The 72,089-nt window shown below is 36.9% G+C and overlaps 2 protein-coding genes across 2 annotated transcripts; both read left to right on the top strand.

Annotated features, from left to right (window-relative positions):
• The first annotated feature begins 35,562 nt into the window (after positions 1–35,562).
• LOC104610633 (puromycin-sensitive aminopeptidase-like) lies at positions 35,563–62,683 on the top strand. Its single transcript, XM_010277347.3, has 33 exons — positions 35,563–35,861; positions 36,607–36,687; positions 36,816–36,857; positions 37,128–37,268; positions 37,514–37,589; positions 38,152–38,228; positions 38,753–38,869; positions 38,954–39,028; positions 39,121–39,228; positions 39,313–39,525; positions 39,640–39,701; positions 39,844–39,871; positions 39,971–40,057; positions 40,179–40,204; positions 40,612–40,675; positions 40,789–40,869; positions 41,331–41,378; positions 41,495–41,513; positions 41,686–41,690; positions 41,829–41,840; positions 41,943–41,999; positions 42,529–42,638; positions 42,716–42,796; positions 42,912–43,095; positions 44,464–44,612; positions 44,744–44,882; positions 44,989–45,135; positions 45,248–45,329; positions 45,446–45,621; positions 61,677–61,787; positions 61,873–61,989; positions 62,113–62,184; positions 62,311–62,683. The coding sequence occupies exons 1-33, from the start codon at positions 35,784–35,786 to the stop codon at positions 62,389–62,391; spliced, it is 2,946 nt and encodes a 981-aa protein (XP_010275649.1). The 5' UTR covers positions 35,563–35,783; the 3' UTR covers positions 62,392–62,683.
• Positions 62,684–63,643: 960 nt separating this feature from the next.
• Positions 63,644–67,697, top strand: LOC104610632 (transmembrane protein, putative (DUF677)). The gene is made up of 2 exons (XM_010277344.3): positions 63,644–63,780; positions 66,527–67,697. The coding sequence occupies exons 1-2, from the start codon at positions 63,729–63,731 to the stop codon at positions 67,570–67,572; spliced, it is 1,098 nt and encodes a 365-aa protein (XP_010275646.1). The 5' UTR covers positions 63,644–63,728; the 3' UTR covers positions 67,573–67,697.
• The last annotated feature ends 4,392 nt before the right edge of the window (positions 67,698–72,089 follow it).

The following is a 72,089-nucleotide window of genomic DNA, read 5'->3' as shown; positions in this document are numbered from 1 at the left end:
TTCTCCCTCAATCAATCTACAAGAAATTAGATAAGTTGCAAAGAAACTTTTGGTGGGGCTTGAATGAGAGGAATGGGATCCCCACCTATTCAACCTAGATCTCCTTGCCAAGCTGGCTTCGAGGATAGCCTCTGGGGAAAACAGCTTATGGACTCGGACTATTAGAGGTAAATACCTAAGGAATAAGAACTTCCTAAATGACACCTTACCAAAGAATGGGTCTTGGGGTGGAGAAGTTTGTTAGTAGAGAGAGAGAGAGAGAGAGAGAGAGAGAGGTTATTATGGGCGAAACTTGTTGGTTAGTAAACAAAGGTCAAAATATATCCATTTGGTATGATTGCTGGATCCCATCGTTGGAGGGAAGAAAAATCATGGGCTTGAGACCTGACCTTAGCAATCCAATTTAGGTGAGTGATTTGATTAACCCAATAGACTGAAATTGGAATGAACCTATTGTTAGAAACTTTTTGGATGACGTTTATGCAACCCATGTCCTTAACATGAAGCTTGTTGATGGAGATTAGAAAGATGTCTTGCTTTGGCTCCCCAATAGCAAGAAGAGATTTAGTGTGAAGTCAGCATACTTTGTAGTAAATAACAAATCTCTTAACAAAGAAAGATCTATTATCCACCCCCTTCATTCAAACCCCTCCCCCCATGGAGGAAAATTTGGAACCTAGATGTAGAGCCCAAAGTAAAGTCCTTCGTTTGGAGATATTGCAACAATGCCATTGCAATACAAGCAAAATGCTTAAAAAAGTTTGGTTCCTAAGTTGCTTTAGTGCTAACATGGAAAGATACCCTACTGACTTATTGATTGAAACTTGGTTCTTTGATTAGATGTTGGAATGTGAGAAAATGAAGGAAAACAAACTACTACTTCAAAGGAGTACATTCTATTTACTATGGTATCTATGAAAATATAGGAACTCATTTGTATCCAATGATACTAATGACACTATTGTTGGTATATTCTAAATGTCACAATTCATGATCGAAACTTTTAAAGTGAATACAGATAGGGGCTTTAAGAATGGTAAGGTAGTTTTGGAGTCATAATTAGAGATAATACTAGGTACAACATTGTAGCTTGCTTTGGTTCGATGGTGGTGTCCTCACCAGCCCAAGCGGAGGCATTTGTGATCAACCAAGGAGTTGCTCTTGCAAAGCTTGCAAGAATTGGGAAGTGTGTGATTGAATAAGACTATCAATCCTTAGTTGATGTGATTAATGGTAAAAGCACAGAATTTGTAGCAGATCTATCTTTTCTGGTGTAGGATATCTCTTCAGCAACGGAAACTTTTGACTTTTCTTTCACTTTTGTAAATAGGGAACCTAATAGCGATACATACACACTCTCTAGCACAATAAGGCCTCACTAATAGAGGAATCTTTGTTTTTGACTGCCCAAATTGGATTGCTAAATTAGGAAGGGCAAGCTCTATCTAGTGAGATCCTCAGACTATTTGTTGATGTTTTCTGCCTTTATCTTATCTCAATACATTTCCTTTTATCAAAAAAAAAAAAAAAAAGAATGACCCCGTACCAGTACGGGGAAGTTAATTTTTGTGTGTGTGTATATATTGATCATCAGTTTTTGAATATACTAAGCTTTCAATTTAAAAATTATTTGATAATTTCAGTTATATGTATTCATAGTCTTCATTAGAGAACTAATAATTTTATAAACAATAATGAACTTATAATAAAGGTAAAAGTCTAATGAAAGTGTATAAACAACAATAAAATCAAAGTAGTTAAGAAAAGAAAAAAATTTGTCATACAATGTGAAATAAAGTAAACATATTTTGTAGGCCCCTCTTTCTCCTACCATATATTATTATGCTCTCACGAACGTGTCTTCTTTTAAGCACTTTAACAATGCTACTAACCTTCTCTTCCATTTGCAACATTGACATAATGTTCAAACATTCGTAGTTTCCAAATTTTGGTTGTCTCCATTATCATAATAATAAATGATGCGTAATTATATATATATATATATATATATATATATATATATATATTAATAATTTGTATAAAAAAATGTAACTAATATCAATAACATGTAACATCTTATCTCAGAATCTGATATTGGACAATTTTTTTTCTTGGAGGACTTTCATTTGTATTTGTCGATCAAGTAACTGAAGATTCACTTGTACTATGTTTCATGTCAAATTCTTTGTCAATTGTAAAATTTTGGACACTGTAAGGTCCAAATATATTGCAAATCATATGAAAAAATTTTGATTTGAAATACAATAATTGATCCAATCCCCACATAAAAAATTACACTCAATAATTCAACCCCATTCTCTTGTAATCGAATGAAAATTTAATAAATTTCTTATGATACAATAACATTGAATCCAAAATAAAAGAAACAAAATACTACCTTAAGTGAAACATATATTAAAAATGCTATTGGATATTTATTTAAAAATTATGCTTCTTTATTAAATAACACAAAGGTAGCGAAACCTGTGTGATCTTTCGCCTCCACCTTAATCCTAAATCTAAAAAAAATAAAATAATTTATTAAAAATTGTAAATTATAACATTATAGTTAGTAAAAATAAATATTTACCTTGCTTTAGAATAAGGAACATCACTATTTACATTTCTTGCAATATGACGTAGAGTCTTCTATTTTTTTTTTGCAAATTTAGTACATGCAAAATAATACCATCTATTTGTATTACCTTGTTTATGGATACTTTGCAAGAATAAATAATGCCCTATGAAAATAAGTATATTTTATTAAAATCAAATAAATAAATATTTATAATTTGTAATTCATTAATGTTATCCAACATTTGTGCAAACCTTAGATGTAATATCTCTGTCTTTAGGTCAAACAATTCAGAAATTGTCCTCCTGTTTTTAAAATTCTCTCCTCTAATGGTAAAGAATAATTCTCAGGTATATCCATTTCTCTAATTGTTGACAATAAATTTGATTCAATACTATGAAATACTTCAGAAAATTTTAAAATAAATTAGATAATTTGAACAATAACAATAATAGAAATAATTTGCAATATATACAATTCATACCTTGATAAAATATTATTGACACATTCATTTTGCAAATTTAAGTATAATTTTGTTACATTTGTTGATGAGAGATATGTAACACCTACACACATATTTAACATTCCACATTATAATATAATATTATATAACAAAAGGAATTTAAGAAAAAATGGTTAAACTTACCTTGATATTTCTTTACTATAATTGAAGTAATGATCAAAATATTTATGCTTGATTTATTTTCAATTAATTCTTTCCCAATTAAATTCCTTGTCTCACCCCATCAAGAAACTTTCATACATTTTCCCATTTAATAATTTAATTCAATATTAGTAATTATATTAACAATAGATAAATAATTCAAGATTATGAATTGTTTTCCAAAATAATACTCTTCAACTCATTATTTCCAAAATGTGTGTGTGTGTGTAAAAAGAAAATAAAAATTACTGACCAATAAAATATGTATTATCTTTGTTTATGGTGATGTTATCAAAATCAATCAGTTCAAATATGTGTATCAAAATTTCTACATTTTTTTTCAGAAATCAGTTCAACCAAAGTAGTCCATTTAAAAAATATAACAAATGCATGTTTTATAGATCTATAGGATTCTTTACTTTGAACAACATTAAATGTTTTGAAAAAAAATAAAATACCCTCACACAATAATTTTTCAAATTTATAATACAAACTCTTCCATATAATAGCATGTATTTGTTCTCCTTCCAAAAGATATAAATAAATAAAATTTTATTAATAAATTTAAAATTCATGAAAAATATAACATGTCTAATATGTATACTTACATTTTCATTAATTGATAATAGATCCAAACTCCGTAGTTAATCATTATTTTCTAAATTCAATGCTTTTCACATGTATCTGATTTTAGTTCATTGAGATATTGATAATATCTTAAAAACATATCTTCACTCACCTATTCATTAAGGTTGTGTTTGGAAATGATGTAAATGGAGTGTAAATTCTAATTCAGGGTAAATCTACACTCTGGTTCAATTTTGCTTGTGTTTGGTAACAATGTGTTTATGCATTGACAATTGAGGGAAAACACATTTTCCAATGCATGTTTACATCGAAAATTAGATGTAAAAGTACATCAATAAAAAAGAAGTAAATTTGCATTCAAATGGGCTTTTGATAAAAAAAAGGCATATAATTTATTGGAATTCGTGTTTGCATCCAATGCAACTAAAACTCTGCTTGGTAAGAAGTTAAATTTGTTAATGCAAAACTAACCCGACTTTGTATTTGCATGAACCATTTTCCCCTCTGCATATTTGTATTCACACTTTATTTGCATCGTTTCCAAACGCAGCCTAAATTGAAAAAAATATTTGGACTAAAATTTATATAAAATTTTAAGAAATAATTCTTTACGGTCAATATATTTGAATACAAATTATTGAAGACTTTATAGTAGACAATATTTTGTTTATAACCTTCTAGCTCATTGTCCATTTTTCCAATCAAAATATTTAAACATTCATTTGATGTTATATGGGAAATTGCTATATATAATTGTTCATGAGAGAAAACAGGTTGTGGCAAGTAAATTCCAATATAATTTAAAGCTTATCCTTGACTTCTGTTTATTATCATTGCAAAACATACATTCACTAAAAATTGCCTCCATTTAAGAACATATGACCAATTTGATTTAGTTATCATTATACTTGGAATAAACACCTTTTTACCCACATAATTTTCTATAATGATTTTTTCTTCTATCACTCTTCTTGCTAACTGAATAACAATTTGTCTTGTTCCATTACATAATCCATCACTTTGATTTAAATTCTGAAGGAAAATTATTGGAACTCTAGTTTTAAATTGAGTTTATGATTTCGAATTCTAGAAAACTTTAATGTATTTAAGAACTCTGTAAGAAATAAAACATATTGGTTTCAATTGATTCAAAGATAGGGCTTATTGTGTTTGCACTTAAATACTTGTAGTTGTATCACCAGATAAAGTAGATAAGATATATGTATTCATTTCATCCACATTTTCATTGGTAGGTATTAAAATGGATTTTTTTGTTAAACAATTGCAATCTATTTATCTACATTCCAAATTAGGATATACTGTTGACACAATATTCTTAACAAGACCATTCTCAGGTGGTATAAAAAATACTTATAGTATTCTTATCTAACTTAGTTTGTGTTGATCATCCAAAGACACTGTAGGCAATTTACCATCTCCAAAATTTAATACCAATTTACAAAATTCATTTAAGAAATTTATAATTATTTCATTTAAGTGTCTAACTTGAATCCACATAATTCTTGTTAAATGGAAAATAACAATTGATGCCATATATTTGATTTATTAATCGCAAACGAGAAAATTACATATTGTGTTTTCTTATTAACAATTGGTAAAATTTGTTTAAAATCCCCATCAAGTAAAATAGGTTTCCCTCCAAAAATATTTTCAATATAAAATGTATCTTTTACACGCATAAGATCTCTGAAAATTCTATCTACAGCCTTAAATGCAATTTTATAAATAATTACAAATTTATCCCAAATTATTAAATCAACAACTTAGATCAACTTGGCCCAATGTGATCTTTATGCTATTGAACAACATGTATTGTCACCAATTTCAAGTGAAATCTTTAATCTACGATGGACAATTTTACCTCTTGGAAGTAAAAGTGTTGCAATTCCTAACGAAACACACACAATTATTAGAATTTGCAATCTTAAATCTTTTCTTTAGACCTTAATTGTACAATTATTGTTTTTGAAAAATAAGTTTTTCTCATACCCCATTTTCGATGAAAAAAAAAATTAACCTCCTGAATTTGTATGCAATGCTTGTAAGATTGGTTCAAATGCAAATTTTTGCTCTATATTCAATGAATATGTATGCACTCTTTGTAAAATTCCATCACAATTCATTTCTTCTTGAATTATTCAATTTTCAACTCGATATATAAATGACATTTGCAAATGAAGTTTTGGAAAATCTATAAGAAAACTATTACACTTGTTTAATATATTTTCAATTTCATGTAATAAATATATATACAATTGCTCATCTAATAACTCAATTGAGCTATCCTGTAGTATTCTTCTTTGATGATGTAACATATCATTTAAAAACAATTCCTAATGTTTATTTAATAATTTTAAAGGATCTAAAACCTCACCAAAAAATAATATTGCAACAAAAATTTTATGCAACTATTGACCTATAGACCACAACTTAGCTTGTTCAATAGATTCATGCCACTTATAATCATCATCTAATAATTCAAACATTAAACAAGTTGGTTTAAAGGAAAAGTAAGTGATTCCCTTCACAGTTTCGATTTCCTCAAATTCTTTGCATCTCTTATAATATTTAAAAACATTCGAAGATAAAATCGTTCACCTAAAGTTGGTTGTAAATAATTAATTCTCTCAATTGATTTACCAAACTTTCTTCTTGTCCAAATTTTTTTTTATTGTAACCCATTTTATAGGAAAATCAACATATGTTAACTCCCTTGCTTCATCATATATAATATTTGCGTACATGCATTGAGTAAACTTGGTTTGTTCCAAGTTGGACTTATTCAAAACCCTAATTAAATTGTCACTATCTTTAAAAGTAATATTTTGCTCACCTTGTGGTGAAATGATAGTCTTTCAACACTTGGAAAATAGAATTGAATATCAAATATGAATATTCTACAATAAGCTTTCAATGCAAAAATATATCAGTAATTCAAATAAGTTTTGATTTTATCAACTTCTCTTACCTTACAAATTTCACTTTGATTCCATTATACAATATTTTTCTCAATAACAACAGTGGCCCTATCTTGTATTTTATTAATATACTTAAATAATTACTTTATAGATCTTGAACGATTGCACGATTCTACATTGATATGTGTTTGAAACCGATAAATTAAATCAATATTATATGGAATAATCAATCTATTATCCACTACATAACCATTCTTCATTGCAATCCATCTATTATTTCTTTTCCTATATATAAGATAAAAATTTCGATCAAATGTGGTTTCATTACAAAATTCTTTAGGATAATGCTTAGAGCAGTTTCCGTTAATTATGCATAAAGTAATTATGTTTAATTCTCCACATGGATCATGAACCATAAATTAAACCACTATTTTGTATGCCTCCAGATCTTTATCTTTATCTAGAAGGTCTGTTGAAATAATTCTATCAACTTTTGTTGGTGTCGAAGGTTTATCATCTGGATGCATGAATAACAAAATATGTGCATATTAGAACCCTTGTTTTTTTAAATTTGATGGTATAAATTGCTGAAAAATTAATAATATAATTAATAAAATTATTTAATTTAAATATACATGAATATAAATAACAACCCATTATAATACTTGCAATGACTCTTCTTAAATGTAAGAACCTTCTTCAAATATCTTATGATTTGGTTTAGTTTTATCTTGAAGATACGAGCAATAATATTGGGTCTAGTTTATCTTAAAGACACGAGCAACAATATTTGGTCTAGTTTTATCTTGAAGAGACGTGCAACAATATTTGGTCTAGTTTTATTTTTATTTTATTCCATTTTGTATTACATGTGAATGTAAGAAAGATATCAAATGATCCTACCCATTTGCAAATTGTCATTGCATCCTGATAATTCTGGACTATATATCTTGGACCTCTAGTGAAAGTTGATAGTAATACCATGCGTTGTCTTACAAATGATGCACTAATGTCTCTTGCAAGAATTGCATCTCTAAATGTGTCTAAAATTTGAAAAGATGCATAGTCGCTTTTCTACTTTTTAGATGGTCTGAATGCATAAGTTTATTTGTTTTGAATCAACCCTTTTACCAATTTCGAAATTTACTAATTTTACTATTTTACCCCTAAACATACAATTTGGAAATGTTGAATTCAATTTACATTATCTCATAAAAAATAATTTTCAACCTCAAAATAATATTGAAACAATACAAATAATAAATAATAAATTAATAATTACTAATTAATAAATGAAATGATTAAAATTTGAAAAATAATTAATCATTATAAAAATATTAAAATAATTAATAATTTACACAACAAAAATTAATGAAATAATTAAATTTTACTAGTTAATAAAAATATTTAATAATTAATAAATAACATAAGTAAATTTAATAAAAAATAATTAATGTTTAATAAAAAATATTAAAATAAAAAACAATAATAATTAATAATTAATAAAAGCATTATTATTATTCATCAAACCACCATTACTGCATGTTGTAGTTGCGGTGGCGGGAAGATAGGGGATGGAGAGAGGGAGAGAGAGAAGGCAGGGGGAGCGCGAGTTGCCGATGGGGGGAGAGAGAGAAGATAGCGGCGGTGGCGAGAAGACAGGAGAGGGAGAGAGAGAGAGAGAGAGAGAGAACTAGAGTGAGAGAAGACAAGGGAGAGACAGAGTCGTAGTTGCAAGTTGTTGTGGCGATGGTGGGAATACAGGGCGAAGAGTGCGAGAGAGAGAGAGAGAGAGTTGTCACTGCAAGTTGCAGCGGTGGTGGCAGGAATACAGGGCGAAGAGAGAGAGAGAGAGAGAGCCGCTGCAACTTGTAGCAGTGATGGCGGGAAGATAGGGCTAAGAGAGAGAGAGAAGACAGGGGAGAGAGAGCTGTTGTTGCAACTTGCAACAACGATGGTAAGAAGACAAGGCGGAGAGAGAGAGCCATAGAGAAAGAGAGGTCGAATGCTTTGGTTTTCTATGTTTGGGGGTACAGGGGTAACTCGGGTCATTTACAAAAAATTATAAGGATATTTTGGACATTGGGTCGGCTTTGAAATGCGACTGAGCGTGTTAAGAGCAGGGCCAAGGTCTATGATTTTTACATCTGAAAATCAGTTTTAGACCCAGTTTAAGAGGTACAACCAAACAAGGGGTGAGGTCTGAAAAGTAGCATTTTCATATTCAAACCTCTAAAAAGTGCAAACGACACTTTAATATCTTTTTAACTTTTTAGATCTGAATTTTCAAATTTATCAAACGCCACCTTAGATCCTTATAAAGTTTAGCTCAAATATTTGACTAGTGATTCTTGAAATAAGTCAACATGTTCTCTTCTACGCATGTTTGTGCATAGAGTAATGTGAAGTTTTTTAAGTCAACAATGGAAACACTGGCATCCTCTCCCACAAAGAAGTAGAGCAACCTTGGGGGAGAAGCAGGGGAAAGCGATGCACTTATGAGTAATGTGAAGTTTTTTAAGAAGATGCCAAGAAATGGTATTTTAGGAATTTTTATAAAATATATCAGTCATGTGATGTCACATGTGAATGGAGTGTGGCAAAAAGTTAAGGGCAAGGGAGGTTTTAGACAATTCTTAGAAAGATGAGGGCACTTTAAGACAATACGCAAACAATAAGGGTAGACCTAGTCAATTTCCTAAACCATAGGGGTACTTTAAGAAAACTTCCCTAATAATAATAATAATAATAGTAATAGCAATAATCATATTAATAATGTTACTAATTTATTAAATATTATAGTTAATAGTACAAAAATATTAATTTAAGTCTTTGTTAGTTTTAGTAATATTTAATAGTAATTTATTTATTTAATGTTAATGATTTATTTTTATTATTAGTTAATGATAATTAAGTAGTGAATGTTTAAATATTTACTTATAATTGATTATATTTAATAAATTAATATTAAAATTATTAATTTTCTTTTAATACAATAATAATTTATTCCTAGTGAAATAGTATCAATAATAATATAATTATAATTAATTATTACTATATTAATATGATTTAATTATATAAATAATTAATTAATTATAAATGTAATATAAGTAATAGTAAGATTAATATGATTAATTATGAATATATTATTTTTTAAGTAGTAATTCATATAGTTATTGAATATTCGAATAATTTAGATTTGAATATTTAGTTGTTGATAAGTAATAATAAATGTTTATTTAATTCTTTTAATGTTGTGTTTTCCATGTTTTGCCAGTTCGGTTATTTCATCCTTGGGCATGAATGATCTAATTAGTTATGGGGATTATATTGTTTTTTCATCTAGAGTTTCTGCTCGTCAATACATAGGACTTCAGTTAGATATTTCTTGGTAATTTTAATGGGTTTCACCCTTTGGCACTTCTTATTGGATAGTATTTGCATCAAATACTATCTATTTTGGTAAATTAAAATAGGGAAGCTAAATACTTGTAAACAAATTCATGGCTAGTAAATGCCAAATTGGACAATTGTATTATTGTACTTTAGTAGTAGGAAATCACACTAAAACCGGTAAATAAAACAATTACAATGGAGATAAAAACTTTACCTAAATGCTACTTTGCAAAACCCAAAAACACTTTAACCCAAGAGACAAAAATTACCTACAAGAAGAGAAAATGATTTCAGCTCAATTCTAATTCCCCATCTAACTTGTCAAAATAATCTTTGTTGAATAACTTCAATATGAGCTGGTTTTAAATTGTTAATGAACTATGAACTAATAACAATTACTTAGATTGACATTTTTTACAATTCTTAACTTTTCTTCCTCTTTCTTTTAATAATCTATATTAAAGTTTCAATATAGGCCTGCACCAAACATGCTACCCTTCAACCTTTATAGTTACTACTTGAGCCCACACCAAATAGGCCAATCTTCATCTTATCTATGGGTTACTAATGTTGAAACCTTTTTTCATTGTTTGATTAATAAATCATGATGGCAAAGATGTAAAGTATAAATGTGGGGCAAGTTTGATAATGGCTGAATTATTAAATTAGTTTGTCTTTTTAGTTCAACCTAATTATGTTGTAAGCTTTGAAAAGTCAACTAATTTTGGAAGTAAACAATATAGAAATTAAGTTAACTAACTTTTTGGGTGATTAATTTTAGTTTTTTTGGAAGCAGGATTAATTTCAGCCATTAAGTATCTTATCTCAATACTCAAGTTGCTTGAGTTATATTAATTTCACCCATTAATATGATTAATTATTAATTTGTTATAATAATTATTTAGTTTTCATATAATGTAATACTTGGATATATTACAATATATTTTTATAAATTTTCCTCTTAGCTTAATAATACTTGTAATATTAAATGTTGCTAGGTAATATTAAATAATGTTTAATTTATTTAATCCCATTCATCAGGTAAAGATTTTAAGAGTATTATAATTCTCTTTTCAATGAGAAGTCTTATGTTGTTACAACTTAATTGTCGACACATGTCACTAATAGCTCCTATGTGCTCTATCATGTTGTGTTCTGACTTCTTCTTATAGTTTTCAATCTCTTCGAGGGTACACATGTCCACTACAAATTTAATAATTAACAATGAATGAGTGAAAATACTTTGTTCTAAATTAAAATATAATGATACCATCAAAACAACTACAATGCAGTTAAAAACCTTACCCAATTGCTAGTTTGCAAACTAAATAATGACAATAACTATTTTGGTTTTTATTATTTACTTAATTAATTATTTAATAATTGTTATTATTATTAAGTATTTACTTAATTTGTTTTATTAAGTAATTAATTTGTTATAATTAACTTTTTTACTTTATTAAGTATTTAATAATTTTTGTTATTATTAAGTATTTAAAATTTGGAGTCGGGACAACGACTATGATCCCTACCCCCTAAACCCGCCCATTGCCATTCCTATCCAGGGGGTCATCCCCCAAACCCATAAATACAGTTCCAATAATTATGGTAATTATAAATGTAGTATCCAATACTTATGAGAATTTTTAAAAGTGGTAATTTAACTTTCACTAATTAAATTTAACTTTACTAAATTATTTATTTGAATAATTGAAAATTTTAATTTAATTTTCACTTAATTAAATTACCAAAAGAGGTATTTTTAGTAATTAAATGACCAAAATCACTAATTATTGCTAAAAAAAATATAGTACACACCAAATTACTGAAAACATAAAAAATAAATTTATATTTTTTGAATTAATTTTCCACTAAAAAATTACTACAAATTTTTAATTATTATCTGATGATATCATTAAATATTAATAAATTGACCAAAATTACTAAAAATATCAATAACTACTAATTGCTAAGAAAATTACTAATAATATCATATACAAATTATTTCTTAGTAATTATTTGTTAATGTAATTATCAGTTACAGATTCCAGTGTCATGTCTAGAGTTTTAATTTCTCATATTACATAGGACTACAATGTGGAATTTCATGGCTATTCATTAAATTAAGGGGGATAAATACCTATAAACAATTGTTGGCTATTAGATAATGGTATTATTCTACTTTAGTAGTATGGAACCACATTAAAATAGGTAGATAAAACAACTACAATATAGTTAAAAACCTTAACCAGTTGCTAGTTTGCAAACTAAATAATGACGTTCACTATTTTGATTTTTATTATTTACATAATTAAGTATTTAATAATTGTTATTATTATTAAGTATTTATTTAATTTGTTATTATTAAGTATTTACTTAATTTGTTTTTATTAAGTAAATAATTTTTACTTAATTAAGTATTTAATAATTGTTATTATTATTAATTATTTAAAACTTGGGGTCGGGATGGGGAGTATAATTCCTCCCCCCCCAACCCACCCATTGCCATTCCTACCCAGGGGGATCATCCCCTAAACCCATAAATATAGTTCCAATAATTATGGTAATTATAAATGTAGTATCGAATACTTATGGGAATTATTAAAATTTTCCAATTATTTATTTGAATGCCCTAAAAAAATAACTTATTTGAATAATTAAAATTTTTATAATTTAACTTTCACTAAATTAAATTACCAAAAGCAGTATTTTTTTATTAATATATTGACCAAAATTACTAAAAATATCAATAACTACTAATTGCTGAAAAATTATTGATAATATCAAAATTAATGTAAATGTAAATAAATTAATTAATATTTATTGATGTTAATGTCGACTATGTAGGGGTATTTTGGTCATTATATTTATGTTTAAAGCTACTGATGTGTAATGTTTTATTAGTGGTTGTGTTCCATACTTAAGTAGGGGCAAAGGAGTCTTTTTGTTTCTAAGTAGAAACATATAAATTAAATCTAGCTGACTAGAGAGGTGATTAATCTCTCTTGTTCGAACCAGAATTCTTCTTCTTCTCTATTCTCTTCTTCTCCTTCTTCTTCTAGTCTTTCTATTACTTCTCCAATCCTTATTCGAACAGAATTCAAGTGCATATTAGATTATAATATGGTATTAGAGAAACTGTGATAAAATTGAATCTGCCCAGAATTTTGATCTTCTTGCATCCAACCTAAGGTTTTTTTAATTTTTTTTCTCCATCATTAGTTGGAGATAAGGAAAGCGGCTCAAAAGGAGTGATCGCTCTCTTCCCTTGGAGGTTTCTATGCCTTCGATCTGCAAGTTCATGGGTGTTTGCAGTGGTTTGTAGGAAGCCCCCCCTAATCAATGGAGAGAAGAGGATTGATTCGAGTGATGTAGTGGAGTGTCGAGTGTAGCTTGATTTTCTAGTGATTGGGTAAGTGATTTTGTGTAGTTTTTCAGTTTGAAACGAATGGTTGGTGTGTTCCAAGTTGTGTGGTGAAAATTCAGATTGTCGTGTAGGGTTGTGGTGTGGAGAGTGAAGAATTTAGCAACAAGTAGTGCTAAGTGTAGTGTGGTATAGTGTGCAACGTGGTGAGAGGTGAAATAAGAAAAAAAAATTATATAACCATGGGAGACAACACTGGAAGTAAAACTAGTGTGATGGTTCTCACCGACTACCTGAATGTTCAGATGACTTCTATCAAGTTGAATGGAGAAAACTATGTGCCTTGGGCGAAATCTGTAGAAGTCTTTCTTAAAGCAAAGAAGAAAGTGAAGCATATAAGGGAAGAAAAACCCTCTATTAAGTCTCATGAGTATGGTGATATACTCTAATTAGTATGAATTTCATGTTCCTTGATACAGCCAAGGAAGTTTGGGACCATGCTAAGAAGTTATATTCGGGGCAGGACAACACAATTAGAGTATATCAGATTTATCAGGAATACTTTAATCTACAACAGGGTAATCAGAGTCTTGAGGAGTACTATGCTAGCATGAGAAACCTTCACAATGAGTTTGAATGTGTATCACCCCTTCACCTCTAATGTTGAAATTCAGTAACAGCAAAGGGAACAACTAGATGTGACCAGATTTTTGGTAGGGCTGAAATCTAAATATGAACCAGTACGGGCACAAATACTAGGAGGATTAGCTTTTCCTTCCTTAGAAGAGGTGTTTACTCGTCTTTGGAGGATTTTGATTGGATCTACCGAGAATTCTAGTATCTCTGATAGGTCAACCTTTGCAGTATCAAAAGGCCATGGTGTTAGAGGTGGAGCTCGGGGAGCTCAATTTGGCCGTAGTGGTACCAGTGTATGGTCGTAGTAGTGGTGGTGGACCTATGTATAGTCGTTGTAGTGGACGTACTGCAAGTCGAGATTCAGGGGGAGCTCGTGGTAGAGGACACAGTTCTGGTCCAAGAAGATGTATACATTGTGGTATGGACGGACCATTAATTACTGCTATGATTTGCATGGTTCACCTTCAACTTGGGCCAATCATGCAATGACCAGTGATAGTAGTTCCAGACAGGGTAGCCATCCAGTTGATCAGATGCTCTCTATATCCACAAATGTTCCCGGGAAAGAGATTATGAGTGTTCCACGTAATGAGTATGAGAGGTTTGTTCAGGCCAAATCTCAGCAAAATACAACCACTCTTGCACACTTAGGTATGTCTTGTCTGGCATCCAAACCCAATACTTGGATTATTCACTCTGGAGCCCCCGATCACATGACTACAACTCCAGGTGTATTTTCCTCCCTTTCTCAGTGCCCAACATCACACTCTGTTAACATAGACCCTTTTATCTTTATCCTCAGTTTGTCCCCAAGTTTCCTTTTAACCTTATATCTATTACTAAGTTGACAAAGTCTCTTAATTGCTCTATCACTTTTTACCCTTCTTCGTGTGTTTTTCAGGATCTCAAGACGGGGATGAAGATTGGTGGAGGGCATGAAGCTGGTGGACTGTATTACCTTGATGGTGGTGGAAATGCGTCAACAGCTCTTCAGACATCTCTTTCTCCTCTCCAGTGGCACTATCGATTTGGTCATCCATCACTTAAATTTTTGATGTCTCTTGTTCCGTCATTATGTGATCTTTTTGTTTTGGATTGTGAGTCTTGTCAGTTGGGGAAACATCATAGTGTTCCCTTTAGTCTTGGGATTGATAATCGTATGTTGAGTCCTTTTTCTTTAATTTATTAAAATGTTTGGGATCCAAATAAAGTACTGTCATACAATGGTTATAGATACTTTGTTATTTTTGTTGATGATTATTCAAGGATGATATGGCTTTACCTAATAAAAGAAAGGAGTGAATTGTTTACCATTTTCCAACAATTTAATGCTGAAATTCGCAACCAATTTGGTGTACACATTAAAATTCTTCGTTCCGACAATGGTTGTTGATGGAGGGTGATTTGACCCGACCTCCTAAGCAGGCGACACGTGGACATGACTCAGCATAAGCAACAGCTCAACATGACAGCCTGGTTACAACCCGGTGTAACGAGCTCGCTGAAACCCTCGCGGGTCAGCCCACTACATAAATAGCTCGCTACAAAGCGAGCTCGAGCTCACTAGTGTGCTAGACGAGGAACACTCCAAGTTATTTCAGCTCGTGAGCTTGGACAATTAGCTCGCTCCAACCCTTTGGTACGGCCGCACTCGAAGGCCTCAGGCGGAATCATCTCGGGATGCCCCAGCAGCTCGCTACAAGGTAGCTCGCTATTAAGCGATGCGGCGTCCTCAGGAAGCTTCTTATCTAACAAGACCGTACCCGTCAAACTGCACCCACGTTTCCTGACTGACGGCGCAGTACCTGCCAGCCCAGTGGGCTGCACCCACGTCTCTCGACAGGCGGCGACGTGTCTGTCCTTCCCGGGTCATGTCTCTCATCCGATTGGGCCAGTACCCTGCAACGAATACCTACGCAGCCCTGACGAATAACGGTTGCGACAGAGGGCCAGTGGCGGTTATGCCCGATTTGACAGAACTACCAGTATTTAAGGACCCTGATTTCTAAGGGGCGAGGGTAATTGAACTGATCTAGCACTATCTGCACTCTTAGCTCTCTTTACATTTCCTACAGCTCTCAAAGTTCTAACTTAAGCATCAGAGTATTCCCACTGGGTAGCTCCCCGAAAATCCTTCACCTTCCTCTTCTCAGGTACCATCCGTCGCCAGCTAGGAGCCAGACGTCCGCTAGTTAGGAGTGCCCAGATCGTGTTGCATCATTTGGCATCGTCTGTGAGAATGCTTCAAAAAGCCTTCCTCTAATCTCTGCAACTTTCTCTAAGAACTCAGCATCCATGGCTTCCTCTAGCAATGTCGAATGAGGTGCCGACCAGAACGCTTCTGGGGAGCGAACTTAGCTCCCCACTGTCTGCATCGGACAGTTCACCTTCCCCCTCTCTGTGGACGGAGTTCCCAACTTGAATGTGCCTTAGACAGTGGCACCTGTGAACGCTCCGCTCCCTTCCACGGTTGGAACAACCTTCACTGAACCTTCTGTTGTTCCCCCAGTGACCAACCAAAACCAGCTTGAAGACTTGGTGCAGTGCATGCAAGCTATGCAAGCTCAAATGCAACAGTTCCAGCAGTTTCAACTCTATCAGCAGCAAGTGCTGCATCAAGTTTCTTAGTACCAGTATCAACAACAGTTCCCTCCACTACCTCAGGCCCAATAGCCACTTTCCCCTCGATATCCTTCCAAGAGCCAAGCCTCGTCCCACAGAAGGAAGGAGAGACCAGTCACCCCGCCTCGTAGCCTGCAAGCAGGTCGGGGGCCTCCCAGCCGGTCAAGCCCGCATCGCCTCAGCACTCTCAGTTCGAGCTCCCTCTCGCCAAAAACCGGTTTGAGGTCCTAGCTGCAGATTATAGGCAAGGCCAAGTGGCATGTGGTTATTAATCAGCCCAAGACTGTGACCGAGTTCCTTAATCTCGTGAATCAGTTTATAGGGATGGAGGAGAAGATCAACCAGAAAGGTAAACAGGCACTCGAGAAAGGAAAAAGGGAAATAGAGTCCTCAACTCAGGGTGATAGTAAGAAGAAGAAGGACCAAGCTCGGGGGCAAGGCCAGGTCAACCTTTCTGAGCTCCAACAGCAGAGAGGACAGACTACACACCCCTGAAAGCAAAGCGGGCCGAGATCCTTATGGTGATCAAGGACGCCCTGTATGTGAAGTGGCCACCACGGCTGAAGGCAGATCCTAGTGTAAAAAATAAGAATTTGTACTGTAATTTCCATAAAGACCATGGTCATTGCACCGAAAATTGTAAAAACCTCCGTGACGAGATAGAGGAGCTCATCCGTTGCAGATACTTAAGAAATTTTGTACAAAATAATAATAATAATAAAGCAGGTCAGCAGGGGGAGCAGAGTAGAGACGCTCCCGAAACCAGTAGGCAGGCAAAACAACCACAGAGGTAGCCCCCTGAAGAGACCAGTTCGAGGGACTATCCACATGATTGTCGAAGGTTCGATCGTCACGGGTTGTACCTCAGCTGCAGCTCGGACATCAGCTCGCGAGGCCGCCGGGGAGAGCAGAATCCCCCGAAGCGACCAAGGACGGAAGACTCGATCTTCACAGAGGACGATGCGCGCAGGGTCCACTACCCCCATGATGATGCGCTCGTTATACAGGTAAAGATTAACGACTTTGAAGTCAGGCATGTCCTCGTCGACTCTAGCAGATTGACTTATATCCTTTTCAAAGCAGCATTTGACAAACTCCAGCTCCAAGATAGCGACCTGAAGCCCGCAAATACTCCCCTAGTAGGCATTAGCGGAGAGGAAGTCAGGCCCCTGGGAAGGATTACAGTACCTATGGAAGTCGGCACCTGGCCAAGCATAGTAAGGCTCAACCACGACTTCCCTGTCCCGGTTAGCCAGCACCAGTGATAATACCATGAGAACCATGTACATAGAGAACCTGCCTCGGCCTAGCATTCTCGGGGGGGGGGGGGCAGAGGAGGCCGCTCCTGTCGTGCAAGCAGAGCCGAGCTGGATCGATTCGCTCGCGAGCTTCCTGTTGCACGAGACTCTCCTTGCGGACCATAATGCCACCAAAAGGGTGAAGCGTCAGGCGGCCAAATATGTCATAATAGACGGATGGCTGTACCGGAGGTCGTACACGCTCCCCTACTTGCGCTACTTGCGATCTTTCGAGGCCGAGCTCATTCTCCGTGATACTCATGAGGGCTTGTGCAGTGGACACTTGGGGGGCAGGGCCCTCGCCCAAAAGGCGCTACGATAGGGATACTACTAGCCAACAATGAAAGCAGATGTGATCTAGCTCGTTTGAAAGTGCGACAAGTGCCAGAAGCACGCCAATTTCCACCACCAACCTGCCATCGACCTGAAGTACCTCACCAGCCCGTGGCCTTTCACACAATGGGGGATCGATATACTTGGACCATTCCCGCCAGCAACAGGACAGAGAAGGTTCTTAGTGGTGGCAGTTGATTATTTCACTAAGTGGGTAGAAGTTGAACCCCTCGTAACGTGCAGAACTTCTTTTGGAAAAATATAGTGTGCCGCTTCGGGTTACCTCGAGTACTGATCTCTGACAATGGTAAGCAGTTCAAGGACATTAAATTCTAGAATTGCTGCCAAGACATGGGAATTCAACAGAATTTTACCTCAGTGGCACACCCTCAAGCAAACGTCCAAGCGAAAGTCACGAACAAAGCTATCCTCCACGGACTGAAGGCACGCCTGGATCGAACTAAAGGACTATGGGCAGACGAGCTACCCAGCGTTCTATGGGCTTATCGGACCACAGTGAAGACCGCTACAGGTGAGACCCCTTTCAACCTCACTTACGGCACTGAAGCAATCATCTCAGCCGAGATCGAGGTTCCCTCGCTACATCTAGAAGCATATGATGACAAGGCAAACGAAGACGAGCTACGTACCAACCTCGACCTACTTGACGAAGTACAGGACCTCGCATATATTGGGACCGTGGCCTACCAGCAGAGAGTAGCTCAGTACTATAACGCCAGGGTCAAGAAGCGGAACCTCCGCGTTGGCGACATGGTTCGTCATAAAGTTATGGTGCCTGAGCCCGATGTTAATAAGCTCGGGCCAAATTGGGAAGGACCCTACCGAGTAAAGCGGGTGTTCGGGGAAGGAACATACGAGCTCGAGACCCTAGAAGGGAAACAAGTACCTCGAGCATGGAATATTGTCAACTTAAGGCAATATTACCTATAAATTACTGAGTAGACCACGAGTCACTCCCAGAGCCTAAGGGCCAAAATGTCGAGCTAACGAAGACCTCAGCGCGATGAGACCCAGTTGCCTCTATGGCACGGGCGAACTCCAGAAGGGGGTAGACCGTAGTTGCCACCCAAAGCTTAAGGACCAGAACGCCGAGCTAACAAAGACCTCGGCACCATAAGACTCAGTCGCCTCTATGGCATGGGCGAACTGTAGGAGTGGACTATAAGTCACTCTCCCAGCCTACGTGCTAAAACGCCGAGCTAATGAGAACCTCGGCACCAAATAAAACCTAGTCGCCTCATCAGCATAGGCTAAGTACTAGTACTGAAGGCATAGGCAGCTCGGGTGTGAACCCTATGATACGTAGCTCGCCTCGGTATACTAGTTGAACCCGATAAGGGACAACCTACGTCAACTTAACCCAAGTGCATACAGGTCGGGCATATGCTTATTATGATAACCACCTCGGGGTATACCATAAAACTACCCCAAGTACTAGGGAATAGCTCGGGGTAATGATTACCGAAAGACCCTACTTCGGGCATTTAGCTCTAATAGTTCGAGTGATAAAGTCACTCTGGCAAAAAGTGAAGAGCACACAACACTTAGCTTGACATCCGCGTGTGTATTTAATGCGGTCAGTCAACCTAGTTTGAATTACGGGTCAAATCCGCCCATCACCTCATAAACTCCCCGCGCTAAAGTAAGACCCATAGCCCGAGGAGTGGGGGGCAATTGATGGAGGGTGATTTGACCCGACCTCCTAAGCAGGCGACACGTGGACATGACTCAACATAAGCAACAACTCATCATGACAGCCTGGTTACAACCCGGTGTAACGAGCTCGCTGAAACCCTTGCGGGTCAGCCCACTACATAAACAACTCGCCACGGAATAGCTCGCTAGGGAACAACTCGCTACAAAGCGAGCTCAAGCTCACTAGTGTGCTAGACGAGGAACACTCCAAGTTATTTCAGCTTGCGAGCTTGGACAATTAGCTCGCTCCAACCCTTTGGTAAGGCCGCACTCGAAGGCCTCAGGCGAAATCACATCGGAACGCCCCAGCAGCTCGCTATTAAGCGATGCGGCGTCCTCAAGAAGCTTCTTATCTGACAAGACCGTACCCGTCAGACTGCACCCACATCTCCTGACTGATGGCATAGTACCTGCCAGCCCAGCGGGCTGCGCCCACGTCTCTCGACAGGCGGCGACGTGTTTGTCCTTCCTAGGTCACGTCTCTCATCCGATTGGGCCAGTACCCTGCAACGGTTACCTATGCAGCCCTGACGAATAATGGCTACGACAGAGGGCCAGTGGCAGTTATGCCCGATTTGACAGAACAACCAGTATTTAAGGACCCCGATTTCTAAGGGGCGAGGGTAATTGAACTGATCTAGTGCTATCTGCACTCTTAGCTCTCTTTGCATTTCCTACAGCTCTTAGAGTTCTAACTTAAGCATCGGAGTATTCCCACCGGGTGAGCTCCCTGGGAATCCTTCACCTTCTGCTTCTCAGGTACCGCCCGTCGCCAGGTAGGAGCCAGACGTTCGCCAGCTAGGAGTGCCCGGATCGCGCTGCATCAGCTGTGAATACTTTTATACACCATTTTAAGAGTATTTGGAACAATATGGCATTATCCATCATACTTATGTACCTATACCCCATAACAAAATGGCGTAACTAAGAGAAACAACCACCACCTTTTGGAAATTGCTCAGTCCCTTATGCATCATATGAATGTACCCAAACCCTTTTGGAGTGATGTTGTACTTACATCTTGTTTTCTGATTAACAATGACCACGTCCATCCTTGAAGGTCACTCTCCTTTCACCACTTTGTTTCCTACATTGTCTCCATTTCCCCTTTCACCTCGGATTTTTTGGTGTTTATTTTGCTCATAATCTAGGACAAGGAAGGGATAAGTTAGATGTACTATCCATTAAATGTATCTTCTTTGGCTATTCCCAGACCCAAAAAGGGTATAAGTGTTATAATCCTAAGACGGTCCTTTTTGTGTGTTGATGTTACGTCCTTTGAGTCCATTCCGTTTTTCTCAGGGTCAGGTGATGTTTCTTCTTCGTCATCTCCTCCTCCTCTTCCAGTTCCTGTTGCGGATCCCGTTCCACTTGTTCCAGCTATGTCCAAGTCTTTGCCTCCAGTGCAACCTCCTATTGAAAGGCCACCCATTCGTCAAGTGTATACACATCATCAACATGTACTGGCTCCTTCTCTAGCACCATCACCGTCGACAAATCCAACAGTTTTTCCCACACTAGCTCCAACCCCGGCTTTTGAACTTGATCTTCCCATTGCTTTGTGGAAAGGTAAACGCAGTTTCACTCTTCATCCTATTTCTAATTATGTTTCTCTCATTCACCTTTCTTCTTCCCATCGCCAGTTTATCTCCTTGTTATCCTCTACTATTGTTCCCAAGGATGTGCAGGAAGCTCTTGCCTCTCCAGGGTGGCACCATGCAATGGAAGAAGAGCTCTCTGCCTTAACTCATAATCATACGTGGGACTTCACCACACTTCCTCCTAGTAAGTAGGTTGTCGGTTGTAAGTGGATATACACTGTTAAGTGTTTACCTGATAGTAGTGTAGAGCGGTTAAAAGTTAGACTGGTTGCCAAAGGGTATTCCCAAATATATGGTATTGACTACATGGAGACCTTCTCTCCTGTTGCTAAGATTGGCTTAGTTCGTGTTGTGATGTTTCTAGCTGCTATGTATGATCGACTTCTCTTTCAGCTTGACATCAAGAATGCTTTCTTACATGGTGATCTACTTAAGGAAGTCTATATGGAGCAACCACCGGGGTTTGCTACTCAGGGGGAGGATGGTAAGGTGTGTAGACTAAACAAGGCCATTTATGGACTTAAATAGTCTCTACGTACATGGTTTGGTAGGTTCAGTGAGGTGGTAAAGAAGTTTGATATAAAACAGTGCCAGGTTGATTACTTAGTCTTCAGTCATGACTCCCAGGCTGGAAAGATATTATTGGTGATATATGTAGATGATATTGTCATTACCGGTGGTGATAGATTGGAAATTGATAGGTTGAAGATCTTTTTGCATGAACACTTTCAGACAAAGGACTTTGGTAAACTGAAGTACCTCTTGGGAATAGAAGTAGCAAGGTCTAAGCATGGTATTAATTTGTGTTAGAGGAAATATATTCTTGATTTGTTGGAAGAAGCAGGATTATTAGGCACCAAACCAATTGAAACTCCTATGGAATCAAATGCTAAGCTGAGTAATGATATGGGTGAAGAGTTTGAAGATCCTAGAAGATACAGGCGGTTGGTGGGTAAACTAAACTACCTAACCATTACTCGGCCAGATATTTCATTTGTAGTTAGTATGGTGAGTCAGTTCATGCAAAAACCTCAGGTTCCACATTGGGATGCAGTCCTGGTCGTGGCTTGATATATAGAAGTGGTGGAAAACTTAAAATATAGAGGGATATACTGATGTTGATTGGGCTGGCTCTATATTTGATAAGAGATCCACTATAGGCTATTGTACTTTCCTTGGGGGTAATCTAGTGACATGGAAAAGTAAGCAACAGACAGTTGTGGCAAGAAGTAGTGCAGAGGCAGAATATAGAGCTATGGCACATACTACTTTTGAATTAATGTGGCTGAGAAACTTTCTACAGGAGCTGGGATATTCTTTTAACACTCCAATGAAGCTCTATTGTGAAAATCAGGTTGTAGTCCACATCTCTTCTAATCCAGTGTTTCATGAGAGAACCAAGCATATAGAAGTTGACTGTCACTTTGTGAGAGAGAAAGTGCTAAGTGGAGTGATAGATACTACACATGTTAACACAGGAAACCAATGGGCAAACCTGTTCACCAAAGGGTTGAGTCGGGGAGAATGGACTACATACGTAACAAGCTGGGACCATATGATATATATACTCACCAGTTTGAGGGGGAGTGTTAATGTTGACTGTAGGGGTATTTTGGTCTTTATATTTATGTTTAAAGTTGATGATGTGTATGCTTTATTAGTGGTTGTGTCCCATACTTAAGTATGGGCAAAGGAGTCTTTTTGTTTTTAAGTAGAAACATATAAATTAAATCTGGCCCACTAGAGAGGTGATTAATCTCTCTTGCTCAAACCAAAATTCTTCTTCTCTATTCTCTTCTTCTTCTTCTAGTCTTTCTATTGCTTATCCAATCCTTATTCCAACAGAATTCAAGTGTAGGTTAGATTATAATAATTGAAGTAAAATTTCCAATGGAATTTTATTAATAATTTTTAATTATGAAATTTATATTTATTAATGTTTTAATGAATTATTAAATTTTTCAGTAATTATTGACTTCAATAATTATTTTTCACAAAATTTCTAAAATTATATTACCAAAATCAATAATTTTCAGCAAGTAATTTTTAGTAATTGCATTTTCCTATTTACAAAGTTATATTATTACTAATTATAAAATCGACAATGTTAATAATATATTAATAATTATTAACTGATAATATTAATATTATAATTATCAATTAATTATATCTGAATTAATAATTAACATCGTTATTAATTAATGTATACAATAGGAATTATGGGGTCCACTCATCTCAGTTGAACCATTGTCTTCCTAAACAATGGTGAGTGTGAAGACCGACCACCGGCGTCTTCATAAACACAATCGAATGACCTTCCCGGTCACTGTCAACCAAATGTAAATGATCGTTTGTGGTCCGTGATCTCATTAGATATTAATGAAGAGCGGGTGATCGCCTGTATTTAAAAAAAAAAAAAAATCCCCTGTCTGGCTGAAACTTGACCACCGGCATCTTTTATCCCCACATGGATGGTATGACGGTCCCAGCCACCAACAGCCATACATAAATGATCGCCGGTGGTTAGCAATCTCATCTAAGCTCAAAAAAGAGCCGGTGGTTGCATGTACTTAAAAATAATACATCCTGTATCTGGCTTCCTATAAATTAGTCATCTGAAACCCGACCACCGGTGCCTTCATCAATAGCGACTGTATGACATTCCCGGCCACTGGCGGTAACCCAAAAATGATCGTAGGTGATAGGCTATCTAATCTAACCTTAAAGAAGAGTCAGTGGTTGCCTGTCTTAAAAAGAAAAAAGCATGTATCCAGCTTCATATACAATGGGATTCTACCTTCTGCTCAAGCATGGTTTTGCATTCTAATACTCCTATGCATTAATCTACGTGAACTTTTAATACAATAGAAGATAAAGCTACATGAACTACTATAATAGAGAGATGAAACGGAAAACTAATTAAATGAATAAGAGAACAAAACACTATATTGTAAAAAACATAGCATGTTTAACTGGATTCAATAGGGAATGAAAGGGAAAATTGAAAAAGAATAGTAAACTGTATAAAATAGAGCATGTATTACAAACTCAACTAACCTAATCAAGGATGGCTCTGGTTCTTGTACAAACTGTAAGTTTCTCAGTGCGGAGGTAGTCTCTAGTTCTTGCAAAGGATGCGTGTTTCTCAGTGCGGAGGTCCGGTTCTTGTAAAGGCTCTGTTTTTCTCAGTTTCTCAGTTGCAGTCTTGCATAGTTGCAATTACAGTTTAGATGTCGTTAGTCATTAGAAGTAGTGAGTTAGAAATTTAAACAAAACACTATACTATGAAAAACATAGCATGTTTAACCAGATTGAGCAGGGAAAGAAAGAGAAGATTGAAAAAGATCAGTAAACTATAAAATGGAACATGTATTACGAACTCAGCTAATCTGACCGAGAAATGTTGCAGCACTATAGATGAAGATTGAGAGATGAAAATTTTCCGTTTCGTGCACTTGAGAGGGTAATGATACTTTAGTTAGATAAAGAATGATACGCAGAGGGTCAGAAGTAGTTGTGAATGCTTTTGCATTTTTTTAGGAATGGATTGAGAAACGGGAGCTTCCCACTTCTCACATATTTTCTCACGTATTTGTAAAGAACTGCGCTAATGAATGTGTAACATTTGTTGTACAGTTCCGCGTGTCTGAGGGGTTGGTTTTCTCTTTCAAAATTTGAACAACCTATATATATATATATATAAAGGCATTTTTGTAATTTTATGATATTTAGGAGGCATTTTCATAATTTTGGATTTAAGAGGGCAAATCAAAATGTCCCTCTTAAATGTGAAGATTTTGGGTTAAAGAAAGAAGGGTGAAGATGGACTTGAGGGTGTATGGAGGTTCTCTGCATGCAAGCTAACGAAATTAGCCGAAACGTAATCTTTTTAGTTGACCGTGTAAACCAAGGTATTTTTGGGTGAAATTTGATAGGATAGGTTTTTGGGCATTTTGGATCGATCGGTGGGGTTACATTGGTCCAACAGTGCTTTGATCAAGGGATTTTGAGGTAGAAGCAATCCAACTAACGAGAAAGCTTAAAATGGAATCTCCTCTCTTAGGTAAATGGAGGAATTTTGAGTTAAAGTGGGATGGTATTTTTGAGTGTCTTGGATGAATTGGAGGGATTAATCGGTTCAAATGTATTTGAATTAGGGGAATTCAGGGTATAAGTGATTCGACCAATGAGAAGGCTCGATTGGTCTAAAATGTGTTTAGATTTCTGAATGTCCTAGTGCAATTTTTGATTTGTTCAAATGTGTTTAGGTTGAGTGAATGTGCGGTACGCATAATCTGATGCATAAGAAATCCCGAAATGCAATCTCCGTCCAATAGATCGTCAAATCAAGGAATTTTAAGTTGAAATATTGTAGGATTGGATTTATAAATGTCCTAGATTATTTGGTATGGTTTAATCGATTCAAATGCGTTTGGATCGAGGAAATTTGTGGCACGAGCAGTCCGATGTACAAAAAAGCCTGAAATATAATATTTATTCGATAGATGGGCAGATCAAGGAATTTTGAGGTGAAATTTTGTAGGATCAGATTTATAAATGTCCCGGATGATTTGGTAAGTTTTGAACGGTTTAAATGTGTTTGGATTGAGGGGATTTGTGGTACAAGTAATCCGACGCACAAACAAAATTTGAAATAAAATCTATTTCCGATGGATGGGCAGATCAAGGAATTTTGAGTTGAAATTTCATAGGTTTGGATTTATAAATGTCTTGGATGATTTTACAAGGTTTGATCAATTTAAATGTGTTCAAATAAGGAGAATTTAGGGTACGGGTGATTTGATGCATGAAAAAGTCCGATATGGAATCTTTGTTTGATAGATAGGCAGATGGAGGAATTTTGAGTTGAAACTTTGTAGGCTAGTGTTTTTGAGTGTCCTGAAAAATTTGCATGGTTTGATCGATTCTAATGTGTTCAAATTAGGAGAATTTAGGGAACAGGTGGTTCGACCATTAAAAAGGCTCGGAATAGAATCTTATGGATTTAATGGTGGATTTAAGGGTATTTGAGCTAAGGTTTGGTTTAGGGTCTTTACAAGTTCTAAAGAGATTGGTGGGGTTTGATCAGGCATTCGAAGTGTGAGAAGTGGGTTGAAAAGGGGACCAGGCAAAATTTAGGTGTTGATAGCGATCTCTGTAACGGTTTGATCTTTTCTAGTCATGGTCAGCCCTACTGTTGTCCCTATCTTTGCATATCCGGTTGTGCCAACCTTCTTCTTCATACCTACGTTGCACCCAAGCCTCTTCGGCATTGATGTATTTTTGGGTGTGTATCATAAGCTTGATGAGTTTAACAGGGACCTTCTTTTGCATAAAAAAAACTAAACTAAGACGTTCGCAGCCCATTCATTATGGTGTTCATGTCCACGAACTGGTTCATGTTCTGAACCTGGGTGGACTTGGCATTAAATCTTGTCAAGTACTCATGCAGAGACTCGCCTCCCCTCTACCAAATTTGTATGGGACTAGTCAACATCTTCTAGTGTTGGCAACAACTAGTGAATTATGCCAAGAACTATTCCTTGAACTAGTTCCAAGCGGCTATTGATCGAGGGGGGAGAGTTGTGTACCACTACCGAGCTGCACCCTGGAACGTGGATGCAAAGGCCTTGCACATCCAGGCTTTGGTGGTGACATGATGGAGCATAATGACCTTGAATCCCTTTAGGTGATCGGTAGAGTCAAAGATTTCATTGTACTTCTTGAATGAGGGGGTTGTCATCCTATAGGGAACAGTTCGTCCATGATCTCTTGTGTGAAGATCGTCTCCTTCAAAGGGCGTGATTCTTTTGGATGATGAGCTTCCGTGGCGGCTATGGTTTGGTTAGCATGGCTTCGTTCTAACTCGTTCATCCGTTCCTACATGTCTTTGATCTCGGTGCCGAGGTTCGCGGGTTTTGTCATTTTTAGTTCTGCTTGTCGCCCTGACGGAGCTGGACTCAACGTAGGAGAGTTGCAACTATTGGTACTACACATGTAGGCTGAGGTGTTCTTTGACAAGGAGACGAGCTCCTTTAGAGTAGTGCAATTGGGCTAGAGCATCCTGGGCTAGGATTTGAGCCTAAGACTCAGACTTTCGAGATGAGTGAGGCTGCTCACACTCGATCTTAGGCCTTGCAGGGTCCGTTAGGCACCTTTTGGGGTCCTTAGCATGAGGATCAGCCACTGTAGGCACCTATGGGGCTAATTGCACTATCATAGGGGTGTGTCCTTGTTCCCTCAACGCTTCAATCATCACGAGGAGGCGATCAACCTTCTTCTGTAAGGCGTTGAATTCCTCAAGGTTTACTCGGTTTTATGACTGAGCCTCACGAGGGGAAGTGTTGCATCGAGAGTGGGATCCCCGAGATGGGGAGTGAGTGCCAGAGTGGTCGGAAGTGTTCTTCGGATGCATGATCTCCGTTAGTGCAAGAGGAGAAAGAAGATAAGAAATCAAAGGCTTTGGTGTCGGTTCCCATAGATGGTGCCAATCTGATGATGTACAATCCGAGGTGTGCCAAATCAAACACACAGTAGATAATCATGCCAATTAATTGGATGAAGTCATGCACTAAGGAGATCTACAAGCAGAGAGGAACCAGAGGTCCAAAGATGATGTCCCCGGGAAGGCACTCCGACGCTTAAGTTAGTAATAGGATGATGAAGTCAGTTAGGCCGAGCTGCTGGGATGAGGACGCTTGTCGAGGTCTTTAGGAGGCTTCACCTTCCCTGGTGAGGGTGATTCTCCTTGTCCATGTGGGACTTTGCTTCTCTACGAGGTCTTCGGTGACATAGATGTCCGCTTAGGTGGGCAGCATGCTGACGTGTTCCAAAGACGTCAGCCGTGACGTGGCAGCTAGCTAGGGCACTGTCCAAAACATATATAATGTTTTAAGCTAATTTCCATTTAATTATTATTAGTGAGTAATATTGAATCGTTAATAATTTTAAATGTCCTTATGTTTGTTATATTAATAATTCTTAATATTATATTAACACAATTTAATAATTAATATATACTACCATATTAAATAGGAAAAATTTCTTAAAGTACCCTATGGTTTAGAAAATTGACTAATTCTACCCTTATTGTTTACATATTGTCTTAAAATACCCTTATGTTTTTTGATATTTGTTTAAAACCTCCCTTATCATTAACTTTCCGTCAACTCCGTTGCACGTGACATCACATGATTGATATATTTTCCAAAATTCCTAAAATACCCTTTTTGACAAATTGTTTAAGTCCACTCCATCTCCATCTCCATCTCCATCTCCGTCTCCCTCTACCCCATCGACATCATTCCAATCACACACACTCTATGGCTTAGTTTGGAAGGAGTATATCTAGAGTGCAAAACCTTGTATTTTGTATTATTTTGTATGTATTTATACTGTATATATTTATATTTGTACTCCTTCAAACTGAGCTTGTAGTACAAAATGAACTGAGTATGATTAGAAACGTGACTAGCTCGTCCGTGACACTTCGGTGGTTGTTCAAAGTTGCTTGCCATATATGTACAACCTCTTTTTTTTATTTTAAGAAGGAAATTCAGCGAAGAAGAAGAGAAGGGAGGGAGAGGAACCACCCTCCCCTTACTTCTTTAATAGGCAATTAAGGCGAGACTTCTCTTTTCTGACATCATTTTTCTGCTCCATTTCAAATCCTAAAGTCACACGGTTCCTTCCTTTCTGTCTTGGTTCATCTTGATCATAGTTGCACTAGAAGTCTTGCCATGGTCAAATGCTCCTTTAGGTTGGAACATCCACTGGAGAAGAGGCAGGCAGAAGCTACTCATACAAGAGAGAAGTATCCTTATAAAATACCAATAATCGTGGAGAAGGTTGAAAGGATTACTTGGGTTCTTAGGATTTTAAAGTTGCTTTCGTAGATCAGATTGTTGAGTAAGGTTTGTGAGGGACCATAGAAAGCAACAAACTATTTATTCTTTCAAATATGTGAACTTTGTGAGCTGATGTTGCCGAATCTATAGCTCACAAAGTTCAGGCTAGAGCATCATGGGCTAGGGTCTGAGCCTAAGACTCAGACTTTTGAGTTGAGTGAGGCTACTCACACTCGATCTTGGGCCTCAAAGGATCCTTTAGGCGTCTTTTGGGGTCCTCAGCATGAGGATCAGCCACCGTAGGCACCTATGGGGATAGTTGCACTATCATAGGGGTGTGTCCTTGTTGCCTCAACACTTCAATCATCATGATGAGACGGTCAACCTTCTTTTGTAGGGAGATGAATTCCTCAAGGTTTACTTGGTTTTGTGGTTGAGCCTCACGAGAGGAAGTGCCGCATTGAGATTCCCGAGATGGGTAGTGAGCACCAGAGCGGTCGGAAGTGTTCTTAGGTTGCATGATCTCCATTAGTGCACGAGAAGGAAGATAGGAAATCGGAGGCTTTTGTGTCGATTCCCATAGATGGTGCCAATCTGATGATGTACAATTCGAGGTGTGCCAAACCAAACATGCAACAGATAATCCTACCAATTGGATAAAGCCGAGGTGGAAGGATGAAATCGTACACTAAGGAGATCTACAAGCAAAAAGGAACCAAAGGTCCAAAGATGAAGCCCTCGAGGAAGGCACTCCAACACTTAAGTTAGTAATAGGATGATGAAGTCAGTTGGGCCGAACTGTTGGGATGAGGACGCCTACCGAGGTCTTCGAGAGGCTTCGCGTTCCCTAGTGAGGGTGTTTCTCATTGTCTGCATAGGATTCTGCTTCTCTATGAGGTTTTCGGTGACATAGATATCTGCTTAGGTGGGTAGCATGCTGATGTGGTCCAAAGACGTCGGCCATGATGTGGCAGCCTGCTAGGGCACTGCCCAAAACATATGTGTCAAATTATCGATCAACTAATCCATCGTGGGGGTGACATGGAACAAAATCCAAATTAAATAGCAAACTAGCAATATGCCAATATCAATCCACCATTGGCTGGTGGATCTGATCAGATGAGTCAGTGTCCCCAAACCCCAGTAGAACTGTTGAGTTATTGCCTTTTGAAAACAGAGTGGGCCTGACTAACAATCAGTATGTGTGTTGGATTGCTACATAAATGAGAAAATGTTTTGATGTTTTGAGATCTACAACTTGCCAAATAAATAATTCTACCATGTTCATATTATTAATTTTTAAATAACAAATCTAGGTTATTAAAATTTTAAATAAAAAGTTCCACAAGAAGACCCTAGAACCAATAAGGTCAAAACTGGCCTTGGATCCAACCTGTGGAGGGTAAGTTTTAGTTCTAAAATCCTAGAAGGGCTGGTTCTAGGTTTTGCTTTGGAACCAAATTGAATTATCACTCCCCTAATTCTGGGCATTAAATTTAAAATATAAGATAAATGATCTATAAATAATTTCTTTATTAGACTTAATGAAATCTAACAAGTTTTTGCGAAGGACCATATATTAAAAGATGGATTGGTTGACTTTTAGGCTGTGTTTGGTAGAGGTGTAAAATCGAACCAAGGTAAATATGTAATTTTACACCGCTGAATTACATCGATAATCGATGTAATAAATACATTGAAATTTTTGATGTATTTATTACATCTCTCTCTCTTCTCCTTCTCCTTCTCTCTTGTTTGCTTGTTCACTCGCTCTCTGTCTCTCTCTCTTCTCCTCCTCTCTCGCTCGCTCGCGCTCTCTCTCTCTCGCTTCTCCTTCTCTTCTTCTTCTTCTTCCTTTCTTTTTTTCTCTTTCCGTCACTGCCGCGACAAATCTAAACCCACCTACGTTCTCCATGGAAACCAACTTTCTGGTGAAGGAGACAGCGCCACCACGTCCGCGACCGCAGAGGAACTCAAGACTGATTTCTGGCAGTTGCAACCGTGCCAAATCGTTGGAGATCCTCGCAAGATGACCATGGAAGGAATCTTGTTTGGGAACAGAGGCAGAACCTCTGCTTGCTATCTCTTGAGAACGAAGGAGTTGTTTCTATGGCCTCCTTCGCTTGAGAACAGAGGCAGAACCCTCCAATCGATTCCTCTGCCCTCCAAACTTATTCAATGCCTGCATCGCCTCTCCTTCGCTCCATGGAGGGCGAAGGCAGTTCCATGGGAATAGAGGTAGAAACTTCATCACCAACTCCGGCAACCATCACTGGCTCAGTAGAAACAGTTCCACGAGAACCACAATTTCCTCTTCTATTACCTCTTATGCATCAAAATATCCAAATTCTTGTAAAACCAATTATATTATTTCAATAATGTGTTACACTAAAGAATAAGATAGAGTTATTATTGCAACTTCCCATTCACATCCTTTTTCTTACTACACCTTCGAGGATTCACATAAATAAACATATAGTGTTTTATGACAAATACTTAGACTCCCTTGTATTTTGATTACTGATGGAAAACATTGACACAATGCTTTTAAGTTTTTAAATCTCATTTTTTACTATGAAAATATTTATTAGGAATTTAGGATTAAAGCTTATTGACTTATCCACAAAAAGATGATTCATTTATTTAAATGGGTTTTGTTATTAACTATCGCAGCAAGCGAACAACAAAGGTCAAGTTAGGGTTGAATTGTTTTCTAAAAGTTACAGTGCTCCCTGTGTACTTTCGTAATGATGACATAATAATAATTTTAACATCTCCATCAACTCCATAATGATTAATTAATGAAAGGGGTGATTTTCCACATTTATTTGAAACATGAAGAGAGACTTTAGCAAAGGTAAAGGAAATAGGGTGCAAGTTGGGCGGATTGGGCCGGGGTTATGATCAATTCGGGCCCAGCCGTAAAATTTGGATTTAAAGTCTGAGTTCGAGGTCAAGCCCAATTTTTTCAACCTGAGTTGAGCCTGAACTGTAATTTGATGAATTCGGATTGAGTTCGGGTTGGTCAATAAATTAACTCTAAAATTATACATATATGTATTTACACAAATTTGTATACATATATTTATGTATATATGTATGTAAATTGGTAAATATGTACACACATGTATATATATATATATAAGCATGTATGCAAAATTAATGTATATATATATATCTATACATCATACATACATACATACATACATATGTGTATAGTTGGGCCGGAGGCTCGCTCGAAAAATAGAAAAGCCTGATTTCTTTGGCCTAAGCCCAGCCTGAGGACCAAAAATCTAAGCCGGCCAGTAAAAAATTTCGGGCTGGGCAGGTTCGTGCTCGGATTGGGCCCACCCAAGTTGCACCCCTAAAAGGAAAGGGTCTTATAAAAAAAAAGTAAAGGAGAGGAATTTTTTGGTGAAAACAAAATACAGGGGAGGTTGATGCATTTGCTAGAAAACATAGGGCAATAGGGTGACTAGATAATAAGTCCATGCCAACCTTTGATTTTTTTTTTTTTTGGCAATACCTATCATGCCGGATAAGCATGATATTGGAATAACTTTAACTGATTAGAACTCCCATAAATTTTGATAAATAGTAGTTGATTTGTTGCCACTTTTCTAATACATGTTGAGTAGTTAGATGTTTTTTAGGTACCATAGCTTTTTTGCGTCATATATATTACCTTTTAATTAAGGGTAATAGATAATAGACTTAAATTATCCCTAAGTTTTAGAAAATTGACTATGCCAACCCATTATCTACAAAATTCTTTAAAGTATCTCTAAATTTTCTAACAATTATCAAGTGCCATGATAGAAAAAGGAAATGTCTAATTTACCCTTCATTCTTCTTTAAAATTTCAAAATGGTATTTATAATCTACAATGACATTTTCCCTCACCACCTACCTCACTCATTTCAAAGGCTTGTCCATTCAAAAAACTCATATTTCAATGACGCGAATATGGACTTAACGACAAATGATTTGTGCTGGTCAGTTGCTGCAAATAAAGAGATTTGGTGCTGTGAAAAATTTGTGTTGACCTCAATGAGTTTTGATCACTATTAATGGTGGTACAATATTGTAGGAATGTAAACCAACTCCAATTTATAAAGCAATCTTACCACAATATATGTAGGCTACAAAAAGAAATTTTAAATGATTAAGCAAGAAGACATTTTGAACAAAAGTTCATCTCAAGTTTGTTTAAAACCTTATATTTTGTATTATTTTGTAGGGCTATTCACGGGTCGGGTTGAGTCGGTTTATTGAGATTTTTCCAACCGACCTGACCTGGTTGGGTTACCTAAAATTGAAACCGAAACTGACCCGACCTGGTTGGGTTACCTAAAATTGAAACCGAAACCGACCCTGTGTTAAGTAAAACCAACCTGTTCGGTTTGAATCGGGTTGGGTCGGTTTCGGCTCTAAGTTCAACCATGTTTGAGAGTCAATTTGTATTAGAGATTGTGCTTGAGTTGAGGGGATAAGGGGGCGGACTAAGTTAGAATAGAAGTTATCAAGAAAATAGAAAGTCAAACTGTATTAGAGAAAGAAGACTGAAATTTGTATATTTCAAGAAACCTTCTAATCTAAGTAAAAAATGAACACCTAATTATAATTGTAATTGGTTGCCTATTTGATGTAAAAGACCATAGAAACTAGGATCATTTGATTATTTTCTTTAAACTTTTCCAAAAAAATTCCTTGTCTAGTTGTCTTACAATACTTGCCATTATTGTCATTCCTAACTAGAAGACTAAAAATTAAGTTAGGTTGTAAATAGGATAGAGACGACTTAGTTAAGTAGGAACTAAGTAGGCTGTAACTACTAACAACTAAGTTGGTTCGGTTCAGGTCGGTTTCATTTTTCACACATGAAAATCGAAACCGACCCGAACCATCAGTTTATAATTTTTTACAACCTGAAACTAACCAGTATTGAAGAAAACCCGGCCGACTCAAGTTGGGCCGGTCTGGGTTGGTCAGGTTGGGTGTTCTTATGAACGACCCTATTATTTTGTATGTATTTATACTGTATATATTTGTACTTGTACTCTTTCCAAACTGAGCCTTAATTACAAAACTGAGGGAAAATGAGAGAGAGAGAGAGAGAGAGAGAGAGAGAGAGAGAGAGAGAGATTAAAAGGAACAACTGTGGTTTTGGATTTTCGTAGGCCATTGTCTCTTCAACAAGACATAACTAATTGGGTTTGGTTTGGAAATTGGGTTTCTATACGTAGAGAGACAAATTTTATTTGCAATTCAGGCTTAGTTTGAAAGGAGTACAAATACAAATATGTAGAGCGCAAAACCTTATATTTTGTATTATTTTATATGTATTTACACTATATATATTTGTATTCATTCTTTTACCAAACTGAGCCTAAGTTTAGGACTTGGGTTTTTCTTGTGAGAGCCAAATATTCATAGAGAAAGAGCTTCTAAGGTTTCAGTGGAAAGAGATGGTGAAGAAAAAAGGGGCAAAATGGGGCTTTTAAGATATTAACGGTCATGTGTGTGAACAGAATGGGATGACTAATGGTAGGGTAGATTTAGTCAATTGTTATAAAATTCAGGAATACTTTAACGTATTTTACCAAAAATAGGGGTAGAATTAGTAAATTTTCTACAACTTAGGGGTGATTTAAAACTTTAAATATTTTACCCTTTAATTAATGGTTAATCTTACAATTTTTTTTTTTTAGAGAAGAATCTCAACTTTTTCTCTCTTCCAACAAAATTGTTCTCTCTCTTCTGTTCTTCATCCGATCAGAAAGCAAGGTAAGAACAATACAGGATTTTCTTCCATTTTCATCATTATTGAAACTCGTTCATTTGTTATAATATATATATTTTTTTACACGGGAGTCATCTTATTATTTCGATACATTTTTCTCTTACTTTTTAGAATTTCCTCGTCCATAATTTCAATTATCCGTATCGTCTTAAGAACAAGGTTGACGTGTTTTACCCTGGTCTGGGTGTATTTTCCTTGTTTGCTGATAGGAGGGTTTGGGCCTTTTGGGTTCATTTTTTTTTTCCTTACTGGTTCATTAGGTTTTTAGGATCTGACTCATCTGGTTGTTGTTTTAATTTGCGTCGGTTTTCCTCGTTCTTGTTCCTTGGGTGGCTTTGTTGGAAATAGTTTGATGTTGCACTGATAGGATTGGCAGTAGATTAATCAGGAACTTCAATTAAATGGCTCGTTTGGTTCTGCCGTACAAAGGCTCGAGCTTTGCAAAGATGGGCCTATTCGGCTTAATCACCTCATATCCTGTGATTCTCCAAACCTCATTTGCCCATTTTTTGGTGACAACTTGTTTATGGGTTCATCCTCATTGTCAGCTTATTTCTTTTGCCATCTTCTACTATTAAGATGATGCGTATTTGCTTGTTTGGTTGTTAAGAACTAATATCGTTGCCTAGTTTTCTTCTTCTTTTGGTGATTACTTATAACACTTACACATGCCACGTAAAATGAAATGATTTTCATTTCAGTTCAAGGAACTTGAACTCACAATGCCATCATTCATATGGTGGTCTTTATAGGTTACAAGGAAACACAGATTTGTTTATTTATTGAGGTCCTCAATTCACCTTATTTTTTATCTTTCGGTTGGTAACTGGAAGTACCTGCATTATAGATAACTAGCTTGTGCCTCTTAGATGCAATAAAGGGTCAGAATTAGTTCCTTTGATTCCATATAGCATCCAAACATGCTTTCAGTGTTTGTTGATTTTTGATCTATTTTTTTATTACTTTGCTTACATTTTAGTCATGATTGCCTCAAACATTCTTATCATTGCTACTTTCCTGAAAATTTACAAATGTCAACCCTTTCTTTTTGGTTTGAAATGAGTCGAGGGATCATATCACTTCTTAATACATCTATCTCCTGCTCATATTTTAAGTGTTGGAAACACTGGTTCCCCTTAAATACATGCATCATTCATGTAAAATAATCCTGGGAATTGATTGTACTTTATTCACATTTGTAATGATTTGAGTTCCTTATTGCAGATTAAGGCCACTTGCCATGCTAGTTCTTTTCAGCTGCCAGTGAAGAATTTCTCTAGAGCCAGGCAATATTTTAGACCAGAGGTTAGCGACTAATTCTGCATTGGATTGCTAGAATGCAATTATGATTTGCATCTTGTCCAATAAGTGTACTTCTGAATTACAAAATTTGTTATTTGGTTCTCATCTTATTATTATTTTTTTGCTTGTAGGTTTCTCATCGGAGAAATAGACCTTCATTTCTTTCATCAGCTGTAAGTTTTGGTTTTGAGATCTTTTTGTTCTTAGACAAATTGATTCATAAATGATATTTGTCATCATCAGTTGATTGGACTTGCTGAGGAAGTAGGACATTGCAGATGCCCCTCCAGTAAATAAAGATGTTTCTAATAAGTAGAGTACTAATTATTTAAATAAACCACAATATCATGAAACTGCCGTTATTGTACTTCTCATATATATTGAATTTATTCCTCTTTGTGGTTAACATTATTGAATGTGTGAATGCCTCAACTTTGTTCCAGAGTACTAAGCAAGCCGGCAGAAGGCTGATTTGTTCAGTTGCAACAGAAACACCACCAAACCAGGCTGAGGAGTCCAAAATGGATACACCAAAAGAGATATTTCTGAAAGATTACAAGTTGCCCGATTACTATTTTCAGACAGTATGTAGGCTGTTTGGAGTTTTGTTAACATATTATTTAGATATTTCTACTTGTCTCTGCATGTCAGTTGTTGCATTCCCTCCTAGATTATGTACTTCATGGAGGCATTTTTTTGATCAGCAAGAAAAGATATATTAATAAGTGAAAGAAAAGATACAAGAACTTCTTGATCTGCATCCTGTTCTAGTTACTCCTGCCCAAGTTCTATCATTAGATTGATCTTTCATATTTGCTTTGTAACTCAGGTAAAATTGAACTTTTCTCTGGGAGAGGAAAAAACAATTGTCTGTTCAGAAATAACTGTTTTCCCCAGGGAGGAAGGTAATTTGCAATAAATTTTTTTTTTCAAGTTTCATGATATTCTATTGCATCATCTATACAGGAGACCTTTTCACCCTTCAGAATAGGTTTTGGTTGCTAAACATGGAAATTAATTTGGCTTTCTTCAGATAAATGGTCAAAATCTTGTAAGTAAGATTCTGTGATGGATTGAAAAAAATCTCAATCATACATCTAGCATAAGTATGTAACTAATGTGAACAATCTAAACAGTGAGCAAAATACCCCTAAAACAAGATATTCCCATCAATGCACCTGTACTTGTCTGTAGACGTAGCTTGCTCAAATCATGTTTGAATTGTGCAACTTGATCTCATTAGATAGATAACCTAACATTCTTTCAAATGTGTGCTGAGATCAATGCATTTAGAGATGTGACTCATGGATCATGAGACTTGATGCCCTGCTTTGTAGCCTATCATATGCCATGTGTTCATTACCTATTTTCTTCTGCATCTTTGATGCTTTTCATCCCTAAAACACATAGAAATGGTTCTTCTTTTCTATTCTTTGCTTTTTTCAATTCATTTGTTTTCTGCAGCAGGTATTGCATCTCCATTAGTCTTGGATGGGCAAGATTTAAAGCTACTATCAATTAAAGTTAATGGAAAGGAATTGAAGGTATGCAATTATTCATATTATCCTTCCTAGTGATTGACATTATTTTCAATTTTTTTTGGAAGTTTAATGTTAAAAAAGCTCTTCCATATTTTGATTTTTTATATTGATGTTTCTTTTACTTTACTCTTGATTCTGAAACCTTATGGCTTGTTATATCATGATACCAGGACAATGTCAATATATACATTATTAGGGAATGCTCTCAAACAAATATTTATCCCCCCCAAAACACAATATCAAATATTACTTAAGGGTTGTGATGACAACAGGTTATAGTCAATTTCACCCTGATCCTGCTCAATTTATTCCCAACCCCAACCTTACCCAGTCTGCCCCAGGAGGGAGGTGGGCCTGGTGGGGGTGGGGAATAGTGAGATGGGGCAGGTAGTTAGAGGAGAAATGGTCTTTTATCTTGTAATTTGTTTGAATACGGAGCTTTGCTAGGCTTCAAAAAAAAGGAGCTTTGCTAACTTATTTTATGTTATTTGTCATAATTATTTTGTTTATTTGTTTATTCTTTGTAGGTAGAAGAATATCATTTGGACTCACGCCACCTGACACTCCTGTCACTGCCAAGGAGCACCAAATTCACTTTGGAAATTGTTACTGAGATATATCCACAGAATAATACATCTTTAGAGGTGAATGTTTATTAGTATCTGTGGGTTTCTATACTGCTTATGTCTATTATTAGTCCTCATATAATAGTTCTTCCTTTTCTGCAGGGGCTTTACAAGTCCTCTGGAAACTTCTGCACACAATGTGAAGCAGAAGGCTTTCGGAAAATTACATTTTATCAGGTCAGTTCAGTAACAAAGAATTGGTTATATGGATTTTTATTGAACATTATTTTTTAGAGAATTTCCTTTAATGGATGCTTTTGTGCTATTAGGATCGTCCTGATATCATGGCAATATACACATGCCGTATTGAAGCTGATAAAACACTGTATCCTGTACTGTTATCCAATGGGAATCTTATAGAGAAAGGAGACCTTGAGGTGATGCTTGTTTTATTGCAGCAATTAGTGAATTCAGTTTTCATGCTACTGTCTCCTGGTGGTTATAATTTCATGCCATTGCAGGGTGGGAGACATTATGCTGTTTGGGAGGATCCTTTCAAGAAGCCATGCTATTTGTTTGCCTTGGTTGCTGGACAGTTGGAAAGTAGAGATGACACATTTATTACTCGCTCAGGGCGGAAGGTGTCCTTAAGGATCTGGACCCCTGCACAGGATCTGGCAAAGACAGCTCATGCCATGTATTCACTCAAGGCTGCCATGAAATGGGATGAGGATGTCAGTTTCCATCTTCTATCTTGTTTTTGTCTGCAATTTCCTAGGGAACTAGTTGAATGAGAGTCTTAAACAATACTATGATGTTTCCTTTTATTCTTCTTTACTTGGGAACAGGTTTTTGGTCTTGAGTATGACCTGGATCTCTTCAATATTGTGGCTGTTCCAGATTTCAACATGTAAGTGCCAGGGCAGGTTCGCTTGGGTCTATTGCATCTCTACCTGTTTGGACTGTTCATTTATTTTCTAGGATGAAATAACCGTCACAGTCATCACCACCTTTGTACTGATACTATATCTTTTTCTTGCTTTTGTTTACAGGGGAGCCATGGAAAATAAGAGTTTAAATGTATGGCTAATTCTTCAAAGACTTTAAATACCTACCTCATTTCCTGTTCTTTTTCCCAATTATCCCTCTGAAAATTATATTTTGAGTGCTTCTCAACAGATATTCAATTCAAAGCTTGTCTTGGCATCTCCTGAAACTGCTTCAGATGCAGATTATGCTGCAATTTTAGGAGTTATTGGCCATGAGGTATGTTCTATTGCATTGAGGATTTTTGACTCTTCGATGCTTGCCATTTAGGAATATGATCTTAGATGAATTGAATTCATACTGATTTCTTCCTGTCCTTTATGTTTTTTATTTCTTGCAGTATTTCCATAATTGGACTGGTAACAGGTTTGCTCATATCTTTAATATTCCCTTCTAAGTTACTAAAACTCATTTTTTCTTAAAATATTATTTAATCTAATATTGATTGGTTCCTTTTTTTACCTTTGTTGCTTTGGTCCTGCTTGTTTCATTTTAATGGAGGATAATTTACTGATACTATGAACCGTCCTTTTTTATGAATTTGAATTGAGAATTTTTTTGGATGCCCTCTAGCAAGATTCAGTGTGTGTCTGTATGCATGTACCCATGTACATGAATGAATAGATAAGATTCAGTGTGTGCTTGTATAAGTTAGTAAGTGTGGATAGATAAGTATTTAGTAATGTATTTTCAAATTAAAATGCTCACTTCTGGAAATGACACTATCTTGTTGCATCTGCAATGCTATCCTAAAAATCTAAAACTTGTGGCAGAGTTACATGTCGTGACTGGTTCCAACTCAGCCTAAAGGAAGGTTTGACCGTCTTTCGAGATCAGGTTTGAGACATTTTCTGCTCTAGTTGGTTTTTCTATTAGCCTCTATAAGAAGTGTCATCATATGCACCTGATTCTTTTTGAGATGAGCTTCTGAATCGTGCTGCGTTTGCTAGGAATTTTCATCCGACATGGGTAGCCGTACTGTTAAGCGTATAGCAGATGTTTCAAAGCTCCGCAGCTACCAGTTCCCTCAGGTACTAATGCTTGCTGTCTTTCTAGTAATGATATCTTTATTATGTTCCTTCATTTTATTATATGTTCAGTCATAATTATGTTAACTTGTTTCATGAGTTTGAAGTATTGTTTCCTGCAGAAGGAATGCCTGTTTACATATTTGATTCCTCCATGTTTTATATGGTCTAACTTCCAAATAAATAGAATAATATAAAGGACAGCCCAATGCATGAGGCTCCCACCAATGTGGGGTCTGGGGAGGGACAGATGTACGCAGCCTTACCCCTGCACATACAGAGGGGCTGTTTCCAAGATTTTAACCCTGGTCACCCAGGTCGCAATGGAGCAACCCAACTGTTGCGCCAAGGCCTACCCTCATAAATAGAATTATAGTTAATTTTCCTTTCATGTATTTGTGTTTTGCTACATTAATGATAATCAACTTGCTATATTAATGCTTGCACTTGGTGGTATTCTCCAGGATGCTGGTCCTATGGCTCATCCTGTACGTCCACATTCATATATCAAGGTCAGTGGTCATTGTAACACCCTTTCTCCTAAAGAATAAGTTCTTCCTTTAAAATCCTAGTTTTTCTAACCATCAGCTGTTACATGTAACGAGATATTTTCCTTTTTCTTTGACAGATGGACAATTTCTACACTGGTAAGTCTGTGAAATCTTGATATTAAATCTGGGGATACTGGTTATATGCAGAAGTTTTCATAAGTTGAACCTTTTCTTTTCTTCACTTGTTTGAAAACTATGCCTGATGTTGCACCTTATGATTGATTATGATTCAAATCTGTATGGCGCCTTTATCAACTCTAACCTGCAGTAACGGTATGTCTCACCAACATGATGATATTCCTCTTTTAGATTTAGATTTCTTTTCTATATTCTAACATTATTTCCCTTCATTTCCTCCATATGTAAATGTCTAATGGTATTTTTGTTATTGCTGGTGGCTTCTTGATGCAGGTTTACGAGAAGGTTTGGACTTTGGATAATAAATTTCTTCTTCTTTCTTCTCTGGATTTTGTAAGCTATCTATGGGTTCTATGGATGGTGACTTCTTGTTCTCCTATTTCACAGGGTGCTGAAGTTGTCAGGATGTATAAAACCTTGCTGGGGAGTCATGGGTTCCGTAAAGTAAGATTTACAATCTATGTTTGCCTTTGTTCAAATATTTGGAAAAAGTCATTTTTGTATTTAGGCACCTATTAGTCTTAGTGATCAACCAGGCCAAACCAAAAAGAGGATACAAGGAGCATTGAGCTGGCCAGGTTACTGAGCCTGAAATATAAGCTCTGCTCAACCTGAGCAACCAAGTCTACTTGGCTAAGCCAATATTTGCCTTCCTCCTTGTATGGAGATCCAGTTCTTTAAATAATGTATGTTCTGGTCAGAAAATATGAACAGATTTTCCCTGGGTAAGGTGTGAACCAAGTTAGCATATAATAGAAGAGAGGACTTATGATGTTACTATAATAGACAGTAGTGTTTAAATGATAGAAACATATGACATGTGGGATGTATTCTGTCAGGGCTACAATTTATTTAGCATGTGCTGGATCTCTCTTCTTTGGGCTGGTGCACACACAGGGAGAGAGAGGGGGGGGGTGGGGGTGGGGAGAGGGAGAGAATTTTTATCTGATACTGAATATTTCTCACATTTCAGGGCATGGATCTTTATTTTAAGAGGCATGATGGCCAAGCAGTGACCTGTGAAGACTTTTTTGCTGCAATGTGTGATGCAAATGATGCAAATCTCTCTAATTTCTTATCATGGTATTTCTATTCCCCATCACTTTGTCATGAATGGTTCATCTGTTGATGTTTCTGATGAACTAATAAAAAAAATTCAGGTACTCTCAAGCGGGGACACCCCTTGTCAAAGTTACTTCATCTTATAATGCTGAAGCACGGAGTTATTCTTTGAAATTCAGGTATAAATTTAAAGCTTTCTTGCAAATATATGTACTTTGTACTTTTCCTCACTATACCAGTATAAGTTTTTTTTTTTTTTTAATTTTTTCTTTATGTGGATGGTCTTCTTTACAGTCAAGTGGTGCCACCAACCCGAGGGCAGCCAGTGAAAGAACCAATGTTCATTCCTGTGGCACTAGGTCTTCTTGACTCAAATGGGAAAGATATACCTCTCAGCTCAGTATATCATGACGGGATGCTGAAATCTATAGAAAAAAATGGTGAACCTATATATACTACAGTTCTTCAAGTAAAAAAGGTCAGATTTGATTCTCTAAGTGATCTGTTTATCTCCTTATTATAGTTAATTTGTTTTTCTTCCTGGTGTAAAATAAGTGCTTAGGTTTCCTGGGTTTTGTAAGATCTTGGTTTCAGTTAGGTTGACCTTCTAATCTCTGGAGAGGATGTTGCATATCAACATTCTACTTCTTTTATGATTTTCAATATTTTCAATATTGCTTGTTTCTATGAAATATTTTTTTGGTAGTTAAATAAAAATTCAGGTTTGGTTTAGTCTTGTCCAACATGGATTCATTTCTCTCTCAATGTAATGCCTGCTTCAAGTGGGGATCTTCGTCTCATCGAAAATTTGTAGTGGAATATGTAATAGTGCCATGTTGGCATGATATCTTTTGGGGGATATAAAAGATCATGAGCACATAAGGTGGAGGTGTGAGGTAATGTGCTAAGATCTTGTGATGCATGAGGCATGAACTTTGAGTATGAGGCTCAAATGTCACGGGATCTTATTTGAAGGACTATACAGTATTAAGATCTTTAAAAACAGAACTAATTCTATTCATACAAATCCTTTAGCATTGCTAGAATCTCTTAATGTAAAACAAATGCTTGGTGGGCTTTGTAGATACTAAATATTTAAACAAATCACATGGAAAACTTAAAATTGTCTTTTAGTCCGTTTTATGATGAGATCCCTCCTTTAATCAGTGCATTTTGATTTTGGTAAGCAACAGAGATAAATTTTATGATGACATAAAGGAAGATACCTGCAGCAGAGAACAGTACTGCAGGATAAAAGAAACAGCATTGTTTCTGTCATGTATAATTAGTGCATGAAAAACATGTGCTTGTCATAAGGCATCTCAATCTTTGCGGCATCAAGCTTGAGCCTCAGGTTGTGTTCCTTAAAGCCTTTCTTCAAGGTGAGCCTCAAGTTTCACAGCATTGTTTCTGTCATGTATAATTAGTGCATGAAAAACATGTGCTTGTCATAAGGCATCTCAATCTTTGCGGCATCAAGCTTGAGCCTCAGGTTGTGTTCCTTAAAGCCTTTCTTCAAGGTGAGCCTCAAGTTTCACATGGCTTTTAAAACACTGATTTGATGGGAATGAATGCGATGATTTGACCTATCTCCTTCCATTTGGGCTAATAGGTTTGTTCTTTCTATCTTTCTTCATGTGGTTAGTGCAATTTTATTGTTATAAATCAAACAACAAAATGATAGAATATGGAAAAAATTGCTTCTGTTTTCCAACTGATAAAAATAACTAGATATGTTTGTAGTTTCTTTTATGGTTGTTGAACCTGTGCCTTGTAACTTATCTAGTGATGCAAAATGGAAAATCCCCTATTCTATATGATTAACTTGTATATTGGTATTAAGCAGAAAGAAGAAGAATTTGTATTCTCTGATTTGTCCGAGAGACCAGTACCATCTCTCTTGAGGGGTTTTAGTGCTCCTGTCCGTCTTGACTCGGATCTCACTGACAGTGATCTATTTTTCCTACTTGCTCATGATTCAGATGAGTTCAACCGGTAGGTATTTCCCATATATTATCCCTTTTTCTAGTTTTTGATGGAGAGAGAGGCTGCATTTTCTTTCTTATTTAGTTATTTCTATATAGGAAGGCATCTTATGATTTATAATATATAATTCTTTCATCCAGTTGGGAAGCAGGGCAGGTATTGGCAAGGAAACTGATGCTCAGCTTAGTGGCTGATTACCAGCAAAATAAACCATTGGTTTTGAATCCAAAGTTTGTGCTTGGTATCAAAAGCATACTTTCTGACTCAAGTTTGGATAAAGTAAGAAAAACTATAGCTTTTCTCAGTTTCTGTCAGGATATGGGACATCTCAATGAAATTACAACATAATTTCCTAATCTGTTTTGTTTGCCTTTGCTTTTTCTAGGAATTCATTGCAAAGGCGATAACACTGCCTGGTGAAGGGGAGATCATGGACCTGATGGAGGTTGCAGATCCTGATGCTGTTCATGCTGTTCGATCTTTCATCAGGAAGCAGCTTGCTGCAGAATTAAAAGCAGAGTTTCTCAAAACGGTAGGGATTGATTAGAGTTATAAAAATCTGAGAATTTCCTTTTCTTTTTTGTTCCTTTTCCTTTATCTTAGAATCTCTGCAGGACTTTCGTTTGTAATTCTATACATAACAGGTCCAAAACAATAGAAGCTCGGAGGCCTATGTGTTTAATCATTCTAGTATGGTCAGGCGTGCTCTGAAAAATGTTGCTCTTGGTATGAGTCTCTACGGAGCATAATTTCTACTTATCACTTATACCAAAGCTAACTGCTCTTTTGCTGATTTTTTTTCCTTTTTTTTTTCGTTTTTTCCCTTTTTGCTTTGTGTATAGCTTATCTTGCTTCTCTTGAAGATATGGAATTCACCGAGCTTGCCTTGCACGAGTACAGATCTGCTACAAACATGACAGAACAGTTTGCAGCTCTGGCAGCCATAGCCCAGAATCCTGGTAAAACTCGTGATGATGTTTTGGCTGACTTCTATTCCAAGTGGGAACATGACTATCTGGTGAGTCCCACCCTCATTCCAAAATCACAATAACAAACTGCCTTTATGAGGCCTTTGTTGTTTTTTCTTTCATCTCCTAGTTGTTTGTGTTCGATCAAGGCACTTGCTAATTTAAATTGCCTAAATGACATCTCTAAACAATTTCATTATTAAATAAAAAGAATGAATGGGTATTCCTCAAATAGATTTACTACATGAAAGCAAAACTGATTCAAATTGCTGATACCTTGGTGGTTTTGTAAATAACTAAATATTCTTTAAAGCCCACATGTGGACCTTTATTTCTTAGTTGTCTCAACTTAAAGATGCTACCGATTTCTAGTCTTGGCAAATGGTGGAGAAATAGGTGTGAACATTGGGCCATGCTGGCTCAAGGTCCAGCTTACCCAGCATAATTGCTTGGAGCTAGCATATATAGATGTCATGTATATTTAAACTCAAAAGGAGCCTTGTCCCAATTCCCAATTCAGCACATCCCTTTGTGGCATCTTAAAGACCGAGAGGAAGAAAACTAGAAGGTTTGCTAAAGTAGACTAAATCAGAGTAATACGGCCCCCCAAAGACACGTAATTCCTCTTCCTAGCTGATAACTTCTTGGTACATCTTTCAAGATTTGGACTCTAAAAGCTTCCTTCCTGTGGGTTGGCTCCTAAAGGCATACCTAGATATTTCAACGGTCAACTAGTGGTAGGAAAACCTAAGGCCTATGCAATCCCAACCATCTCCTCCTCCCCAAAGCTCAACCCCACTACATATCTTTTTCTTCAAAACTGATCTTCAATTTAGAAACAAATTCAAACATTTTATCACTTGCTTCAAATTTCTTGCCTTTTGAGGATCAACACTCTCACAAAAAACTATTGTATCACCGGCAAATTACAAATGTGTAACAACCGTGCTCTCTTCCCCAATCTTCCAACCTTTAAAAAGGCCCAAGCTATTAGCTCTTGAGATAAGACTACTGAACACCTCAGCTACCAAGGTAAATAAGAAAGGAGAAAGGGGATCCCCTTGCTTCAACCCTTGGTTGTTAGAAAGAAATCTCTAACCACTCCATTAACTAAGAATGAATAATGACAAATTTTCAAACAACCTTCAATCCAGCTACACCATTCTCTCCAAACCTAAAGTTTCTCAAAGTGTTCAATAGGAAAGACCAATCAACCAAGTCATAGGCTTTCTCCAAGTCCAACTTACACATCAAACCTTTCTCTCCATTTCTTTTAAAATCATCCACACATTCCTTAGCTATCAAGATTTGGTCTATGATCTTTCTTCCTTAAATGAATGTCCCTTGGGGGTGGCTTATTAAGACAGAAAGAACTAGTAATCTTAGAGACAACACTTGGCCAAAATTTTATAAATGCTAGTCACTAGGCTAGTTGGTTTGAAATCTCTTGATTGAATGGCACTTCCCTTCTTAGGAATCAAGGCTAAGAAAGTGGAGTTAATCCCTGGACTAATGAAGTGTTCCTTGGCAAACTCCTCAAAGACTGCCCAAAGGTTTGATTTAATAATCTCCCAACAATCCCAATAAAATCCAAAGTGAATCAAAATCCCTTTCCAATGCTCTTGCCAAATCAGGATTCAGCCAAGGCCATTCCAGTCCTTCTAAAGTAGCTCCCACATCCTCTTGCCTTTTAAAAATTGTTTTGAAGTGAGCCACAAAACAATTAGCAATTTCTTCTTGATCAACCAAAGTTTCTCCATTCACTTCTGATTTCTTCACAAAGTTTTTTCTTCTTCTACTATTAGCAAGTGCATGGAAAAACTTAGTATTACCATTCCCCCTCTTTGGTCCATTGGTGCTTCGATTTCTGCCTCCAACTTATCTTTTTGCTCAGTAAAATTTTGTCCAATTCTTTTTTCAAACACCATCTCAAAGCCTTATCTTCCTCTCTTATCAAACCTTGACTCTCCTTAACATCCAATTGCTCAATTTTAGAAGTTACAAGTAATTTCTTCTCCTCAATTCTTCCAAAATGATCTTTATTTCACTCTTCGGTTTTACACTTAAGCCTTTGTAACTTCCTATGAAACTTTACACCTTTCCACCACACTCCCCTCACCTCTGCTCCCCACCATTCCTTTACCTTATGGATAAGTCAAGGTGTGTAAGCCACATATTTTCAAACCTGAAGGGTTTGGGGCCACTTAGATAATCTTTAGTTCCAATACTAATTGAGCAATGGTCAGAACTAGTTTTGGTAAAGCTCTTGTCACCTAGCCTACCCAATGTTCTTCCCATTCTAGATTGAAAATAAATCTATCCAACTTTGAGCAGGTGGGTGGAATTTTCATGTTGGACCAAGTGAACAAACTCTACTGAGTAAGAATCTCCTTTAGCTTGCACTCCATTATGAACTCATTAAACTTCCTCATGCTAGTAGAGACTACCTGATTGGGATTATTTCTCATTAGTAAACCTAATAACATTAAAGTCTCCACCTAAACACCAGGCCCATTCCACAATCCCCTAATATCAAAAAGCTCCTCCCACATTTCACCTCTCTCTCTATATCTATTGGGACCATAGATGTTTGTCAGCACCCAAGTAAAGCCATCACCCGAATTCTTGAATTTTAGGGAGAGCGAGAATTGACCTATTAATTCTTCCAATGACTCCACAACCTTAGTCCTTCACATTTACTAAGCCTACAGAAGCGCCCCATGATGGTACAAAGGACCAACCTATACCTCTAGAGCCCCAAACGCTTCTCACCAATCTTGTATCCATTTTTGCCACTTTTGTTTCCTGTATCATCACTATATTGGCATTCTCCTTCCTAAGCAGATCCTTTACTACATGCCTCTTCCTAGCATTACCAACCCCCCTAGCATTCCAACTAATTATTTTCATGTCAACTTATATCAAGACCACCCTAACCAACCTTTCCCTCTACTTTTGACCTTTCCTTCTTTCCCCCTTGCACTAACCTCTAAATCCTCTGCTACATCATATTTCAATCTCTTTACCTCAGTCAACTTTTTCTTCCTTTGAGCTTTCTTATCTCCCTTTCCTTTTGGAATAAACTTTGACATCGTTCAACTCTCTTCAAACCCAGATCCCCTACTAGTTCAACCAAAGGTCCCCTCCCTTCTCCCTAAGCTCCAATATTAAGTCCCTCTCCACCTGACTACCCTCCTGTATTTCAGGTTGGCCCAATATTAAGTCCCTTTTGCCTTTAAAATGAAAATTGTTGATACACATATACATGCATACATGCAGAAAGAAAGAAAGTTAGATGCATAAATATACACTTATGGATGCATAGTTACATATATGCATTTTGTTTACACACAAATGCCTACGTACATACATCTATCTATCTATCTATATACATGTTTATATTAGTACTTACATAAATACATGTTTATATAATATCTATACATACAAATACGAAGTTAAGTTGGGTTGGCCAAGGCCTGAACCCTAACCCGGCCCAAAGTTAAGTTGGGTTAATACTTTTCAACTCTAACCCTTACTTGAACTTCAACCTAACCCAACCCAACCTGACTTTTTTGGGCTAGCTTTGGGACCCAACCCAAGTTGTAGCCCTAAGGATATCGCAGCTGAAGGAACAACAGGTGGTATGGTGATTGTTTGGGATCCAAGTTGTTTAACTACTCAAGGAGTTGAGAAAGGGGCAATTTTCAATCTTGATTCAGTTTCAATTGGTGGAGGATTAATTAAATTGGGTGATGAAAGGAATTTATGAGCCACATGAAAGTAGCAGGAGAGTATATTTCTGGGAAGAGCTGAATGGGATTAGGGAGAGCTGGGAGCTTCCATGGGCTATTGAGGGAGGATTTTAATATAGTTAGATTCACACATGAGAAGAGGGTTGTAACAGAAGCTGTGGGTGTATGAGAGGGTTCTCATAAGTCATCAGAAGATGGGAGATGGTGAGTTTACCATTAACGGGTGCTTGATACACCTGGACAAATAATCAAGAAGACCCAGTCTTGGAAAAATTGGATAGGTTTATAGTGTCATTGGATTGGGAGGAAAGTTTTCCAAATATGTCTCAAGAAGCTTTGCCTTGACCATTATCAGACCACTCACTAATTTTATTGGATTGTAGAGGAATACTAATGATTTAAAACCCTCCATTTAGGTTTGAACACATGTGGTTGGAAGAATAGGGTTTAATGGAGCAGATGAAGAGATGGTGGAAAAATGTCATGTAGGAGGGTCTACTAGTCATGTGTTTAGTCAGAAATTAATTCTTATGGTCAGAACTGAAGAGGTGGAGCAAACTGACCTTTGGAGGAGGGAACCAAAAAGGAATGAACATTTGGAAACGATAGGGAATGTGGATAGAGCCGAAGAAGGGAAATTTCAAATGAGGAGAAACAAAAAAGAACCAAGACAAAGATGGAGCTTGACAAGTTTTGTTATCAAGAAGAAATCAAGTGTGGGCAGAGGTCAAGGTGCTTGTGGTTGAAACAGGGAGATAGAAATACATCCTTCTTTCATAGAATGGATAATGGGTGAAGAAGACAAAACCATAATAAAAGATTGGAGGAAGATGGGGAGGTGATTAGGGGTGCAAATGGATCGGATCATGATCCGGTCCAATCCGAGATCCAATCCTATTTGGTCGAATTCGGATCACCCCTGTTCGGATCTTCGGATCGGATTGGATAATATGATCCGATCAGAAATCAGATTAGATTTGGATCACCCCCTATCTGATCCGAGAAGATCCGATCTGATGTATATTATATATTTATAAATATAAATAATATATAATACATATATATGTTATTTATTTATTTATAAATATATTTTTTATATTACATTTTTATAAATTTGTTATATTATTCATTTTTTTATTAAAGAAAACAAGTAGGATCGGATCAGATCCGAATATCCAACTTACCAATAGGATTCAAATTCAAATCGAGTCCTATCAGATCTGATCGGATCGGATTGGATCTGACATGAACAATGTCGGATTGGATTTGAATATACCCCAATTCGAATCCGGTCCGATCCGTTTGCATCCCTAGAGGTGATTTAAGGGGACAGGAGGATCAGGGGCATGACAATTAACTATCAAGAGTTATGTAAGGAGAGATGGATGCAATGGCCTAGGCTGGATAGGTTAAATCTTAGGAATTTGCCAACTCAGGAAGCAAATTGGCTGGAGATGGATTTTTCTAAGAAGTTCTAGAAGCAATAAGCTAGATTGAAGGAGATAAGGGACTGGGATGAGATGGTTTAATAATGGAGTTTTAGAAAAGGTGCTAGAATTTTATTAAGAGTGATATGATGAAGGTGTTTGAGGAATTTCATAACAACGGGGCTTTGGAAAGGAGTTTAAACCCAACTTTTGTTTCTTTCTTCTTCTTCTTTTTTTTGATCAATAACTTGAAAGATTCATTAAATAGAAAAAATTAGAGTATAAGGACTGTAAATACACAGCAGGGTTAATCGGAGATAAAATCTTCTCTCTCCCCACACCATGCTCTCTCTTTTACAACTGTGCCCAGAAGATATTTTCTCTCCCCACCCCTTGTTTAGATAAAGCATCAGCTAGGGAATTGGCACTTTTCTTAATCCAGCTGAAAGATACTTCCATGTTTCCTGTTAACCATCTAAATTTCTTCTTTTCATTGTTGAAGTTCCAAAACTTCATCCTCTCTATCTGCAGTCAACTCATTACCAACTTTGAATCACCATTAACAATCAACTTCCTTATGTTCATTTGCTTTCACCCTTTGTACATTGTTTTCTTCTAGGAAGAAGAGAAGAGAGGAAGAAGAGAGAAGAAAGAAGAGGAGGGGAGAGAAAGACTGTTTCAGAAGCCAAAATTCTTGTTGGTGGCGACCAGCTCTATTCATAACAATGAGATTAAAATTAAAACGTAAGAAATTACATATTTGCCCCTGGTGACACACCCTAATAAAAAGCAATAACAAAAGCTGTAAACAAGCTGACAGCACTCTAGAATTGACTGCAGGAATAATTGTAACAGTAGAAACAATCCTCAAATCATTCCAACAACACTCCCCCTCAAGTTGGGCTGAATATATCTATCATGCCCAACTTGTCGCATAGCTCATTATGTCGCAAGTATGGAAGTCCCTTTGTGAGAACATCAGCCAGCTGCTCCTTGGAGTTGACATATGGAGTGCAGATTTCACCCTTTTCCAATTTCTTTGTTATGAAGTTCTTGTCCACTTCAATGTGTTTTGTCCTGTCGTGTAGGAGTGGAGGACAGGGTTAGTAGCAATGTTTATGTCTCCCTTGTTATAACAGTAGAGAGACATAGGGCTGTTAACTGGGAACCCAAGCTCCCCTAGTAAATTTTTCGACCAAAGAACTTCAGCCACCCCATGTGCCATAGCCCTATACTTAGCTTCAGCACTAGACATTGCAGCTACATTTTGTTTTTACTCTTCCATGTCACTAGATTTCCTCCCACAAATGTGCAGTATCCACTTGTGGATTTCCTGTCATCCGTAGCACCTACCCAACCAACATTTGTATAGACTTCAACTTTTAGATGGTTGTGCTTATTGAAAAGCAAGCCAATTCCTAATACTTCTTTAAGTACCTGAGAATTCTTTCTGCAGCCTCCATATGCGGTATCTTAGGGGAATGCACGAACTGACTTAGAACTCCAACTGGATAAGCTATGTCCGGACGTGTCATAGACAAATAAACCAGTCTTCCCACTGGTCTTTGAAATTGTTTCACATCTTTCAGAGGTTCACCATCACAACCACCCAATTTGTGATCAACATCCATGGGGGTGTCCATTGGCTTTGCATCTAGCGTGCTTGTGTCTTGTAACAGATCTAGGATGTACTTCCGTTGAGAGATGAAGATACCCCCGCGGGCAACCTCAATCCCAAGAAAGTACTTTAGAGGACCCAGATCCTTTGCCTCAAATTGGGAGGCCAAGAACTCCTTCAGCTTTTGTATTTTAGAGTTCTAGTTTCCTCTAATGATGATATCATCCACATACACTATCAACACTGTAACATGTTCTTGTCATCTCTTAACAAAAAGTGTGTGATCAGACTGACATTGTTTGAATCCTACCTGTTGGACTGCCATATGAAACCTATTGAACCATGCTCTAGGAGATTGTTTTAGGCCATAGAGAGACTTTCTCAACTTGGACATCTTATTCTCACTTCCTTTGGCACAGAAACCCGGTGGTTGAACCATATAAACCTCCTCCTCCTCCAGATCACCATTTAAGAAGGCGTTTTTTTACATCAAGTTGATGCAATTCCCAGTCAAGATTTTCAACCAATGATAACAAAGCCCGAATTGAATTCATCTTTGCTACTAGGGCAAATGTCTCATCATAGTCAGCACCATAAACTTGAGTGTACCCTTTTGCTACCAGCTTTGCTTTGCATCTTTCTATTGTTCCATCCGCCTTGTGTTTTACTGTAAACACCCACTTACACCCCACAGGGTCTTTCCCTTTTGGAAGATCCAACTCCCAAGTGTGTGTGATTCTTATGGAGAGCATTAATCTCTTCCTTCATAGCATTTGTCCATTTAGGATCAGTCAAAGCCTTTGCCACATTTTTGGGTATGGGAGCACTATCAACAATAGATAAGAAGGCACGATGAGGGGGAAATATGGTATGGCACATAGTGGGTAATGGGGTGTTTGGTGGTACATGATTTGACTCCCTTTCTATGAGCAATTGGGATATCAAGATCATCCACAACCTAAATGGGAATAGGGGAATCAATAGGGATAAGGGTGCTTGGCTCATTTGGACTTACCTCTTGGGAATCTGATGGCGTCGGTTACTCAGTATTCGGTAGCTCTACATCTTTAGAACACTGCTGGCCTTTACGATGTGTACGTAAAAAAACAAAAAACGAAGCTAGATCTGGAGTAGAGAGGAGAAACTTGGCAAACTTGCTTTTCCTCCTCCGTACTACTCTCCCCCTGAGAAGCAGGGTAGAACGGGTCAGACTCGAAGAAGGAAACATCTATTAGAGACAAAGTACTTGAGACCAATGGAATCAAAACACCAGTACCCCTTTTGAGAGGAGGGATAGCCAAGGAAGATACATGGAATAGATCGAGGATCCAACTTGCCACGAGGAGACAAATCATGGACAAAGGCACGACAACCAAACACTCTCATAGGAATGTAAAATAGAGGAGATTGAAGGAACACCAACTAATGGGGGGACTTGTAGTTAAATACTCTAGAAGGCATGCGATTGATGACATACACAACACTAGGTACAACATCTAACCAGAAATGTTTCGACACATTCATATGCAACATCATCCCTCATGCTACTTCAAGAAGGTGTCTATTCTTTCTTTCATCAACACCATTTTGTTGCACTATTCTCGCACATGAGCTCCTATGAAGAGATCCATGGGAAGCAAAAAATTCATTAAGCTCACCATGGAAATATTCTTTTGCATTATTTGATTGAAAAATCCGAATCACAACATGAAATTGTGTGAACACCATCCTTTGGAAGTCCTTTATAATCTTTGGGACTTCGTCTTTGGTACGCATGGGAAATATCCATTGATAACGAGAAAAATAATCAATTAGTGTGATAAGGTACTTGTGTTTACCCTCTGAAGTTATAGTAGTAGGTCCCCAGACATCAGAATGCACAATATGGAAAGGGAAATTCGCTCTTTTGTTACTTGAATGAAAAGTTGTTCTATATTGTTTACTCAATTGACATGTTTGACACTGAAAATATGACACCAAACATGACTTAAATAAAAAAAGGAAACAAGCACTTTAATATTTCAAAGGACACATGACCTAAACGATTATGCCACAAAAAAACTTGACTCTTATTGGACTGACCCAACTGATTATGTGACTCTGGAGATGACCTAGCTGAAGATGACACTGAGGAACCAACATTGTTGTCGAGAGTGTAGAGACCATCTACTAAGCTTCCTCTACCAACGTCCTCCCAAAAGTTTGATCCTGAAAAATGCATGAACTAGGAAAAAAGGTTGCACTACAATTTAAAGAATTTGTGATACTACTAATGGAAAGCAAATTGATAGGGAGTTTGGGTACATGCAAGATGCAACACATTATTAAGGTTGAGGCCATGAGGAAGAGATATTGATCCCTGGCCTGTAATGGATGAGAATGATCCATCCGCAAGTCTCACTTTATCTCTTCTGGGAAAAAGGTTGTAAGGCTGGAAAAGATTTGGCTTACCAGTCATGTGGTTAGAGGCCCCTGGGTCAATAATCCAAGGGGAATCAGTGGCTATGGAAACAGGGAAAGCAGAGGCTGCGTTACTTGATGTAGACGCAAATGAAGTAGAAGGGGTACTAGTAAATGAGTTGTCCATCTAACGTAAAGCCCTACCATATGATTCCAGATGATTATAGGAGTTCATGATATCCTCGAGGTCAAAACCTGTGGATTGTTCCCATGTAGCACCGGGATTACCAGTAGATTGAGAATCTTGAGCTGCCACATTTGCTGCATTGTACATTTGTACTTCTTCTGACCCTGCACCTTACCTTCATCTTCCTTTTTCACAGCCACTTTGGTTTCCCAAAGAGCTCCCAACATGTATCATGAGTATGTCTTGAATGCCGGCAGTGAGTACACCATAACTTGTCCTTTTCATCAACTTTCTTGGCATCACTCTTCTTTCCTACATTAGTGCCACTTGTTGCAGCTAATGCAACCTGCTGCTCCCCCACTTGTAACCATTATACTTTGTCTACTTTCCTCATATTGGACCAAGGCATACACCTCTTGAACTGAGGGCAACTTGCGACTTCCCAAAATCTGAACTCTTAGAGGCTCATACACAGGGTTCAATCCCAACAGGAAGGCAAAGACTCACTGCTGAGATACTAACTTCTTATAAGCTTTGGCATCATCATCATTCTCCCGTTCTACAGTTTAGTAGTGATCCAACTCCTTCCAAACAGAGGTAAGAGCTGAATAATATGCTGACAAACTATGGTCCTCAGCCTGTAACTAGTAAATCTTACCATAGTGTCTTTGTTCAAAATAGGTTATTTTGGCTTGTTGCCATATTTCATTTGTAGTCTCTGCCCATATAAATTCTTCTTTACACCTGGTTCCATGGCTAAAAGGAGCCAAGACATCACCATACTATTCTCTTGGTCCCACCTATCATGTTCAGCTGTCCCACTCTAGGTAGTTCAGATCATTCAAAGGGGTGATTGGCATTGGGAAAAACATATTATCAGCACCCATACCAGCTGTACCACAGGTTGTTGTAACCCTAGATGAAGCTGAATCTTCAGCTGCCATATTAAGCAGGTTCTTCAAGTCAAAAAAGAACCACTGATGTACCCAGAAATGTCTTCACCCTATTTCTACCACCCAACACACAAGTAGGGCACAAAACACACACCAATCTGCCTCCTATAATGGAACACCACTGCTGAAACACTACCAGCAACTGACAGACCAAAAAGAAAATCAATCTTCAATCATCATTAGGCAACACAAGGCACACACCACAAAAGGACAGCACATACCTGTCATGAAGGAGTCACACAACTCCTGTACAGAACCTGTATGAGGTTGAACATAACAAAAACAAAGTCTCCACAGCATTGGCTGTCACCAGCTAGGGTTTCCTTGGTATTACGACCAAGGAAGAGTCCAGAGAAAACAAAATCAAACTATTCTGACCAGTCTGATTGAGTTCTTTCACTTCACAGTCCAGGAAATTGAAAAACTGATGAGAAGAGATGTGGATCTGAGAACAGAGAATCCTCCTATCGCCCAGGAAGTCGCTCTGATACCATGTTTTCTTCAAGGAAGAAGAGAAGAAGAGAAGAAGAGAGAAGAAAGAAGAGGAGGGGAGAGAAAGACTGTTTCGGGAGCCAAAACTCTTGCTGGCGGCAACCAACTCTATTTTCATAAAATGAGATTAAAATTAAAAAGTAAGAAAATACATATTTGCCCCTGGTGGCACACCCTAATAAAAAAATAACAAAAGCTATAAACAAGCTGACAACACTCTAGAACTGGCAGCAGGAATAACTATAACAGCAGAAACAATCCTCAAATCATTCTAACAACATATACCTCCATCATAGCCAACACTTCTGCTTTAAGGGCGTCCCCCACCCTAGCTGGTCCTGAACATAGTCCCATTATCTTGCCTTCCTCATATCTAAATACACCACTAATACCTGAGGGTCCTGGATTTCCTCTGCTACTACCATCAAAGTTAAGTTTGATGACCCCTATTCCTGGTGGAGACCAACAGCAATTGATGGTAGTCTTACTTGAGCAAGAACCTACCACTTCCCTCCAATTTGATGAAGTGATCCAATGAAACATTTGAAAATGTTTCTAAGGATTTTAGCCAATGTGTGACGCTAATTGTTATTGTTTCAATAATGTCCTCTTTACTTCTCTCCTCCAAGAATAATCTTGAATGCCTTTCTTCTCAAACTGTCCATATTATTGCTGCTCTTGTACATCTCCACATGAGTCTCCCCCTCTTCTTTGGCCACACGAAGGTAGTTGGAGCAAAGAGGCTTTGAGCATCTACTGGAGGATTCCAGTTACATCCAAACAAGGAGAAAAACCATTCCCAAATAAAAGCAGTAAAAGGACAATAGATTAGTAAGTGGAAGCAACTCTTACCATTGGGCTTGCACAGATACACCAATGAGCGGATAAACACCATTTTGGCTGCTTTTTCTAAAGTAGATCACAAGTATTAATCTTTCCATGAATAATTTCCAAACTAAAAACTCCAATCCTAGGAGGAATAGCCTTACCCCGTACCTCCTTAACTGGAAAAGAAGGCAAAGAACTTGTGGAGGATTGAGACAAGGCTGCAAAAAAGGAAGAACAAGAAAAAGAACTTGAGAGAGTACCAAGTCCAAATTTGGCTATCAGACTTGGACGGGTCAAGGTAAACTTATTCCAAGGTTTGAAGTAAAGTGAGTACATTCTGAAGTTCACAATCTCTTATACCCCTTTGGAATCCCAAATCCCAATTAAATCCATTGTTTGAGGTAGAAGGAACAAGGAATTTGGAAATTGGATCATTTTTAAAACGAGTGAGTGCAAAGAGTGAAGGAGATAGTTCCTTTAGAGGAGAAGACCCCACCCCCACCATGTGTGTTGCTAAGATACGAGTGTTGCTAATTATTACAGAAAATATTCTTGGGGATTTGTTTTGATAAGTAACTGAATATATGTTAAAAGAGGCTCCAACTTCTCAGAAAGAGGAGAAGAGCCCGAAAAACATAATACAAAGGATTATGGTTACCACTACAAAACAACACCCAGCATATTAAAGTTTACAAATTACAGGCCGGACCTGGGCAACCCCAAACTAAAGACTCTTTCCCCACCCCTGCCCTTGCTAAGGAGTCTGCCAACACATTTGAAGACCTAGGAACCCAATTGAATGGGGCATTCAATGAAGTTCCAATTGCTACTGCCCCCCTCACCAGCTGCCTAAACTCCCAGGGTAATTGATCTTCAGCTTTCACCCAACAAATTACAGTTGGAGAATCCCCTTCAACAATTGCATCTCTCCACCCCTGCTGCTGTAATAATCTCAACCTTGAATTACCGCAAGCAATTCTGCTCTTAAGGCTCAGTTTGGAAGGAATACAAATACAAATTTGTAGAGTGCAAAACCTTGTATTTTGAATTATTTTGTATGTATTTGTACAGTACATTTTTGTTTTTGTGCTCCTTCCAAACTGAGCCTAAAGAATTACCCTCCCCTGCTGGGCCTGTGAAACTAAGAAGGATATTACCATGCTGATCTCTGACAGCACCCGCCACCCTGAGGGTCCAGGGGGTTGACATATGCAACTTGGGGAATTACACCATGAGATTTAAGATCTGATGATCTATATTACATAAGCCTATAGCAGATATTTAAGATCTGATGATCTATATTGAGGATTGACATATGCAACTTAAAGACTATCTCTAAGCCAATGACAGGAACCAAAGAGCAACTTTTGCAGATGAATCCAAGATTGTGTAGATGGAGTTTCAGATCCAAAGGCTTGGGGTCAGGCCCATTAAGAAGTTGAAGAAAACAAAGAAAGTTAATAAAAGAAGGAGATTTCTGTTTACTGGAGAAACCGAGTAACCAAGCAAAATCATTCTGCAGTGTTAAGTTGGAGTTTAGTGTTCACATGTTGTAAGTTTTTGTCTGTTATTGGAGGTTTGATATTTTTGTTGTTGGGTTCAGTTGGTAGTCTATCTTTTGAGCTGGGAGGTGGGGGGTTGAGTTTCTAACCTGTTGTGATAATATGGTTATTTGTTTGTTTGTCCTGGTTGGGTGTTTTATTCTTTATTTTGGTTTGGAAAATTTGTTGGTTGGGGTGTTTTTTTGGTTGTGATGCTGTGAGATTGGAGTTGGGTTGTGGTAGGGTGAAGGTTTGTTTTCTTTCTTCTCTTGGGTGACCTCTGGTCACCTTTCTTGTAATCTCTCATTTTTTATAAATTTTTATTTTACTTAAAAAAAAATCTCCATTTGTTTAAGAGAGTCCACACAATACTGTCCCGAGCACCCTTCAAAAAATTTTGAAGAAAATCCACCTAAATATCAAAATATTGAAAGCTCTATTTTCTCTCTAGAAATCACATGGTTCCACAATGCTAATAAATCCTTGCTATCTTCTATAATTTTTTTCCTAGCCCCACAAACCCAAACCCTAGGATTAAAATTTATAAGTCCAAATCTTTTTCAGTTTTCTTTAAAAATTGTTACTAGTGTAGCCTTTGATCATACCTTCTGTACATCACCTGGTGAAACACTTTTTGTGATTTATTTGTTTGGTATAGAATTAGACAATTGGCTCCAATTTGCAACCATGGCCTGGAGTAAATTTATTCTCCATGTGATCCTGATGCCAATGCCCTTGTCTGATGCAAACTTGTTCGGCCAGTGATGTTAGCATCTCTCTCTCTCTCTCTATATATATAAAAGTTGTCCTTAAAGGGAGAATCTATTTTGATCACATAGCAATGGGTCATGAGACAGTCAGATCTAGAGCAGATCCAGCCAAATACATGTCCATGTCCACAGGTTTGGATCCTGGTCAGATCTCACAGGGTGGATCTATACCTGGTCTATTTATACATTTGGTTTTTCTTTCTTTCTTTCTTTTTTCTGGTTGTTTAGATCAGGTTTATTTCCAAATGTCGATCTTTTTGGTGATCCAAAATCACTAAATTATCTGGGTGTGGTGGTGGCACTCTCTACTCAGGACCAATAGGTTATGGTGACTCAATACAGGCTGAATCTCTAGCCCTACTTCAAGGTCTAAAGATGACTGAGCAGATAGGAACAACAGACTTCGAAATTGAAGGAGACTCACTATTGGTCATCTCTTGGGCCAAAAACATCACATCAGTACCTTGGAAGCTCAAGTTTATTTTCAGAGAAATTGACACACCTTGCAAGGAAGTTCAACTAAAACAAGGGGCAAATAGATCTTCATTGTATTGGGCTGAATCGTAACTGATTGCTGGAGATTGCAGTTTATTCCTCTGCAATCTTTATCTATTGTATCTTAATTTCTCTGTTATTAATGAAAGTTTTTTACTGATAAAAAAAGTCACTAAATTTGGGTATGGAACAAGGTTGGATCTCAGATATTTCAGTTATTTTTTTTTCAATGAAGGATGGGGACTGGGGAGAGGCATATGGAGACTCCTTTTGAACCACAGACTAGGTTACTATATGGAAGGTTCCTAGGTAATTTAGGAGAGCTTACTAAATGACCTGACTATGTAAGGTTTCTTTTAAGATACCACACGTTTATTATGGTGAATTCTAGCATCCCAGGCTTGACCATTATGTATCCTTTAAATCACAAACAGGACAAGGCATTACACCCATAGGCCCCTGTATTTGCACAGGACCCATTTGTTTTTTCCTATTGTGTTTATGGGCTTTGTGATGCTAATCTTTTATGTCTTGCCAACCTGCATAGTCAGGATGGGGTTTGGATCCAGCACCTTGGGATAAGTGGGTGAGGTCCAACTTGACCCCGCCAGGCCCAGTCCAATTCACCTCTAACAAGAATGCATAAACAAGTTTATCTGCTGTTAATTTTTCATGCAGTGCATGGGGAATATACTCTTACTCTTGATTGTCTCATAAGATCTAAAACTACCCATATCCGCCTTGAAACTGTAAACATCATGGCCATTTGTTTGTTAACAAACCAATATAGACTGGTCTGGTCTCATTAACTGTTGAATAAGCGATCTTGCTTTTCAGTATTTATCCAAGTTCATAGAATATATACTTGTCATATGGATTTAGTGTTAGCTTTCAACTTGAGAGAAACTGATTTTCTTCTCGCATTTTAACCTTAACCTGTTTCTGTCTGGTGTGGTTGTTGACTTATTGCTAACAAAAGAACAAGGCTTTTGTACAATGTTTATAACATTATCTTCAGTATTATCAAAACATTCTCTAGTCAGTTGAGGGCCATATTGACTGCACCACCAACTAGACGGTTATTGTTTATCATAGTGGTTGCCTGGGGTCACTAAACATAGACTAGGGTGACTAGTGAACTTACAAATTTATTTCTAAGTTACTTCTATTTTGTTTGTATTTATTTTTGATCATATAAAGTTGATGTCACAAGTGCTTTATTTTGTTTGTATTTACTTTATGCATTTGTGGTAAAACATGGTTTGGTGATGGTGTGTACAATAGAAACAATGCAGAAATCAAGACAGTTGAGGAGTTCTTTTTGATACTTCAATGAGTAGCAATCTGTTTGTATGGAGTTGCCACAAATGAGACCAGATTGAAACAATCAAAGTTGCACTCTTTTTATGAGAAGCAAAGGCTACAATTCCCTATATTAGCCTACCCAACCTTCCTTTATGTTTGCAAAGTATAAACTAAATGCCTTACATCATTCTTTTGTTGCATATCCGCAGTATGTATTAACTTATATATGTGATTGTATCAATATCTTCGATTTAGAATACATCTTTGTGGTCTAGGCACTGTCTAGTCATCATGTTGCCTTGGACACTGACAACATTCTTATTATTATTTGACTCAGGTTGTGAACAAATGGTTTGCTCTTCAAGCCATGTCAGACATTCATGGTAACGTCGAGAATGTTAGGAACCTCTTGAAACATCCTGCGTTTGACTTGCGTAATCCAAACAAGGTGACTGCATACTCTCTCTGTTGATGAAAGTTTAATCTGAATTTGTATGAGCTTCAACTGAAGTATTATTCTTTTCCTGTGTTAGGTATACTCGCTCATTGGAGGATTTTGTGGATCACCTGTGAATTTCCATGCAAAGGATGGTTCTGGCTACAAATTCTTGGGAGAAGTAGTGGTTCAGCTAGACAAGCTAAATCCACAGGTGAGTTTAGCAAAAAATACCTCTTGAAAACCTGATTGTTCTTTTCTATACATGCATCCAATCCAACGTAGTTGTAATTAACTCCATATCTATTTGTTTTCTCCTTACTTGCATGGTTTGCAGGTGGCATCCCGGATGGTGTCTGCTTTCTCAAGATGGAGGCGTTATGATGAGACCAGGCAAAAACTTGCTAAGGTAACTAACCATTGCAATCTCTCTCTCTCTCTCTCTCTCGTGTATTGTGTAGCTGCTGGTATGGAAGAAAACATTGATTTTGCTTTATCTATAAGCATCGTAACGTGATACATATTGTATTTACAGGGACAACTAGAGATGATATTGTCAACTAATGGGCTTTCAGAGAACGTGTTTGAGATTGCATCGAAAAGCTTAGCTGCATAAATGTGTTGCCAAGCTATTGCCATTGTTGAAACCGATGTATTCTAAGAAGATTCGAGATAGCCTTAAAAAAGCATAGATGCGCACCATGCGTTGTAAAAGGTGCCATCATATAGAAATAAGGTCTGGCTTGTTTTTTTGTAGTACACAAACTCACAAAGGATGTTTCTTTGTCTCCTTTTATGTCAAGATGGGAAGAGTGGAAGACCAAGACCCCTTGACTTGCCTGGAAATATGTATTTTTGGTTTTCCTCTCCAATATTTATCTATGATATCGACTTCATGATTCAAAGTACGACATCCCTCTTTACAAATTTTTTCAGGTTTCAGGCCATCTCTGTGGTTGTTGTATTAGCCAAGGTTCAAAGTATCGTTACGTATTGGCCTGTATCGGTCGATACGTATCGTTATGGGATACTTCCGATAGGTCCCTACAGTGGGTGTATCGGGGGTTTGACCGGTTTAGGGGATGGAGGGGCTTAGACCGGTTCCTCTAAACCAGTTTTGAAAAAAATAAAAAATAAAAAAAAGTACAAAAACAAGTATTGAAACGCTCGATACGCCCCTACCGGCGTATCGGGCGTATCAATATTTTGAACCTTGGTCTTAGCAACTGAACTTCCTAAACCCTAATATTTGATGGGTTCAAAAACGAGTGTGCATCTTATAATATACACTGATATGTTGCATATTTTGAATCTTGTTTGACTTTATCACAATACCATGAGCTTTGTCATGTGTTGCCTAGGGCAATAGACCTGTTTATGGGCCGGGCTTTGGTTTGGCCCATGAATGCTTTACACTGTTTCAGGCTTGGGCTTTGGACTGGGCCCATTCAAAATTTGGCAAAACTCAACCTGAGCCTGGCCATGAACAGGTCTAGACCACATGGATTCAAGAAATTCAGAGTGGAAAGGAGAGAAAGAAACAAATTCTAAATGCAAGGCTCAATTGTGCTATTCGGGTGGGGCCAAGTGCAAACAAAACAACATTATCCACATTATCACCTCTGCCTTCTTTTCTTTGTGCAAACTGCAAAGCAAAACTGATGTCTTTTCTTCAAAGAATGTGAAGGCTTCCGTCTCTTATTAAATCAAGAAAGCTAAAAACTTCACTTGGACTTCAAGGTTTGGAAGGAGTAGTGTGTCTCTTAAAGCTTGTATTATACATCTAAGTCACAGAACTAGCACAGACAAGACCTTTTTCTAGGGTGTTATAAATAAATGTCTCCCTTGTGATTCCTCATTTTTGAATTCCCCAGTTGAAACTTGAAAGTGTTTTGAATCAATCCTGCGGTTTCTATTTGGGCTGTCTTTTCTTTCTTTTGTTTTTTGGAGTAAATGAAGAAAAAGCTTAGTTTGCTTCGATTTGGAAAGTTTCTTTCAGGCAGAGGTATTCATAGTTTCATGCTGTCACCTTTCTCATTTACTAATATTTTTGTTCTCTTTTTTTCTGGTTTGAGAGGGCATTTATTATCAACTTTTTTTTTTTCTGTTTTCTTCTAGCACATGAAGATGGGTTTGTTTTACTTGGGACAAGAAAGTAATGCAAATTCTAGTTTGATTTTGTTTTAGATTTTATTTTATTCCGCTTCAGGTCTTATTTTACTTCATTTATACTGCATTCAAATAAAAATAAATCAAAATTTGCATCCAAATCTTAGCACTACCATAGTTTTGCATCTGCAACCAAATACAGCCACAGAAATAATATCGATAAAGCATGTTTGTGTACATCAGTCTTTTTCACTCAACTCAGTCCATGACTTGGCTGAGTCTAGTCAACTCGATGAACTCGGTGAACTTTGAATGAGTTCTGATCAATTTTAAACCCTTCTAGTTTTAAACCAGTCGGGCATATTTCTATTAGTCCATTCCCATGGGTCACCGAAGCCAATATCTGGTTTTCCAACTATATTTTGGATGTGGGTAAGGCTGTGAAACCGTTTTAAGTCCAGGGATGCGGCTCAAAATTTTGATATGATATGCTCTCTATCAAGGGTATCGTCAGGTCCCTGATATGCCAAATAAAGGGCTTTTAGATTTTAGCCCATTTTCATATGGTAGAACCAAGGTTCAAAATATCACCCAATACACCTCTTTACAGGTGTTTTTACAAAATCCTTTATATATATATATAACTAAAATTTGAAAAAGAAAAAACTAAAAGAAGAAAACCGGTATACTACTTTGACCCATGGGTAGAACTGACCAAACAGTCTTCCTGACTTTTTTTTTTGAAAGCTAAAATAAATAAATAAATATATATAGATAGATAGATATATGGGTTTTGAAACAGCCAATGTTCATGCATCTTGGGGTTAAGGTTAAAATAAACTGAGCCCCACCCAACTCTAAGACTTGGGTCTAATGGCTGAGCCAGACTAAGCATAAGGTAAGTCCTATCACAAACTTGGGTTGTGCTCGAGCATGAGTCGGACTTGGGTGGGCTTAGAATATTTAATATTTTATATTTATGCATGCATGCATGCATATGATCAAATAGGAATATCATATATTTTATATTATGTATATACATTATACGTATAATTAGGGGTGTCAATCGACCGGTTTTGGATTAGATTCAATTTGATCCAAACCTTATCAAATTGGATTTGGACAGTTTATTATATTTATTGGATTGGGCCAGTCCAAAATAAATTGGTCCATGTTCTTATTGGTTTGAATTGGACCTAAATCAAATTTTCAATAATTCGATCATGAGACCAAGCCCTTGTCCAATTTGAAATCGATCAAAACTGAAGCCGGCATAAAATCACTTTTATGAAAGTATTTTTACAAAAACCCTTTTATAAAAGCACTTTTATAGAAGTAATTTTATGAAAAGTACTTTTATACGAAAGCACTTTTATGAAATCACTTTTACAAAAGAACTTTTACGGAAATACTTTTACAAAAGCACTTTTATGAAAGTAACTTTATAAAACACTTGCGAAAGAACTTTTATAGAAGTACTTGTATATAAGCACTTTACCGAAAGCACTTTTATGGAAGTACTTCTATATAAGCACTTTTATGAAAGAACTTTTACGAAAGCATTTTTACGAAAGTACTTTTATAAAAGCATTTCTATGAAAATACTTTTACGAAAGCCCTTTTATGAAAGAACTTTTACGAAAGCACTTTTATAATAGTATTTTTTCAATGCCAAAATGGTATATTTTTGTAATTTTCAGATTTTCTTCATTTTAATATATTTTTTTTGTAATTTTTTATATATTCTGTTTTTTTATAAGTTTTGATATTTTCATTTGGTTTGGATTGAATCCAATCCAGTCCATTTACATTTTAATGGATTGGATTGGATTTGGACTGGATTGGGTCCAATCCACTTGTAAGTAGACTCACTTGGACTGGATCGGATTGGACCAAATCCAGTCCAATTGACACCTCTACGTATAACCAGGGCTAGGTTCAAGTTCGGTTGGACTCAAGCTGGGAGCAGCCTAGGCTTACTTAGGCTATCAAAAGGTTGGGCCTAGAAATGGAAGAGCTTAGGGTTCCAGGCCCAATGCAATCTGTGGAAACGTGTAAAACTTTGGGTAAGGTTAGGTTCATATTGGATTCACCCAAATTGCACCGCTCAAGGTTCAAACTATCGATAATGTTTTTATAAAACCCTTTTTATATTAAATAATCTATATATAATTATACTTAAATCTGAAATTAAAAAAAATAAAAAAAAAATGTATTAGTTAAAGTATCGATACATTTTTACTTGCAACTTACAGCTTGTCCCATCTTAACTAGGGGTACAACTTGAACAGACCCAATCTCAGCCCAGGCCAGTATTTTGATCCTCGTGCTGGGCCTGGGCTTTTAGGATTTTTAGTTTTCAGGTTGGGCTAGAGCTTAGCCCTCAGGTAGTCTGCTGTCTGCCTGATTGATCAATGTGAATCCAGCCTGAGTTCGAGCTCAATCCCAATGTATTAAATTTTTATATGGACTGATTGAATTCAACAAATCAGGTTTAGGCCCAACTCTTAAAATTGGGCCTGATTGACCCTAAATCCTTGTTTGTTGTTCCATTCATTTGCAATTTTTATGTTCATCTTTTCATCGTCTGATTGGAATCATGATTTATGAAATAAAGTTGGGCTTGGGCCAATGCCTTACAGAGTCCATGCCTGATAATCCCAATTTCCCTGTCAACCTTGACGTTCGCGAGGAGTACGCCAACGCCTTTCGAACAGAATCCTACATTGAGTTCTGGACACGTGTACTCGATTTGACACACGGAGATGCTGCCACGTCAATACCGATGGAATCCACCACCGCAGCTGCGAGGCTCCCCTCCTACAGGCTCTTCGCCGAGCACCTCTTAGACCCCGACCAACCAGCCGTCACCAAAATCCTCGCCCTGTCTCAACCCCAAAACCACTCGGAAAATCACTCTCTCCTCACCAACTACTTCTCCGAGACCGCCAACGCATCTCTCCTCTGCGGTCTTCTACTCAAGGACATTGACCAAACTCGTACCAGATACCATCCTCTCAAAACCACCATCGAGTCCCTTGATACCACCAAGTGTTTTCCGGTACTCTTGGATCGGCTGGCCGAGTTCTCCAATTCACTCAACCCGTTTGACTCGTCGGCCTCGTCGCCCCGCCGGGTTCAAGCCGTCCAAGCCAGCTGCAACGAGTTGCTAAAGCAGCTCGAGTTGAGACGCGAGAAGGCCCGCGCCCAGCTCCAGCTCGTCAACGGACTTAAACGCGGCTCGGCTATCTTTCTGGTGGTGTTAACAGCGTCCGTAGTCATAATCGCAGCGACACATGCTTTTGCAATGTTGGTTGCAGTTCCGGGCTTCGTAACGGCTTCGCTGAAGCTGGCGTCGACGAGGAGGTTGGCCAGGATGTCAGCTCAGCTGGATGCGGCGGCTAAAGGGACGTATATACTGAATAGGGATTTGGAAACCATAAGCCGGCTGGTGGCTCGGCTGGACGGTGAATTGGAGCACGTACACGCAATGGTGAGGTTCTGGCTGGAGCGACGGGATGATCAGATCCATGCAATCCGGGAAGTGGCGCGCCAGCTGAGGAAGAACAACTCCAGCTTTAGTGAACAGTTAGATGAGTTAGAGGAGCACCTTTACCTCTGCTTCATGACCATTAATAGAGCTAGAAGCCTTGTGGTCAAGGAGGTTTTGGAGTTGAGTAAAGCTTGACTTTGCCAAATGCCAAGCTATCTCCTTTATTTTAAGGATTTATCTCTTTTTTTTTTTTACATTTAAAAATTCAGGATTTCTTTGGCTTGCAGTTGAAATCAGAATCAGAATCAAAATTCTTTAAAATCGGAATTAAAATGGTTTATTTTTTATTTGTTTCAGACAATAATAAGAATGGGAATTAAAATCAATAGGAATGGAATTTCATTCTAAAAAAAGGGTAGGAAATGGCCATTTTTTCAAATGAGGAATAACATTCTAACAAAAATGAGAATGAGATTCCAATTCCATCTAACCAAACAATTGGAATCAAAATAGCCCATTCTGATTCCAAACCAAACAAGGCCTCGGTATTTATAGAGACATTTTAACTGAAAAAGGAGATAAATCCTTAAAAAATGAGGAATGCCAAATGCAGCTGAAGTTGTTTTTGGTGACGTGGGTATATCGATATATATGTTGTACATCACATTTGAGTCACCTCAATTAAATGCATGAATGGGATCATGGGATTGACAATTGTTTTGTATTCATCAATCCAAAACATTAGGTAATAAAAAGGTATAGCAAACAATATTTCAAAACATTTCAATTAATCAAAAATACATTTTTATCATAAATTTGGATTGATAAACCCAACAAATTTTAGGCAATAATTAATAATGACACTAAATATAAATCTAGATTTACTCCTCACATGATGCTCACACCCCCTTTACAGCACATTGCAATTGACATATCTGGAACATCTCCTGGATCGAGTTAAAAGATCTATTTCTTTAATTTCTGTTTTAAAAATTGGTATCTTGGCTGTAGGGGTGTCAATTTGATCAGGTTTAGTCCAATCCGATCCAGTCCCATATGGGTGCATTATAGATGGATCAAGTCTAATTCAATTTAATGAATACTCTAGACTATTTTGGACCAGTCCAATTCTACGTTTTGACCGTTCAATTTCTTCAAATTCGCTTTAATTTAAATTGGTTCAAACCGAAACCTGTTCCATTGACATCTGTATTCTTATCTTTTAATTTATCAATAGATCAGATATTGGTTTAATCTGATCCAACCCAATATAAATCTATTAGGGATGGACCAAGTCTAAAGTACTTATTGGACCGATTCAATGCCTTATTGGTCTGTCCAATCTGTCCAAATTGATTTTGATTTGGATAGGTGTAACTGAAAACTGGTCCATTTAACAAACCCTACACATCTAAGCAGTACTCATGACCACAGTTCTAACTTGACTATTTACTAATAGTTGTTAGATGTTTGTAATGTATTGGATGCAATGTTCTGTGAAGTAGGTGTGAAGAGCATTCTGTGTATGGGATATGTCCTACTACAGCTACAATGCGCTGTGAGGTAGGTGTGAAAAGTGTTCTTTAAGTTTAAGGCTGAGTTTGGAAGGAGTACAGATGCAAATATATAGAGTGCCAAATCTTATATTTTGTATTATTTTGTATGTATTAACGCTGTACATATTTGTATTTGTACTCCTTCCAAACTGAACCTAAGGAACAAATCCGGACTTGCTAAATACAACCCTATAATTGACTCTACATTTTGTACTCTAAAATGTTTCAAGCTGAATTCTGGAGTGGTTGGATCTCCATCATGGGATAATAAGACCCATTAATAGGACTAGGAGAGGCTGAAAATCTCATACTACATTAGGGTTCGTTTGGTTTGTAACCGGAATCAGAATTAGAATGGTCTATTCTCATAGTTTGTTTAGTTCAGACAAGAATGGGAATGAGAATTGAAATTAAAAGGAATGAGATTTCATTCTCAAGGGAGGGGCAGAGAATGACCGTTCTCTCAAATGGGGGAATACCATTCCAACAGGAATGGGAATGGGATTTTAATTCCACCCAATCAAACAGTTAGAAGCAGAATAGTCCATTCTGGTTCTAATTCCAGACCCCATTCCTGCCAACCAAACGGGGCTTTAACTCAGGACTAAAAATATTTAAAAAAAAATCAAAGCTTTTAATTTAGGGCCATATTCCTACAAACCAAACCGGGCCTTATTATTGTAAGTCTACCACGATGTCAGTTCATTTAATTCAGACTTTGATTTTGTTATTTCAGCATTAGGGGTGAGCATTATTCGGTTAAAACCAAAAATTTCGGTTTCAGATTTTTTTGTTCGGTTTTTGGTTATTTCGATTCAGTTTTTTCGGTTTTGGTTTCGATTTTCAGTTTTAAAAATTCGGTTAACCGAGAAAACCGAATTATCCAAACTTTATTATCTATAATATATATATATATATATATATTAACATATAATATGTATAAAATATATTATATATTAAAATGTATAATTTATTATATACATTGTATAATATATATTTTTAATATATAATATATAATAAATATTAAATTATACACTACAATATATATTAAAATATATATAATGTTGAAAATCGGTTTTAACCGAAATAACTGAAAATTTCGGTTATTTCAATTTTTTAATATTTCAGTTTCGGTTCGGTTTTTCATTTAAAATTTCGATTTATTCGATTCGGTTTTTAACCGAATAAACCATTTGCTCACCCTTATTCAGCACAGCATTACGGCGTTGTCCTACTTTGAAGGGTGGGGATGAAGGAAGAAATCGAACTCGGCTTCAATTAGTGCACGGCCTGTTCGAACATACTTTATGGCCTTGCACCGGGAATATCTCCCCATGAAATAAAGTAGATAGGTACAGAGACATTTCCAATATTGAAATGGGCTTTACACTGACTGAAGCCGATCTCGAAGAAATCAACAAAGAGAAAAACCATATACAGTTATTTGGTAGAAAATGGGGTTTCAAATTCAACGGGACGGAAGTTATTAACCACCGAGGGAGTGGGACAGTTGGTGTAAGATGAGATGAGTGTTAAGTGTAAACTAGATCTGCTCAGTCTTGTATACATGGTCATTGAAGAACCATGGACCTCTTAATAAATAGCCACTGTCTTTGGTATGGTATTTGATTTTCATGCATAAATTGAAAGCCCGTGGGCCATAACAAACATCTCCGATCCATGAGTTTAAGAAAACCCCTCTACCTAAACAACATACAATCAATGTGCACATAAATGCTCCGAGAAACCCACTGGCCTCTTAAAAATAATAATTAGCTGGCTTTACCTCTCAAATCTCAATTCCGATTTCCACCTGCTTTTGGGGCTGTCAATTATAATAGGTGTGGGCCCGTGAGATTTTAGAGTTTAGACGGTCTGACTCGTTGATACCTGACTAAAGGTCATTATCGTACGTTGGTTACGGTATAAATTGAGAATTATTAAGCGAAAGCTAAATAATAGAAACATATAATATATATTGTTTTATATTTTAATTTTTAAATAATTAATAATTATTTATATTTTGAATTGGATAGTAATACAGAAAACATATTGATTAATCAACTACTATCACAAACGAGGCAATCAATAGGTGTTATTTATCAAATCTCATGGATGGATTTTTATTGGTCAAAACTCTTTCGATACCATATCTTTCCCTCATTATAGATCTTTTCTTATACTATTAATATTGTTTTTACAATGCGAAAGTAACAATAATTAATTTCAGCTAGTGTTGTCCACCATGTTGATGAAATCGGCTAACTCAACTCGAGTTGGTCGATTTTCTAGTATTTCTGGCCGGCTTTGCTTTAACAATTTCCCAACCTAACCAGGTTAGATCAGTTTCGCTTTGACTATTTGTAAATTGACCAAAACTGAACGAATCAACCATATATATATATTTATATTTATACTTTATATTTTTAATATATTTTTTTTAATACAAGAAAGTGGAAAATTTCCTTATTTCTAAGTCTAAAATATTTTATATCATGAATTTAATTTTTAAATTTATTTTTGAGTTTAAATCTTTTGAGCCGACTAACCAAACTGAAAATCAACTCAAACTGATACAACTCGAGTTGGGTGGATTTCACTAATGGTCAATTGGTTTCGAGTAGGGTGCAAATGGATTGGATCATGATTTGATCCTGTATTCTTGGATTTGGATAGCTCCATTTTGATCATTGGATCGAATCAAATAATAGGATCCAATAAGAAATCGGATCAAATTCAGATCACTCGGCCCCTATCTGATTCAATAAGATTCGATTTGATATATATGTTATTTATTTATTTATATAAATATGTATAATACATATTTATTACTTGTTTATTCATTTATAAATATATTATTTATATTACATTTTTGTAAATATGTTATATTGTTTATTTTTTTATAAAAAACATGTATATATATGATGAAAATAGTTGAAATGATACTTGCAGTTTTTGTTTTTCTTTATTTAAAATGTTAAATTTTATTTTCATTTTAATAATTTATTAATTTTTTTAAAATCAAATTGGATCAGATAAGAATTGAGAAAATCTGACATCCTCATTGGATTCAAATCTAGATCCATGTGTATCATATCCAATCGGATATGCAATTACCAATATTAGATCAAATTTAGATATGCCCTAATTCGAATC

Source organism: Nelumbo nucifera, chromosome 6 (assembly GCF_055504915.1).
Source record: "Nelumbo nucifera cultivar China Antique chromosome 6, China Antique-T2T, whole genome shotgun sequence".
Lineage (NCBI taxonomy): Eukaryota > Viridiplantae > Streptophyta > Magnoliopsida > Proteales > Nelumbonaceae > Nelumbo > Nelumbo nucifera.
The sequence above is the reverse complement of the archived record's forward strand: the minus strand, read 5'-3'. Positions and strand labels throughout refer to the sequence as shown.

What these genes read in the sequence shown, in the direction of transcription:
- LOC104610633 (XM_010277347.3), top strand. Translation starts at nt 35,784, where the DNA reads ATGGCTCGTTTGGTTCTGCCGTACAAAGGCTCGAGCTTTGCAAAGATG. An exon ending in CTTCATTTCTTTCATCAGCT is followed by an intron (nt 36,858 to 37,127) that starts GTAAGTTTTGGT and finishes ACTTTGTTCCAG; the next exon opens with AGTACTAAGCAAGCCGGCAG. An exon ending in GATTCAGATGAGTTCAACCG is followed by an intron (nt 44,613 to 44,743) that starts GTAGGTATTTCC and finishes TCTTTCATCCAG; the next exon opens with TTGGGAAGCAGGGCAGGTAT.
- LOC104610632 (XM_010277344.3), top strand. Translation starts at nt 63,729, where the DNA reads ATGAAGAAAAAGCTTAGTTTGCTTCGATTTGGAAAGTTTCTTTCAGGC. An exon ending in AAAGTTTCTTTCAGGCAGAG is followed by an intron (nt 63,781 to 66,526) that starts GTATTCATAGTT and finishes AATGCCTTACAG; the next exon opens with AGTCCATGCCTGATAATCCC.